This window comes from Notothenia rossii, assembly GCF_949606895.1.
Source record: "Notothenia rossii genome assembly, chromosome: 2".
Classification (NCBI taxonomy): Eukaryota; Metazoa; Chordata; class Actinopteri; order Perciformes; family Nototheniidae; genus Notothenia; species Notothenia rossii.
In genome coordinates, this window is record NC_136904.1 from 29767087 (window position 1) to 29834420 (window position 67334).

A 67334-nucleotide genomic window follows, 5' to 3' on the forward strand; every position below is an offset into this window, starting at 1 on the left:
GGGCCTTTTAAAACAGGGCTCAGCTTGATTGGACACACTTCTGTTGCTCTGTCCCGACTGCGCGCACGCCAGCTGATCAGAGAGCAGAACAAAGCCGGTCTCTTAAAAGCCGGTCGGCTCTCGACCTCGCATACAGTAAACAGAATGGAATCTATTTTTTAAAGAATGTCCTCGCTTCACCACTGCTTGTAGACAGTGGTAACTGCGGAAGGACAGGTGGCTGGCAATTGTGTACCAAAATAAATATGGGATGCATTCAGTAACTCTTTCAACAGGGACCAAATCATCAGCATCAGTGATGGAAAGAAACAAGATTTAAATGTGTGCATTGGGGTAGGAAAAGTGTCGAAAAGTTAGGTTTACGAGTCCCTATGCATTGTGCATACAGCCTTGCTCACGCTGGTGTATTGAACGTCTAATTTGTTCATGAATAATACAACATGAACTATTTGGCTCATGAATATGAAATAGATGGAACCAGAGGCTCTCCCCATAATCAACAGTCAACACACACAGTCCGTCTTCAGCTCTCTAGCTCTGCAGCAGCATTTATTCTAGCCAACCACAGCCGATCATAGCCTTAGCGGAGCCTCAGTGTTGGTACAAACTGTCCGTGAATAATGTGTGAATATAGCGTCTTTCGCCGCCAAGGATATTTCAGTAGATCACAGGCGTTCTCTTTTTCCGTCTGTGTCTCTTTCCCCTCTCTCTCATCTTCATGCACAGACAAACGGTATTTACTGTGTGACAGCCCTAATTCCCTAGAACTCCAACTTTGTCTCACATGGAGAGAAAAATATGACTGTAATGTTTTATTTACTGCTGTTGGATAAACAGCATGCTCACTGTCGAAGCAACAGTGAAGCATGATGCGGAGCTAAACAGCTAATGCACCAACAATCTCTGCCCATCAGTTTACCTTGCCTTAAGCCGCATGGCCCTGCTCCAACATGGCCATATGCCCCTTAGCCTAGCTGCTCCACGCTTTGGTGAATGACTCATGGTACAGAGTCCACATATCATCACTACCGAGAAGGAGAAAACACGACTGGGGGAGGAAGGTGGACAAACGAGTGGATGTTGATGCATTTCTGGCTTGAGGCATCGTTTCAATTAAACGCCTGTTGACTATCTGCGATAAACTGATCACTCATGTTGTATACAAATATGCAACCTAACTTGTGATTGTTTCAATCATATGTGCCATTAAAAATGATAAGGGTACTGTAATTGAAAATATGCATTTTAACAGGAAACACCATTTTTTGTATCTTATATGACTGAATTATTTTGGATCTTTGGTCAGTTAGTTGGACAACGCAAGCTATTTGAGGTAGCCAATTGGGGCTTTAGAAAATGAGTTGTTGTTTCAGCCGTGGCTGGTCAATGCTTTATTGAGAATGCATTATAACAACATGATTTTACATTTAGATGATTTATATGCTTTAGTTCATCTGATAAGGTACGTACTCTACTTTGGGTTGGGATAAACTCTTTCTGCTGCAAAAGCATTTATTGTAGACCCATTATATTGAAACAACAATACTTGGCATGTGTATTGGGAAACTAAAGTTTTTTTTTTTATTCAGAGAATGAAAAGTATGAGGCAAAGCTCTTCAAAAGGCTTTCTTTCACCTGTACTAGGTTTGAACTTTACACATCAAATAGCACAATACACGTATAACTCTCTTTGGTATAGGTTGGACTCTGCTGTGTTGTTGTTTGGAAGCAACCTGTTGATGGACAGTATATATTCCCTGTGTCTCAAATATAAGCTGCCTGCAGTCTTTGTAAAGCTTCCATCATTTGGAACTCTCACAGCACTGTAAAGCAAGAAAAAAAAGATCATGGGAAGGTGTTTTTGTCTGGAATGGCTAATCATTGTTCTCATCATCTCTTGCGTCATTCTGAGATCGACTTATGTGGATTTGACTATTTTAAGACACACATGTTCCCGTAAGGATGACTCAAAACACCTTGATCCTTTTTCCGACAAATAATTCAATTTGTCCAAAATTTTTGGTTTATGACTAAATACCTGCATCCCATTAGCCTACTTTGTATTCTGGGCTAATTAGCAAATGTTGAGCATAGTAAGCAGTGTGCAAAGTACAGTAAACATCTCCATGTGCATTGTCATAATGAGCATGTTAGAATGGTGACTTAAGCATTTAACACAAAGCATCACTGTACGTTTCGAGCAGCCTCACAGAGCTGCACGGTCAAATGTTTCAGTTACTTCAAATTCACAAATGACTGAAGAGAACCTGTGAAGGCTTTTTGGGTTGAGATAAACTATGTCAAACCCATTATCTCAACGAAACACTACACGGCCATCAAGCTAAAAGCAATGTTGTTTCATTTTGAGTTTTTTTTCAAGCAGCGCTACTGTCTCATTTTTTTTAACTGGCCATTTTTTGTTAGTCATTTTCATTACCAGGGAGTGAATGAGCTAAAGACTGGGGACTCCCCTCACTTTGTGTCAGCATTCCCTGCCTGGATAATTAAAGTCCAAGCAGCAGGTGCTAGTTAGACAAGCTTGCAAAATGTCGCTTCAGCTTTGAAACATTACGCGCAAAAGCTGACTGAGCTTCAGGTGTGAAAAATAATTTAGTCTGAAGTTTGATGATTGAAGGGCTTCAAAACAAGGCTGCAGCTAATGATTATATTCATTATTGAGTCATTTAATTAGTTCCTTGATGAATAAATTACTTGTTGTGTTTAATGCCAGAAAATAGTGAAGAAGGTGACATCTCAAACATACGTATTTAAGAAGCTATCAGACCTAGAAGTTACTTAAAGGACTGATTATAATAATTCTGAAGCCACAGTTTTAGATGTACGTTATATGCTGTGATCTGGAGATGTCTGTTTCTGAGATTTCTGAAAACACCCAGTCAAATGGAGATGGATAGAATTTCCCTCAATCACAATGTGTATTTCCAGAAAAACTTTCTAGAAAGCCTTCACATGTAACATATACTGTAACTATCATCCAACAGATAATATCTTTCTGGCTAAGTATTGGCACATTTGCAGCCTATTACATTTTATATATTTTTGAGACAGAATTTGGTTAAAAAAACATTGAAATATATTGAATAGCTTCAGTTAGGTTATTTTGTACCTTAACCTGCGGATCAGCTTTTTTTGACTTTTTTTTCTAGGTTTGGTGCCCGATAAACACAACAGGATATGCGCAAAGACTCAATCGGAAGACTCTAATTGGAATTAGCTGCAGAAATGTGAATGGGACATCCCTTTTTCTGGTGATATCTTAAACAACCTACAAGATGGGAATGAGTAAAATATCAAATTGTGTTGCAAATGTCTTTTGAGTACTCCAGCTGCACTGGATCCTTAGCCCAGGCTTAATGCATTTCACAACAAATAAAATGGACTTAGTATTATTACTGAGCATACAAGACGTGAAGAAAAGCATCGGAAGAGCTTTTCATTTTTCTTTCCATTTGAATTGTATGTACAAAATGCTTGTGCGGCAAACAATGTGGTTCAACAATAATGTATAATACATGGCAACATGGGAACAAGATGTTCATACAGCCTTATTCCATCCCAGAAAACGCTGGTTGAGGAAAAGTGTTGTCATAAAAGGGGAAAAATGTAGCAGAGGCGACTCTGAGCCACACACGAAAGAGGAAATCTTGTCAGCCTTACAAGATTCCTCCCTTCTCGGTTTAGCAGTGTTTGACATGGCGCCAGATACTAGGGTTTCATCTTTGCCAATTAAGCCAATCTAATGTATTCCAGCAACTAGAATCCAAGCTGTTTGCCAAAGAATTAACACATTACATATTTTTGTATTTCATTCAATCTAGTAACTCCCTTCATTGTACCATGAATCACTCTCTGTTCCTGGTGATTTGCGACATGAAAGTATGTGCACGCATTGCTCGAAGTAATGTTAAGATATACTCATCAAAGACATCTGAGCCAGACGAACTGGCAGCAGATAAAATGTATATTATTATGTGAGGAATCGGATAAATAGGGTAAAGTTAGAGAGAGGAAGACAGAAAGGGGCGGGGCGGGGGGGCATTAAACATGAGAGAGATAGAGACTCATCGTGACAGTCATCACTTCAGCTATTATCCCTAATTCTCTAAGGGAATATCTCTGTAAGGCGGAGTAAATTCTAGGCTGATAAGCAGACAATGAGATTTGCCCGGGCTTTGAGGCAAAGCTCTTCCAAGGGCTTGATTTCACCGACACTGGGTTTGAACAGTGTAGGTGTAGATGGCAGAAAACTCTTGGTTTCTATGGTGTAGGTCAATCTTTGCTGTGTTTTAAAGAAAAATAAGCAGACGCTGTGGGAATGTGTTGGTGGGTGGCTTGAAATATAAATTCATCGTGTTGTACATAGAAGCTGCGTAATGTAAATGTGTCATTCTCTTTTCTCTGCTTGCGTCCAATTATCACTTTGATTCTAATCACCAAACGTTGAGTAATGAATAATGTGAAGAATTGTGTTACATTAACGCACATCTTTAAAACGATTTATCTGTACATTGCATATATTTATGCTTTATAAACTCCTACTTTATAAACTCCTACTGTGTATATAGTCACCTTTTTGAAATGACTTTAAATGTCATGCCCATTCATGACATTTAAAGTCATTTCAAATCACAATTACTATAACTATTACTCATAACTAAACACCTATATCATATTAATATAGAAATATTGTAAATATATATAGTTTTTGTATTTCTTTAAAAAGTTGCGTTTTCATTTTTGCAATACCTGCTTTTATTCTTACTTAATTAATGGATTGCACCAATAAATTGAGGAAATGTATTTGTATGTGAAAACCTACTGTGCAATAAACTGGATTATGGTTCTGATACTGTTACCTTGCTAATGAACCAGACAGGTGAACATCGTCATGTGGATTGTCATTGCATGCAGTATGTTTGCATGTTGACTTTAGTATTTAGCACAAAGCAACACTGCCTTCAGGAACAGCCTCACAGAGCTGCTGGCACGGCTGGAGACCTTTAATCTTCTTTGTGTTCAAATGCACAAAATGACTTCTATTATCTGAACATTCATATATCTTGAAAACATAGTGTTGGTTTATTTCATACCATAAAACGAATACTTCCTAATAGTACAACAAATATGACTACTGCCAAACACTGACGGGTAGAAAATATGCTTTCTTATCTTCAGTATATTGTCAGTATGTTACAAACTCTTGCTAGCTACATATTTTGGCAAGAAATGTACTGTTTTGTAACATATGGACAGATGAGAAATGGTTATGCTGCTGGAGTTTTTAAGTTCCTATTTACTGCATATTTTAATACTTTCTCTCGCTCTGTGATTCTGGTTATTTGAATCCATTATAACTGAACAGAAACTGAGCTGCGCTATTTCATGAAGGAACCAGAGATTTCATTATGTCTTAGATTAGATGTACCTATTCTTGAGCTTTTGCTCTCAACTGTCTTTGGACATTTCAACAAAAATGTATGTTATTTATGCGGGATCAGATCCAAAACGAAACACAGGCCTACACATGACCAGGAATGTTTCCCATGAAGCACAGCTTTTTGTGCTTTTCTTTAAGCAGCATTAACTGCTGCGATATGTCTTTATTATATTCATATGCATTGAAATGGCACAAAAATGTACTAAAACGTTTGTATAAAAGCCACAATTGCCTTAAGGTCATTGTTTACTGTGATTATGCATTCTTTAGAGCAGTGGGCAGTGCCTCAAATCACAATCACTGAAAATAAATGTTGACTCAAGCATTATTGCTAAACTCTATATGTGTAGGTTGTTGGGAATCTATAAAGGGCATGATGGCATTTTTGGAAAGTGGCTGCTTGCTGAAGAGGCAGAAACATGGTAGTCTGAGCATACTCTTCCTCTCAGAAGCTCTCACTGGAGTTGATGGCTGGTTGCTGCTGCAGGCCACAGCAGACACATAGTACACAGCACAGATGGTGAAAATAGGCACCAATGGCTGCAGTCAAAACAGTGAATGTGTCATAATGACATTTGGGCCATAAGTTGTGATTTTTTTCCAGGCATCATGCTGTCACTCCACATAAAACACAGTTAGCGTTAAAGTGGGTCCATACAGGCGCACACAAAGCAGATACAGCCGCTTCATACATCAGAACGTTAATATGTGTTGATTTAGAAGTGCAGACTGGTGAATGACACAGAGCAGGATTCTCAGAATAATCCCCTTTCTGGTGCACAAAGGCATAACTTAAGCTGCTACAGTGAATACTAAGTCTCTCCAGCCTGGCATGCGTTGGACTCTTTCACACCCGAGCAGTTCAACTCGCTCACACCGGCCTGCCTCTTGACTCGACACAAACACATGTTTTGTGGAGGTAGATACAGAGTGCTATCCATCAAAATGGAGCTGGTTGGAGTCAGTCTTATCTCAAGTTGCATCACACTCGCTTATTTATGTCACGTAGAAGCACAACTGTACATGTACATACAAAAATGTACACAATCATTCTGTATTAGGGAAGATAAAAAAGCACAGGCCTGGAGGCACGGTGCTATTTTCCACTTAATCAAGACATAAACTCGGCCATAATTTATCGCCTCTCCTAACACCAATCCTCATATCACACAGAGAAGTAAGCAGAAGGCCAAGAAGACTATATAAATTGATTAAACAACACAGCAGTGGCCCTGTATAGTCAAGCATATCCCTCAAAACCACTGAGTGGCCCTATCAATCGCCAACATGATGAGTTCAATGGGAAAGATATTAATTTAAAAATGAATCAGCACTTTTGCTGTTGACACATCCAAAATCAGGTCTTTCAAAATGGGCTTTAATTCCCCCAGTCAATAGTTTGCATCAAAGAAAGGTCTATTGTATTTTTACAATAGACCATCATTATACTAAGATGGGTTTAGGCCAGTCAGAAGTTTACTCAGTCACAGATATAAGGAAAAAGGTAAAAAAAAAGAAAGAAAGAAAAGACAAACATATGTTCAGCTTCACAATCAATATGTTATAACCAGATAGTATTTGCTTGATAAATGAATTATGCATTATGTTCTCCATCAACTATTAATTGACCAATTCTAATGAATTGTAATGGGTTTTGGAAATTCATTATGAATCCTACTTTGATTGATAGGTCCTTCGGCATTTAAAATATGCCATTTATTCCATGCAGGTGTGGGCCTGGTCCTTAAATGACTGATTAACATCCCATCATGCTTGGGGTTGTGTGTAAAAACCCTAGGCAGACCAGATGCTCATTATTTCTGACTCCTGTGGCTCAAATGAAAGGCCTGATTGTTGACACTTAAGTAGCAGGATCTTCTCTGATGTGCATTGTTTGATATAATGATGTTTCACAATTTGAAATATATGGCTTAGATGAAAAAAGCATGATGTTGAAACAACATAACCACCTGGGAAGAACATGCACATAGTGCTCAACTCATTGAAGGATGCAAAAAGACTATGAATCAACTTTCCCACAAATGTCAGTCTGAGGTGAAAGCAGGCAAATTGTCACATCATATGATCATCATCATATGAGAAACTGCATCGCATAAAAAGCTTATTACACGTAAATTACCTATTTTATACTGCAGGTAGTGCAACAACAAAAGCAGTGGTTCACTGAGAAGGAAAAAAAAAGTCTTGGATGGGTAGATGAGTCACGGTGCACCCTGTTCTGAACCAGTGGTTGCCTACATGTGTGTTACGCATGAAAATAAATCTATTCGCCCTAGTGCTTATTTCCCACCGTGAAGGCTTCTGTCAGAGATGTTCTGGTGTGTGGCCCTGGCACGGTTTACATCCATTTGGTAGCAGGCAAATAAACGCCAAAACAACACCACCTTTCAGACTGATAGTATTTATTACGCTTTGCTGTCCTGATACATGAGGAATATTACAAGTTGACAAACCCGAATCCACAGGTCATGACGGGTCTCAGAGTTGTTGATGAGAATGGAAATTGTGTTCACCACCGTGCCAGTAATGGTCACCAAGCAGAGCACTACACCTATTCTACAAAGAATATTCCTGACCACCTTTAAAACTCAAATGGTGGAACGTATTGTAAAAGATGTCGCTTCAGGTTGTTTTTCTTAGAGTCTAAAAGCTCAGTGTAGCAGCTCAGATGGCTCATTTTGACCCAATGCCCCATTGAGACACTTATCTGTGTGTGTGGCCCTAATCTTATCAGTTAGCAGCATATTGGTGAACTGAAACTGTGGTATTGAACTGACTGTAGTGCCAATTCAGAGTATCTTTACATCTCAATGGTAAAGAACAGAACATGAAGTATTTTTTCTTCTCCATACCATATAGGGAGATCATCTGGAATAACATGATTTGAGACATGTCATACTTCAAATGATCCGTTTTCAAGAGCCCACAGACGATTGTATGTGCAACAGGCTCTAATCTTCCTACTATAAACCCTTTGCTGAAATGCCTATATGAAGTATGATTCAATTCCCCATTCAATCGTCAAACTCCTAAACCAATCAAGCAGGGTGAAGGTGAAACATAATGTGTAGGCTATATATCCATGCAAATATTGTGGTAACCAACCCTAAATGACAGCCCCGCTCTTAAACACTCTGACTGTGTCCTTCATTTTTACTGGCAGGTTGTAAAATCTCCAGATGTGCATATGAAAGCGTACACTTGAGGACAAACCAGCTCAGGTTGAAGTGGAATGCTTTTGGCTGCAGTAGCTCTAGCAATTTCAGATGTGATGTCTGCTCCAAATGCAGCTCCCTCTACTCATTTCAGCCAACACACAAGTATTTTCAGCATCAAGGCTTTTCAGCACCTCCCACTGATGGACAGCTCCTATTCACGTTTTCAACAAAAAAGGGCTGTATTGCCAAAGCAACAACTCTACTTAAAATGCACCGTGTACTTCTGGTAAACCTGCTCAGGCTGTGGTAGGAAGAAATGACATCCTCATGTCTAAATATCACCCATGGGTGGCTTTGCTTCGATTTTACAGACATACTAGGTCAACAGGCAGAACCACAGAGAGAGGAAATGTGCACGACGTGTGAGCATGAGCGGATTCTGTAAAATAAAGCATGACCTGAAGCTTTTGCTCTGCCACATTTCCACTCAAAGCGCCCCTCGAGCCTGTCCACCTGGCCAATCCGGCGCTCTTGCTGCTGCAAACGTGTATGTTTAGAATACCTGAACTGAATTTGAATTACCATATGACGTAGGCCTTTTGCTAGCAGTAATGTCCTGCTGGCAACAGGGGCTACCACAGACCCACAGTCTCAAGCAAGCGCTCAAACATACAATTTGTTGCACCAGCGACCCCCCCCCCCACCCCACCCCCCACACACACCTCCTCAACACCCCTTTCTGTCCCTATCAATCTTTACCTCCATCTATATCTGTCACACACACCGTCAGAAACACACACATCACTCACAAACCAAAGGGGATGCGACAGCGATCACAACCTACCTATAGGAATGAAATAAGCATACATCAAAAGAAAAAGAAAAAGTATATTTATTCACATTGAAGTCCGTGACCACAAAACACAGGTTAAATGGCGATGAATCGTTCTGCATGGTGACATACTACAGCTGCACGTCGCACTGAATGGGCTCATTTGGACTGAATCATGTATAGAAAATACTTACGCATTTTCTCGAATAAATGAAGCCGATTCTGAGGGGGAAACCAGCAGGGCCCCGGTCCCCGTTTTCAAGATGTGCGGTGCAAGCGAGGCACAAATCTCCATGTGATAGGATCGGAGGCTGCTGCAGTCCGCGTCTTTCTCGATCACAAGTCAAGATGCTCGCCTGCAAAAAATGCCAAACATTCAGAAAGAGTTGCGTGGATCTGCGGTGCGGACACCATTCCCTCGGATGTAATGAGCGCCGATGAAAGCCCCCCAGAGGACCAGCAGCAACCCCCCTGGACTTGAAGATATTCCTCTGGACTGAGGAGGAGGAAACCCTGCAGAGTTTTTGATGGGGGATCAAGTCAGTATAGGCCCCTTCTCCCCCCCCCTCCAAACCAGTCACAGTCCAAAATTCACTCCGACCGGTGGTTTCTTCTATGAAAGAGCACTAAATTAAATCCCACCTCAGAAATTAAAAAAGACAACCAAAGTGGGCTAATTTGGGGGATTTAGCAGTCAAACTGATGTTTTACGTGGATCATTCACTCCAAAAAAAAATCCGTGGGCAGACAAGACGATTAATTACCTAAAGCATTGTTAAGGTCAGCGCAGAAAGGGGTGCAGAAGCGTCCTACAAACCCCCCCTGAGAACGCCTATTGGATCAAAAATAAGGATATCCGTCCCACTGCAACAATCACACGCGTCGCATCAGGACAAATGGGTTGCTCTAAAAATCGCAGAGCATATGGCATACAGTATTTTCTATCAACGGGATGCAATTTCTCCTAAAAGCAATCCGATGTATTGATTACATAAGCGCAGCTATGAGTAATTATTCCGCCTGGCAGGGAGAGTGTGTCCGATCCGGGTGGTGTGGCAGCAGCATCATCCGTGTGTTGCAAATAAAGCGGCTTTTTTTTTTTGTGCCACCGGCTCCTAATGGTTCCCCCGCTCTCTGCAGTCCATGACTTGAATAGCGAGCACGTTGAAATCACGGTCTCCAGGCACAGATCTGCCGCGCGCGTGAGTCACGTGTGCGTGTGTGTAGCTTAAAGTGTAGGACGGTGGTGCGCGCGTGTGTAGGCGTGAGCGTGTTCGTGTACTACCCAGGGACTACTTTAACTTTGACCACTTTGCCTGCTCGTCCATCGGCCCATTGAAATCACCCTGCGGTCGTTAATCAACAGGGATCAATCGCATTAACGCATAAAGTCCAGTCTGCTGTCTCTTGTGTGTGTGTGTGTGTGTGTGTGTGTGTGTGTGTGTGTGTGTGTGTGTGTGTGTGTGTGTGTGTGTGTGTGCGCGTGCACGTGCATGGATCATTCAATTGTTGATGAGGTATGGTTGCCATCTACAGGCGTGAGTCTCTATCCAGTCATCCAAAACGGACCATTTCCACAGTCTGCATGCACACATAAATTCACATTCAACATGTAGAAGCAGTGCTCCTCCCACATTCAAAGCACCAATACAATGTGCATTAATCCACAAATCAGCTACACAAAAAAGAGTCATAAAACCAGAACATTACATTATTTTACCATCTGATGTTTTTAATTAGGATGTTTACCTGCAACTATTGTATTCCTTTACAGATGCAGACAAAAGTAACCTTAGGAAACTCCTGTGTGGAAGGGAAATCTTCATCCCCTGCATGGACCAGTGTGAGAGACATCATGGCACTCTCGGTAAGGAGCTTTAGTGACTTCCACATCACAGACAGATAAGTGAGTACGCATTCATTTCAGCTGAGATGAACATCGTGTCTCATTAGCCCACATAATGGACCACAAGTCGCCTTCGTGACAAAGTGGCTGTTGGTCACTGCATGAGGCCACGCTGCTTTATGAGATGGACAAAGACAGAGAGGGAGAACGAAACGATGGATCCTGTGTGTGAGGGGTCACTGAATGCTTCGATTAGTATGGAGATCATGTGAATCATATGCTCTGGACTTGGCAATCACTAGATTTAACCTGGTTGGTCACTTAAAGATTTGGAGTGATGAACAGAAGTGCTTCCCTCAGTGGTGGGATGTAAAGGTACAATTAAGTGCAAATTTAAAGCACTTGTACTAACCTTTACCCTCACATGCAATATTATACTCCTGCCTTACATCAAGCAAATATGGTCCTTTTTACTCCAGTGCAAGAAAACTAAAATTCAGAAAAGTTGGCTATGAAGAAAAAATACAATATTTAAAGAAAAAGAAAGGTCCTGTGCTCTGAAGTACAGACATGTGCAATGCTTTTGGGAGGTAACACAAACAGTTCAATAGATAACAAAAGGTCCAAGGCAGTCTTTTGTCAAAAGTGAAAAGCCTTTAATCAGAAATCCCTGTGCATGATAACATGGAGCTGAAAATGTACAAACTTTGGTTGTTTTTCAGAATTTTTCTAAAGCCATCTGATTAAAGGCTTTTATGTAAACGTTTGCGTGAAGAGTTTTTTTTATTGAATATTTCAAAACCCTCTTGAATCAGCCGGAAAATGCACAGTCGCTGCAAACAGGGCTGTGTTTCTGAGCTCGTTAAAAAGTGGATTTTTTTGGACATATACAGTAGTACATGGTTTTTACAGGACTGCAATGATGCATTGCTGTAAACAACCAAACAGTATAGAAATAATAGCAACCTTAAAAATCCAACAACAAACACATTAATGTAGCAATAATGTTATCGAAAAACCTCAAAAAAGGAGTGAAACACTGATGGGAAGCATTGTACTGCAAAATGAAACTTTATAAAGTACATTTTACCTTACTTTGTTCTCTTTACGGTTTCGTTTTAAAATAGTATTACGGTCTTCATTTTGGGAACAAATATGTCATCTTGATTCCAGTGATCCAATCTATGTGGATTAATCTAAATGCATTTCCTACAAACATTTTCCATATCTGAAAGTCAAAACTGCTCCCCCTGGCCTAAAGCAAAAGTAAAAGACACATTTGTCAAAACAAAAGCTAATTCCACATTAAACATAATCCTGGTCTCAGAAGCTCAATCATCTGAACGTTTTTTACTTCCTTGGATGAAGTCCAGGTACACAAAACTGGACTTTTCTGTGTTTCAAATAAGCTATATTGAGGCATAATTAGTCTTTTTTCGTGCACTGCACTTATAATAATGTGGTAACGGTTACATAACTGAAGAAGAGTTTCACAGCCTCCCTTACAAACAATAGAGATACATTTGATATATTTTCTATTATCAGCATTTTATTCATGCTTTGATGAGATATGAATTGTAATTCCTCAAGATAAAAATAAAAGTGCAGATAACAAGGGGGAGGGAGGCACACCCTGTGTTTCTGTAGATGAAAGCCTCAGCAGATCTGCACAATCAAATCAATGTCAAACACATGCTGCTTCACCGTGTACTCCCTCATTACATTGTTTTTCCAGCGAGGACAATATAAACTTCCTGTATTTCTTATTTAGCCCTATTTGAATACATACAACAGCAGTACTCTGTGTCAATGTCAAAGATTTGCCAGCCCACAAATGATTTCAGGGCGGTAAATAATCACATGGAGTTTGAAGCCTGACAGCTTGACAGCTTCTATTTATTCTATTTTCTATGCAAAATTCAAATGTTGAAATGGTTTTGACCAGGCTTGTATTCATATACATTTTCCTCAAATAGTTCATCAAATATGCTTGCTTGGAAGTTGTTTGATTTACCAAATCTTGATGCATATTGATAGCATTTTATATAAGATTAATTTCAGTTCCCAAAGTTATTGAAATAATGACTGTAGGGATGCACTATATACACACTTTTGGGCAAATAATGGTTCATATTTGTATGTATCATTCCAAAAAGGAAATGATAGCTTATGATGCAATGCCAATTTGCTATCATTGAATTGACCAATCGCAGTATCTAACTATATATACAGAATAAACAGGAATAACAAGCGCAGCACGCTGTCTAAGACCGTACTTGTCTTTGCTTTACTTGAAATAATAATTCAATATTTGAGGACTACAAACTGTTGTTGTTGATGCGTCAAAAAAAGTGACTTCAGTTTAATAGGAACAAAATGTGGGATCCGTTTTTATTATTACGCCTTAGGTTATAATATTATTTTTTTTTAAATGTGAATAATTGTTTATCTTTTTGGTATCGACCATAAACCTTAATGCTACCAGCTTGAAAAAAAATCCATATTGTGCTAACAGATAGACAGAAATGTACTATCACCCTCTATTAAGCTAGACCAGTGGTTCTCAAAGTGGGGGGCGCGCCCCCCTTGGGTGGCGCAGAGGCATGCCAGGGGGGGCGCGAGAGACCAGGAGGAAAAATGGTTACAAAAAAAAGATTTAAACAAAAAAAATCATAATTTGAAAGATTATTGATTTGAAAATAATATGATGCAGTACAGTACTATTATGTCTGGGTCTCTGTGTTTCATTAAAGCTCGGCTCTGTGTGTGTGTGTGGAACGAGCCTTTTTGTGTGCGCGAGCGAGAGAGAGAGAGAGAGCGCACCGGTACCGGAGATCGTTGTTGTTAGCTTCTGGTGCTAGCGAGCTACGCTAACGGATATAAGGAGTTTTTTCAACAACAAAGTGGAGGAGAGTCCTCTCCTGTCAGACTGAGAGACTCAGTGAGCTAAAGGACTCTCTCAGTGTTATCTCAGTGGGTCTCAAACGTTTTGGTCACCATTAATGTTAACAATTAATTCCGAGGCACACGTTTATATGATCATTATAGTTATAAAAAAACAAGGGAATAAAGGAAAAAAAGGTATGAAATACTATATGACAGTAAAACAAGAATAAAGTTTAAAAGGGTGATTTGTAAAATATCCATAAATAAAAAGTAAATCTGTTTATAGTTCTGTTTCATATGGGTGTTGAGAGATGTATCCATAGATCTCTTCATGTTGCTCTCAAAGTGCACCAGATTGATGCTTTTTACTTCAATATTTAAAAATAAATCTTCCCGGGGGGAGCTCCCCCCGGTCCCCCCTATGTACTGTAAGGTCCACACAACCTATAAAAATAGCACTTTACCCCTGCTTACACCTACTGTATATGCCGTGAGCTGATTATCGAGCCTTCATTGTAACAGTCGCGGGTACACTGTGTATATGACTGGGGATTGTTGCAGTAGAAAATTCCACTCTAGCGACCGGTACATTAATGGGAAACCCTAAATGTTTGAGCACCCTCTATGAAACGTCAAGCTACCCCACAGCACCCCTAAAAGAAATCTCTGGCGCCGCCACTGAGCCTGACTATTTGTGTTGGGGGGGGCCCCGACTTCTTTTTTTCTCCAAAGGGGGGGCCTGACAGAAAAAGTTTGAGAACCACTGAGCTAGACACATGAGCGCAGAGCACCTGATCAAAGTACTCTAAAATATGTCAAGCTCTGTCTATCAACTCGCTTTGGTATTCTAAATGCAAATCCATCTAGAGGGATGTTTTTATAAACTTGTAAGCATTCTCAACAAAGAGCCCTAACATGATTAGCAAAACGCTCAGTGTCTCTCACGTTTTATCTTTTTCACTGAACTTGTTTCACATAACTGCTTGAGATGTGAAAATGAGAAGAATGCTGGAAATGTAAAACTGCTTCACGCTTCATCCGGCCTTTAGGGAAGGAGATGGTTTCTCCTTGCTGACTTATTCAGACATGCTGACTTTAAAGTCTGTCAAACAAATTGAAAGACACACATGGGAAAAGCTATGCTAAAGTGTTTAACAAATTATGGGCAGAGATGGCTTCAGTTGATTCTTTTCATCCCTCATTTTGGTCCATAGCCACTTTCCTGTCAAAATAGATTTGGCCTCTTTGTTTTTTTCTCTCTGTGAGATGTCTTCTTTTGGTCTACCATCTCTTCTATCTTCTTCCATCAGTCTTTTGGGATAGTTGGATCTGTGCTGTTGTAGTACATGTCCCAGACTGCTTTCTGGGACAAACTTCAAGAAGTCGGCTGGGAAAAAATATGGAAAACAAAAATATGGAAGGAAAGAAATATGGTGGATAGAGAGAGAAGAGAGATGATCCTCTAGCACTACGGAGACTCTTCAATTATTCAAATGGCCGCTGTCCCTCTGCACTTGTTATCGCTGCTTGGTTTGAATATTAAAATGGCCGCCCCCAAAGAGACAGATATCCAGAAGATGAAGCCCACGCAGAGAGCAAAGGCTGAGCGCGCTTGACTCCTCGCTTCCCCGCCCAGCAGTCGATGAACGGGAGACTTTCTATGCAACTGACTGCATGACTTTGAAGAGGGAAGTATTCCTGTCACGTTCGGCCTAAATTCCATTAAAGACAGGCTGAGGGACTACTATTAGCATCAAGTATGGCACGCTACCTGTATCGGAACAGACTGCAAATGTTAACTCCTCTGAGACGTGCACAGTGAAGTAGAAACAAAGGTTCCCGCTCGGCCTGGTCACCTCAGTCAGATGACATTGTGTTACATGATCTTGAGCTTCGCCAATTATGAGACATTCCGGTCTGCATCACTGCCATCCCCTTCAGTCAAAGTTTTTACAGTATTTGATTCAAGTTCATGTCGTGATTGAATGAATGGAATCCAGATAATCAGGCTGCAGTCCAGAGAGGCTGCAGTTTAGGTGAACCATTTGGCCATTATGTTGGGGAAGTGCAGCGACAGTGAGATCTTTTTATTCAGTAAAACATTGATGGATGTGGATGTATTGTCCCAAGGGGAGAGTTGTTTTCACAGCCATGCAACACTACATAGGCAAAACATATACTATTCATGAATATATTCATGCCGGCTCAGAACAGTAACAGCAATGCACTTTGTTCAGCGCTACAATGGCAGCCATACAACAAGATACAAAATAAATATATGCAATGTTTTATTAAAATATTAGATGGTATTTAGTGCCAAGAAGTTGTTAAGCTGTCGAAAAACTACTTTTTAAATGATTTTACCTATAAATGGGAGGTCTTATGTGTGCCTATATTTGTTCAATAGTGAGGCTACTAGATTGTTCTTTTTTTAACAGTGGTTTGATGACTGCAGTTTTCGGGGCATGTGGAAATACACCTGAGTGAAGAGAGGTGTTATATCTGAGGCCATGCAATTTGAAACCTTTTTGAAAAGGTGTTTCACATTGGTAAAATATGGAGGCAGCCGGATGAGGATTTTAGATGTTGAATGGTCCTCCAAGTCTTTATCATTTATTGTAATAAAGGCATTAGGCCACCATAACCTTAAGAGTATCGTTGCAACCTGACATAGTGTCCTGGGGCCTCATTTATAAAGGGATATACGCTAAAAAAAATGGCGTACGGCAGTTTCTACGCAATGTTTGCGATTTATAAAATACTAATTTGACGGGAAAACGTGCGGTCCTCCACGCAAACTCTAATCCATGCGTACGCACTAAGCACAAAAACGGGAGAGACGAGAAACTGCGACACCGTCGCCAGAAGGAAGAATGGAGAGAAATATGTGGAAATAATACCATAAATCAAATGTTACCTCTCATTTATCATATATGAAGAATTCATTTTCAAACATTGATTAAAGCCAATCTTAAAATGATTTAACAAACGCCTGTTTGAGACTCCTCAGTGCACACAAAAACATAACTTGGATAAATAAATAAATACGGATATGTTATTTAAAACCACCTTGAATATGTTTTGTTAATGTTATGAAATGTTTTCTCATAAATAATGCGGTAAGTAGGAGGACAGAATTACGTCTAAACTGACGCCGTTTTGCATTTCTATACGAGCATGGTTTTGTTTAATACATGTTTAATCATGATTTATGCCGTTTGCCAAGACTTGAAAAGTCGCTCGTAAAACACAGGAGGTATGGAAAGAGCACCATATGTGGTAAATTGTACAGCTAATATAACACAACACATTAGTTGTATTTCCTTTAACTGGTGGATATAGAGTTGCTGCGGAGGGGGGGGTTGAGATGCACAGGCTGCAGTGGAGACGCTGCGAACAGCTGATCGACAGCTGGGACACAAACCACCAAATACAAAAACATAATTCAGATCCAGTCGTCATGACTCCACTCCGGAGGGATCCCCCGATCATTTCTTACAGTTTCTCATCAAGGGGGGGTCTCCTGTCCCCGGTACAAACACACTGCCTGAGGAAGGCTATGTGTATTTTGTTTGTCATTAACCTTTTTCGGACCACTTATTTATTTATTTTGGTGACGATCTCACCTCCATGCTGCTACTCTGGTTCAAACTGCATCCACCAAACAATATGATTTATCTCGACCTCCCCAAAATAACCACATCTGACACGGTGTGAGATGTCTTTTTTAGCTGTTCTGTCGTCATTTCCTGCAATCTTCTCCATGCAGTCAGTCAAAATTAATGAATGAAAGGGCGTTTATTTGACTATTTATAGGCAAATATGGGCGTTACGTGAAGCCCGCAAAAGCTGCACCGCATTTCGAGTCGGTTGTGATTTATAAAGGGAAACCAGCGTAGAAAGTGCCATACGCACTTTCCTCGCCGGTACGCAATGTTTGGTGAATGATCGGAAAGCGGCGGAAAATGTATGGACCTATTCTTCGGATTTCTACTACGTAAGCAACCTTCCCACGTTAATCCTACGCACGGCGGTATAAATGAGGCCCCTGAACATTGTATTGTGTTTGGTGCCGGTGATGAAGGGCCCTGTCTCAATTTGGACAGACACTAAATTAAATCTGCCAGATCAGCTGACATGACAAGCAGTGTGAGGAGGGTCACATACCTGAATGATTATTATATGACCCAGGTCTTGGGTTGTACATCATTGTCAGAGCTACAACATGACCAATGTCAAAAGATATGTTTAAAAGTTTTAAAACTGTAGCAGACTTGTTTAAATTTGACCAAACATGTTACATTTTGGGGTTAATAGTTTTGATTGAGACTGCTTTTAACGTAAAACTGGAATTCACTGAATAAAAGAGAGGCCAGTAATCTGCGGCTTCATATTTGATTATTTTTCCTGAGAACTTTCTGGTTACAGAAGAGTTGCACAAAGTAATGCTGCCTTTCCTCTATATCAACATTGTAGAGGCAGCATACGTCCTGTTTGAACTAACTTTATTGGAATTGTCAACGGGCCCAACAGGGTTTCCAGGCTTTCATTCAGTGTGAGCACCACGCTGTGGCCGATCGATTGATCTGTACAACAAGAGCATGAAAACCTCAAGCCCAGGCCATGCAGAAAAACTGATTAACATGTGTGTGGTGTGACTAATAAAGAACAAAGTATCTGCTCAGCTTAACACATAGGATTCACACTAATTTAATATTGAGTCTCCCCTCATTCCTTTTATTCCCCTATTTTTTTATTTCCACCCTCATTTAGTCATCTCACCTGTCTACAAGCGCTACAGTAAGACTACTTGAAAGCAACAAATAACTGTATACCTAACGACTTTTAATTTATGAGTGCATGTGGCACAATTGGAACTCGCCCCCGGAGAGACCCCATGGCATTTTATGTTATGTTTGTATTCATTTCGTTTTATTTTGTTAGTATTCAGTGATCACAGTTAGCAGCGTAGGAGGATGAACCTTAATGGTCCGTGTTTCCTCTCATTACTGCAGTTCCAGATAACTGAAGTGGCATTTCTGTGTACGCATATTATACTAAAGCCCCTTTGTGGATTAAAAGAAAAAAATAACTCAGCTGGTGAAATGGCTTTGAAGGAACGTGTTTCCAGTGAATGGAAAAGTGTCAGTATGAGATGCTCTTCATGCTTCCTGTGTCAATGGAGTTAGTTTGCAGTCTACAATAGCATGACAACTGTGTGAAGTATGTCACTGCAGTACCACAAGTCTTCAAAATTAGCTAGTATAGTTTTATTTTTCTGGCTTACACAGGCTCAAAACAATCGGTATGTAGGTTTAATATAATTATATACTCAAATGTGTTGCCGTTTAAGAAGGACATGGCATATATTTAAATGTCTTTGACCTTTGTGGGCTTGACCAAAAAAGCCTCATGTTTTTTTTTACGCACTGAATTAATTTGAAGCAAAGCTAACTGGAAGTGAAAACTCAACTCAGTATAACTTGACTTTTCAGCACATGTCATTTGGTTTCACAGTAAGTATATGCTTCAAATGATAAATACATTATCAGTGAGGACCATTTTTAACCATAGACATTTCTATGTATGATAAATGAAGCAATATATCCAGTAACTTTTAGACATTGACTGCTGCGTGCTTTCCTATGAGCTATTTTGTGACACATTTTGCAAAAGAATGCACCAAAAGGAAAACAATGCAGCAAGCCTTCTCATTGCCTAGGCCAGATTGTTTTGGGTGCAGAGAAACAATGAAGAGTTATGCAAAGCTGCTTCCACTCCTATGCCATGCCAATATGGATACCTTGGCACAAAGTAAAATGTTCCCGTCGTTGTTGAACACTGCTTTCCAACAGGCCTTGTTTCTCCTGGATGCATTATTTTGATTAATTACACCCGGTGCCCATTGAATTTGAATGACCTCCAATAGAGTGTCCTCATCATGTGACTTCCTGTGCGGGATTTCTATAAAGCATCGTAATGAGGCTTATTAGCATAAACATGAAGACAGAGGGATACTTCTAAAATGGGTCGGGGTGTTATACCTCTTGTCTGCTAACTTTCTCGACAGTTTTACCGCCTCACATGAACCTCTACAGTACAGCTCCGAAAAACCAAATGCATGACTAATGCAAATGCCTGATGCACTGACTGAGCATTGCACTGGGATGCCATTGAGGGACATTTAGTGTGACCTGTTACTTTCTCGTAAATGCTGTAGCATGTCACGATAAAGCAAACCAGAACGCGCTGAGTTATTGCGCTTCTGTGTGTGCTCAGTCTCACAGCGCTGAGAAATGACAAAATCAGCTCATTACATGCACACTGTCATATTTGATCTGTGGGATGCTTTCCTAAGCATGACACATGAAGCATGTAGATACTTAAGAAAATGCTAAAACACAAGGGAAGTAAAATAATAATGCATTTAATGATTTAATAACCTTGAGAAAAAAATGATATGTATGGCATTTGCGGGCGGTTTTGAAGAATTCTGATATCCCATATCACCAAAAGAAATCCCACATCATCAATGTTCCCTTCCATATTATAGAGGCAGGAAACATTTGTATTTATCACAAGTACAGGTTAAGATGCTGATGGTGCTCCTGCAGTGGCAGTTCAATGTCTTCCTTGATCATAAAGGGCCAAAGCAGCGACCTTCCATTTTTAGGATTGCCTCTTACAGCCCGTGTCTTCTGGAACATTATTCCCTCAGGACTCACAAACTGAATCAAAATCTGATCCTTCGGTAAAAAAACGTCTGAATTGCAGACAAATTGTGTACACAAATCAATATTTAGATTAGAAACAATCTGGGATTAGTGATGAGTCTTTAGTGTTATTGACGATAAAAATTTCACCTTAACCAGACCATCTTCTTTCCTCTGAAATCCAATAAAATGGCTGATGGATGACAGATCTGTTCCTGGGGATGTTTTAATCGATACACAGAATCTGTTGTTACAGTTTTTTGTGCCATAATACAAGCTGAGCAGTCATGTCGGGAGTGATGTCAGAAAAATAATATACTCACCTGCAAATGGTGACTGAGGCATAAATCTAAGTGACAGACAAGCAGCACAATTTATTACATAACCAACTAATCTAACTTCAACATTCAGCAGCCGACTAATTTAATTAATAGTGGTTATATCTCCCGGGTTCCTCGATTCCTTCTAAATCAGTGTTTTTCTGTGTCGGCAGGTATAGGTGAGGTTTGAGGAATGACTAAAGACCACCTGGAGGCCTCTTCACAAATCAATAGCAACCTCATGGTCGACGTTATCTCCTAAGGAGGGGGGTGGGGGGTTAAGATTGATTGTCGTTAAGCACTTTACAGGATGGAAAGAGGATGAGGACGGATCATAAAAACGCCCACACACCACCTACCCATCCCTCTCAGCTGCAACAGAGTGCAACCAATCGATAGGAGCCGGATCAGCAAAAACACGGTAACAAAATAAATACCTAAATAAACAGAGGACCAATAGTTAAAAAAAAAGAAGCAATTGATTAAATATTTGGCAAGTAAAGTAGGAAATACACTTTTTTAGCAACCATGTCGACAAAATAAACACAACTTAGGAGGATTTTACATTTGTATTAGTGGATCTAATCCGTGGAGTCTGTGTTTTTATGCGAGAGCAAGGGTTAGAACCTATGATGTCTTTATAAAGCTAACCTCCGTGTTGTACTCACATGAGAACATGGCAAACTAGAGAAAAGGGGCCCACGAGGTCCACATTGATAGAGCCATAGTGGGAGTATAACTCACTCAGAAGGTAACAAGTGCAACTGATTATAAACAAAGGAAGTGATGGATTATAATATCATATTCAATGTGGAGGTGTAGAGAGACCACTTTAGTGGGCCCGTATTTATTTTAAAAAGGATAAGCAGTCAGTGAGAGACTGAAAGATTTGTTCATATAATACTAGATAAATAAAACTGAAATAATATTATATTTTCACTGTATCCTTTAATGCTTTGTTTTTATTAAATGCCTGACATTTTTTACACGGCCAAATCCCTTTTTATACCTGAAGAATCAACATTACATAACTGCACCGTCTGACATTCCCTATTTACGTCACAGTATATTAAACTTGCTGTGCACATATCTGTATAAATACTTTAGGGCTATTAAGTTCTTCTCTTAATCATAAACTCTATTTAATATTTGAATGCTGTCTTGGAGAGGGGCCAGCTATGTTTTGACTCAGCCTTAGCAATGGCTATGTATCAGTAATTTATTTACAAACAGATTTTAATTCCCTAACACTGATATGTTAATTAAGGAACTGCATATTCTAATTATGCTTCCACATTTGTATTTATTACATTCAAACTTTTGGTTTAAAATCTTTTTGGCCCCTTGAAAGATTAAGTGATATTGATTTACAACCATATCACTGCTCCTGCTAATGCAACATTTCCACCAACAAATATTTCTCTGTCTCCTTCTAGATTCCCCTGTTGGTTTCACAGCAAAACAAAGCACTTCAGGGGGTTAGGAATACAATCATTTAAAATATGAACGGCCAAGTTGTCCCAGTTCTAACCTTCTCTGATGAAAAATATATGACTTCCAGTGGCGCTGACATGGACAGAGACTAATGTGTGTGCAAAGCTTTGATGTGTTTTTTGTGTTTTGTTGTCTTTTATGAAGTTTCCTCGGTATAGTGCATGCTGCAGATGACATTCAGCCTCAGTGCAACAGTCTTGTATGCTTCTGCACGAATAAATCCACCGATTTGACGGTACGTTTATTATCTCAGGACATGACAATACCTCAAAGGCAAATGTGGATAGTTGTCATCTTGTTTCCCTTGCACTTATAAAGCGATTATTCTCGATGTATGGACCATTGTTGAGTCTGTGGTCAGTGGATGTATTGAGATTCAGAGATAATATCTACCAGCAAAATGACAGCATTGATCCAACTCCTCAAACATCTTGCCTATCCTTCCGACCTTTACGCTTCGCTGAAAATCTACCTCCTGTCTAGGTTGGACTGTTGTTCATTTCCCATCTTAAACCTTCAGTCAACTCTGCTTTCATTACACATTATCACGGTAGGTGCCTTTGTCCATTTCTCCTTTATCTTTGCCTTGTCCTGTGTTTTGCCTTCAACTCCCTTTAGCTATAATTTGTGTTAGGCAGTAAGTAACAAGTTAACTTTCTCATGATTTAGATTTGGGGGTTAGTTGGATATTGCATTCATAGATGTGTTTTCAGAGAGGGTGTGGATCCAATTAAAAAAAAAAGCATGTTTTCTGGATCCACTCCAAGATAATAGTGGATTCCTGGCATACTGATGGCAGTTAATAAACACATATACAACCCCTGAACATGAATACAACGGGGCTCATCATGCTCATGTTATATAGGTTCATGCTTGTATTTTGGACTTCTGCAAGAATATGCTTTAGTGTTTAAAAAACAAAACAACTAAACTAACTGTTGAGTTAACAAAAAGGAAAGTAAAGGATTTATTTGTATTTAACCAATATATAGAACTGAATAAAAGTACATTGTCTCCTTTAAATGCTCACCTTCACAGTGATGAATATGTGCACTCCAGTGTGTCAGTGCACAGTGACATCACAGTTGTTGTGGTTACAGGTGCCACAGAGCACACCTTTAACAACAGCCATTAGTGATGCTGGACGTGAAGCATTGCTGGCTTTGAAGCATTGATTTTCAGTTTGCAGTGTGTTAAGTTGCTGGGAAAATACATTTGTGCTTTGCTTATTCCTGTAGTGGTGATGTGTATGTTTTCAAAAAGGACTGCTTTTCTATTTAAGAATCCTTTCTGAATGTATTGCTTAAAATAAATGCATTGTCACAAAGTATTAGTAATAGTACTTAATCAGTGTACACCTTTATAAGTTACTTGCAGTGATTTTTACTGTACATAAAGAAGTGCTGTACCAGTGAATTTGCTAGTAGAGCAAACATTAAACATGAAACATGTTTTGACTAGTGTGCCACCTTAAAAATGTCCCTAAAAGCGAATCCGAACAAGGTGACCTGCTGTGCAAAAAAGTGGAAACACTGTGTATCTCATGGCTTCTGAAGAGAGAGAAATCATAACAGCTGTCAGCTGCAAAAAAATAAAATAATTAGGTTTTTTAAAAGCAGAGAATGATTCATGAATCCTGACATATTTTCTCATAAAAGCCTGAGTCTGACAGTGCTGAGGACATTAAAGTAAATTAGCTTTAAATACTTAAAAGTACCAAAGTACAGGCTGTTATGACTTTTGTGCTTCAAAGAAAAAGCGATCCAACATATTTCTGACAGTCATTGGCCCAAACTCAACTGATTTAAACTGTGGAACACTTAGTCTATACTACATAGCTCCAAAGATAACTTCATGACAGATTACACTCAAATAATCTAGACATCTCACTTAGACTCAGTATTTGTTTCCCTATGCCGGAAGATACATTTAAATATGCTAATACTTGTGTTTCCTTTCTAAATGGTACCAGTTATTTGAAACGGTTGCATCCCCTTTAAGAGCAGCTATAAGATAAGAGTCACACAACAAGAGTGGAAATGGAGCCAACTGTGCCCTACATCTGTCTGCATTTCCTCATAAAACTGGACAGGATAAGGACAACATCCCTGGGATCCACCAGCCAGGCAGTGGTAATGTTGTAGGTGTAAATGGAGTCATGCTCTGTTGAAAGAGTACGGCTTGTGTGCACGCTCCCCTCATCCATCATATTTGAGGCTGTGTGCGTCTGTATATGTGGGCAAAGAGAGACGGAGGATGCTCTCCAGCCGGGCCCAGGAGATGGGCTGAAGGGAGGATGACAGATGACAGATGAGGTGCCGTCATGGCTTCCTAAGAGCTCAGTAAGATCTGTCTTTTTGCAGCATGTCTAAATTATTACCTCAGCTTCGCAGAGGGCTGTAGCCCCCAGCCCTTCTTCTGTTATTCCACTGAGCCTTCAGACCTCTGGGTTTGTGAGCTCTTGAATTTGTTTCTTTATTATTTATCTTCTGTTGGAAGTAAGATAATCATCTGCATGCACCTCACTGTTTAAATTACCAAGCAGCTGCTGGTTTCTGGCCCCCGTGGTGATAGTAATACATCTTGAGATTATAATATCTGGTTGAGATGTTAATTTAAAAAACCCTGACGTCAAAACAGAGCTGGTCTGACCCATCTTCGGGGAGCCGGTTGTTTGCTTTTCACCAGAAAGGTGCGATGATGTCTCCGATCTCACAGTGATCTATTTTCTATTCCCACTCTTGTACTAAGCCTGTGCGTCTCCTGATTTAACAATCACTTGGCAAGTGGCAGAGCAATACGCACTTAGTATGTGAAGAATCAAACACTTCCTGGAGCCTAGTCTCAAGCCATCACTGCTATTATAAAATACTTGACACAAACTAGCGTTTTTCATGAATCCGGCCGGCTTCTTATTCATTTGAGATTTAGAAAAGATGCGGGTAAATCACACTCCAGATCTTGCTGTGAGCTTGTATGGCGGGGGCCCCGTCCCTCTGTGTTTAACTGTGGCCCTAAAAAGCAACATTGGCAGGGAGGCTGAAGGAAGCTTGCACTAAACGCACGTCTCTGCCAGACACTGTGGGCTACTGCTGAGTGCTTCAGCGTGCAAAGTTGGTGTGGAAAAAGGAAAGTAGGGCAAACAATGGGATCCAAAATACAACAAAGTGGACATTTTTCTTTTGAGCAGAAATTACACAAATATAAAGTGTCTAGAGGATTTGCATATATTTACAAATGAAATAGCAACAAGGAGTCATTGTTAGAGCAAGTGCAGCTTCTCTGCAATCCCATGATGACACGCTTGTGTTTTTTGCAAGCTAGATAGAATAAAGAAATCACAGTTTTAAAATCCTCCATATTCTGTATGTGCCAGTGTTTGGATTGTGTGAGTCATCTTTGGGTTAGTAAGAGTGTTTGTAATAGTTGAGTGTTTTTTTCATACAAAGCACTGAGCAGATGAGATGAATGTCTTAATAAGGCATAGGTCTGTGATAACCTGAACGTGTAAGAAACCGAGCCTAACAAGAGATGTCCTTCGCTCCCACACTCCTTTGTGCTGGACCGTACTCTGCCTGTTTGTCTTCATCATCTATTGTGATCATGTTACTTTAGCATTTCAATTCATTACAGACGCTAAAGGTTTAGACAGGCAAATAAAGACGCAGTAATGAAACGTCTCTGTCACACAACAAAGGAAAATGTGGGCTATTAGACAATCTTCTGTCAGCAAGCATCTTTATTTTTCCTATTAATTATTTAAGGGAAAATTGATCATTAACTTCCAAGATTCTAGATTGTGATTGATATTAGTAGTTGCTGTTATGGTTTTATATTCTGAAAGCGTCCCAGGTTGTTCTCCTCGTCGCTTTAAACTGTGTTATAACAAAAAGTCATGAGATAAACCCATTTCCAAACCAGTCCATCTGGTTCAACTCTTCATCCCTAGGGGGATCCATGCACATATTTATATTTTGTATTCACCTTTATTTAGTCATCATGTAATTAAATTAACAATGATTTAAAACAGAGAAAATTAACAAGTGGACTTATTATCACCGTATAAAGTTGTCAAATGTGTAGTTGCCTAGTTACTCATCCAGCAGTCATGCAGTGCAAATACAGTGTCTCTGCTAAATGCTCCACTTTCTAAATATATTGTTTTTGTGTGTGTTGGTGAGCAGGTAGTACACCAATGTTTATCTGTTCAATGGGCTATGTGATTTGGTACTGTTGCAGCGGTTGCGTTAGCCGTCATTATAAAAGAAAATAGACAAATCTTATGACTGTCTGTCATTTTGTAGGACTGTCTGAGGCCGTCTATCAATTTATAGTAACTCAGAGAGCATTCAGGTGTAAATGAAAGAGCATTGATAACTTCGTCTCACTTGGTGGTGCTGCTGATTCAGTCTGCAGCGTGGCGCGTGGTCAGACATCAGAACAAAATTAAAACAGCCATGAGCAGTCATATAAAATTGCATAGTTCATATTCCGCTGTTTAGGTACTAAGGCTGCTCCTTTTTAGTGGCCTCCATCGCCACTGCGAGAAACAAATAAATCTGACCTGCGTGTTGACATGAAAAGTGATGATATAGTCTCTGTTCCTCGATATGTGCCTTCATTAATGCATACCCAGCTAGCGGGGAACGTTCTCACAACTTTGCTAACGTTACCTATTGGTTCTAAGGATGTGTTTTGGACGTTGTTGGGTATCACATTAAAGATGTTCTTTATAAAACATTCTGAAATTGTTTTCAGGATGTTATTGAGGCCTGAGATGAGAGAAAGGGTTGTATAAAATGTTCCCTCAATGTTACATGATAACAAATGAAGAACATTCTCGAAGAAACATTCTGAAAATGTTTTGAGGATGTTATTGAGGCCTGAGATGACAGAAAGTGTTTTATAAAATGTTCCTTCAATGTGATAAGTCAACAAAGGTGGAATGTTTTGCCTCCAACATTCTAAGGATGTGTTTTGGACGTTGTTGGGGTAACACATTAAAGATGTTCTTTTATAGAACATTCCCTCAATGCTACATGATAACCAAAGAAGAACATTTTGGAAGCAACATTTGGATAATGTTTTCAGGAGGTTATTATTTTTTTTATAAAATGTTCCTGTGATGCAAAATATTAACAGGGTCATGGTCAACGTCAGATTTATTTGTAGTGCGCTTTAAAAAACAAAGTTTTTGCATTTGTTTGAAAAGGATGTTTAAAAGAAATCTGATGTCACCACATTTTCCTTTTTAGAAAAAAACAAGCACGTAATTCATGATATTGCATGTTTGCGTAGTCATGTCTGAGATCCCAGCTAGACATTGTTGGTTCTAAAAACATTCTGAGAATGTTACCATTCATTGTTCTAGGAATGGTTTCATCGAGAAGTTTTATTTTGGTTCCTAGAATGTATTTCTGAAAGGTAGGATAATGTTCTCTAAAAACATTCTTAAAATGTTTGGTGATAACATTGTTCGAACATTCTACCCCAAGTGTTTTTGTTGTTTATGCACATACGTATCTCTATTGTCATATGGATCGAATAACACTTAGAAAACCAAAGACAGACATATAGAAGAACGGACCGACTATCACTGCCCGTCCCTGAAACCCCTGTTAGTGTTGGTATGTGTTTCTTTCTACTGTGTGTCTCTCTCTCTGCCTGCTGGTCTGCTCTACACGGCTGGGAGCAATCTCCAATCAACCACACCTGCAACCTGCTCGTCAGCCACACTATGAAAGCCTGCAGCCTGCACTCATTCCCTGCCGGATTGTTGCCGTGAACGGTTTGTTGCGTGCCGCTCTAGCTTTTCACCAGCATATTCTTTGACAACTTTGCCTGCTTTTGCCTCACACTGATTTCTGTGTCTCTCCCAGGAGGAATCCAAGGCCTTCCACACTACCAAGATTAGCCAGGCCTCTCTACCCACCCTGGAACAACTGTTTCCCACTGCCGCCATAACCAACCTCCACTCCCAGCTCCCCTTTTCTAATAAACAAATGTTACTTTCACCAGCTGATTCCGTGTCATCCTTTGACATGTGTTAATACGTCAAATTCCAATAGTTAAATAAACTATCATAATCATCCCAATGACCACAGTGGTCAGTCCACTTACCCAGGAATTTTGAGTTGAACAATTACAGGAATATTATGTCTTTATGTTCAAATAATGTAAACATATTTTAGTAAATGGTTACCATAGAACATTTGCATAATTTCTTTAACATAAACCATGCTATCCTTCTCTAAAATAATAACATTCTGGCAACATAAAAAATCTAACTTGCAGCTGAAAATGTTTTAAGAACAGTAGGGCATAATGTTCTAACAATGTTATCAAAAACATTTTAAGAATGTTTTTAGAGAACGTTATCCTACCTTTCAGAAGCTCAAACATTCTGGGAACCAAAATAAAAGCTTCTGGCGAAAACGTTTTAAGAACAGTAGGGCATAATGTTCTAACAATGTTATCAAAAACATTTTAAGAATGTTTTAGAGAACGTTATCCTACCTTTCAGAAGCTCAAACATTCTGGGAACCAAAATAAAAGCTTCTGGCGAAAACGTTTTAAGAACAGTAGGGCATAATGTTCTAACAATGTTATCAAAAACATTTTAAGAATGTTTTTGAGAACGTTATCCTACCTTTCAGAAGAACATTCTGGGAACCAAACAAAAACTTCCCGCTGAAAACGTTTTAAGAATAGGAGGGCATAATGTTCTAACAATGTTATCACCAAACATTTTAAGAATGTTTTTAGAGAACGTTATCCTACCTTTCAGAAGAACGTTCTGGGAACCAAACAAAAACTTCCCGCTGAAAACCTTCCTAGAACAATGACTGTAACATTCTCAGAATGTTTTTAGAACCAAAAATGTCTAGCTGGGTAAACTAAGAGATCTGTATATTCACCATTTACCAATTTGGCACTTCTATGCTGTCTTATCATAAGAAAATGATGGCTAACCATAGATGATGATGTCAATGGGGCTTGGACTCGGAGCTGTAGGGTCGCTGGTTCAAGTCCCCGACCAGACCTAAATATGGAGTGTGGACTGCTACTTGGAGAGGTCCCAGTTCACCTCCTGGACCCTGCCTTGGTGCCCCTGAGCAAGGCACCGGACATCCCCCTTCCCCCCTCACTCCCCATTGCTCCCCGGGCGCTGTACAATAGCTGCCCACTGCTCCTGGTACTAGGATGGGTTAAATGCAGAGGCCACATTTCACTGTGTGCTGTGCGCTCTGCATGTGTGACCTTGAAAGAGGGTTTCATCCCTCCAATTCTATTCTATTCTATGACTGACATGTTTTTAATGAAAATGTAACCGTGGCCTTCGCTTGGCAATATAAACAGAAAACCTCCATCACCATGGATACTGATGGATGCGCAGTTGTTGTTTTATATTATGTACTGACTCGATATAAAGGTAAAACATGACGAAAACATGGGATATATGATCTGTTCCACTCCCCACTGACTGGCTTGAGGCCAAAGAAATACTGGCCAGATGAAACTGAACTGATGGTGCAAAAAGAAAAATGGAGGATTTTTACGATGAACAGTCAAACCTCAATATTGTGACGAATTGGATTCATTGAGACTCTTCCTTTACATTTGCCACATGATGCCACTTTGCTGAGGCGGCAGCTCTATGGAAACAGCGACACTGAGTTCAACTCAGCTGAACGTTGGAAAACAGTCATAATTGCAGAAGAGCTCAAAACGACTATTTTCTCTTCTGTTGGTAACTGAAAAGCCTTTGTGATGGTGAACGGTGCAGTTTTTTAAGAATTCTTCTGTGGCTCTATTTGTATTCATAGTTTTCCAGTGTATTTTCTGTTGAATCACCCTTTTATTACTCTGCAAGCATCAATTAGCAACAACAAGCACCAGCAGAGAGCATCAAAAACTCATCATGCCAACCATTTGTAGGGCACCTCCAACAGTGATGTTTAACAAGAATTCAAAAGATGCAGTGGGGACGAGCAGAAAGAAAACTGAAACCGTGGGACAGCCACATGCCTATGGGATCTACATCTGACAGTTAAGCTGGGCTAACATATCGCTGTCATGTTGCGCTGTAGAACCGCAGTGAAGCTGTCAGCTCGCTCAAACCTTAAAAAGTACCAGCCGTGCACGCCTGGACATTCAGGCTGTCTCAAAAGCTCTGACGAAAGAAGCAATCACAGAGCGCTTTCCTATAACAGTTGGAGATAAGAATTTTTTTAATAAATCACACTGCAGCTCTTTTCTATGAGTGCATGCTGGGATAAAACATTTTCCCCTTTGACATTCAATGTAACATCTAATGTAACAATGTAGTCATCCAATTATTTCACCAGAGAAAACAACCTTCATTTCTTAAATGTCAGATAAACATGGTTCTGCTTTGATAATAAAAGATGTGTAAAACAATGCATCATCCTACATCTACTTGGCTAGGAGTTCATTTAATCCAGATGTGGCGGTAACTAGATTAGAAGCACGACTGCCAGATCTCCAGTGGATGTATCCAATCACGTTATGTATGAAATACACTGCAGGAATACGAATAACTGTGATAGCAGAGATGCGCGGCGGCAGCAGCTGCATAGGCACTCTGTCTTGTAGATGCCTCTTGCAGCAGGGATGTGTGCCAAGAAGGAACTAAGTCCCTTGCAAATCCATTCACTGGAAATGGTTGTCATCCCTCCAATCCATTCAAATTTGATTTGGCAAAAAGTAGTTTGCATGAGAGAACCTTGAGTTTCAATTGGGGGGACTGATGTGGGGGGAATGACGCACGTGCCCAGGAGGCCCAATGAGTCGGGAGTAGGATCCCCAGGGCTCCAGCATTACACTTAGTTAATACATCTAATTATATATTAATTTTAAACAAGACTAAGATATATGCAAATAAATTGAATCTAAAGTGTACAGTTGGTCAATGGGGAATGCCTGCAAGAGGCTCCTGGTTTGAAACCCTCAGGTGGGCAGCTTGTATTTAAGTCTCTGTGCAGATATTTGGTTTCTAGCTGTCTATTGGCGTGTCCACCCTGCCTTTCCAGGGTGCATGGACAGTGGGATTGATAAAGAAAAAAACGGTAATTCGCAAAACAAACCATTTGTTTTCATTGCTGGTTATTACATCTAATGTATTTTTTTTTATAGATTGGAAACATTGTCTATTTTTCCACAGTCAGAGTTGACGTCTTAGAATTGTTGGTTTTGTCCAACTAAAAGTTTTAAACCCAAATATATATAAATTACAATGATATGAGAAGAGAAAAATAGCTAATTATATTAATAGAAAATCAATAAAGGACTTACATTTCTTTTCATCAACCATGTCATTACATTTCCTCACTTTAAAGCTGTCACAAATGTTCTTTTAATTAAAAATGGATAAAATAACTTATTGGAAAAGGAATTGCTTTTAGTGACCAAAACCCACGTGGTTTCTCTCAGCTCTACGGAGCGTTTCAGAAATGTTTGCTCATTGTGGTGCTTCTACAGCTCACAAATTGAGAGGTTAATACCCCTTTCCACTAAATAAACTCTGGTCTGTTCAGGATTATTTGAACCTCGGTGCTTTCCAATGAACCAGCCGGTGCTTTAAACATTGTAATCAAAGGAGCTTTATCAGCAAATGGCATTGCTCAATGCACAACAGCAGATAGATAGAATCAGAGGGATGAGATCCTCTTTAATGGTCACTCATGCAGAGTCCACAGCACACACAGTGACATTTGTTCTCTGCATTTAACCCATCCAATTACCAGGATGCCCACTAGGAGCAGGGCAGCTATTGTACAGCGGGAGGGGGATGTCCGGTGCCATGCTCAAGGGCACCACGGCAGGGCAAAAGGTGAACTGGGATCTCTCCAAGTAGCAGTCCACTCTCCATATTTTAGGTCTTGTCGGGGACTTGAACCGGCAACCCTACAGCTCTCAGTCCAAGCCCCTACTGACTGAGTTACTGCTGGATAACAGTAGGAACAAGATGATAGCGTAATTGATTACATGGGAGCTTTTTTCTGTGATAACCAATATTTGTTTTCATTCCAAGAAACTCATGATTCAATGATAACACTAGGAACATGTATAATATTACACATCCATCCATTGATGTCATCGTGGCTTGCACGCAAGTCCAGAAAAACCTATTATATTTATTTTACCTGGGAACCATTTATCCTGGTTAAAAAACGATTGAATTTAGGCTGAAATGAAAAATGCACTTCTATTCATCAAAGGGCAAGGGACATGCGTCCAACTGACTGATTATGTTACCAAGTGTCTGCTTGTTGTGCAATTTAGCAACAGTGTTTTGTTTGCCTAAAACTCAGCTAACTCTAAAATATTTGACAGCTTTTCTGTTGTTGTTTTTACCTTAAACAAGGACAATGGATAATGTCAACGTTATGATTGTGTTACTTGCAAACCCCAAGTACACTGGAAACCGCATCATTTCATTACACAGTAAGAACATACTGTAACACACATCTGCACCTACGTAACCGTCACTTGACCATAGATGTGCTGAAGCTTATGTTATGTTAAGGCATATGTTGCCTATATTGCAGTCTTGAGATTTTTTATTTCCCAAACCAATACCAACTAATAAACACAAACAGCAAATATTTTTATAAAAAAAGGTTAAAAAAGACCCAACGTTTAAAATAGAAACTTTGATAAGAGCCGACAAGAAGTGGTTGGATGATGCATAATGGCCTCCTTTACTGTGCTTTGCTATGTGTATTTATCCAGCGTGCTTATTAGCACATAAGTGAGACTTCAATTTCCCATGTGGTTTCAGATGTGAATGCAGAAAATAATACAAAGTGTGCTTTAGTTTGAAGTATGCAGTTAAAACATAGTAATTGTGGTTTGCAATGGTTACATACATACCACACTTCTACAGTAAATAAATAACAGTCCCAATAATAAAATATGCAATTTATATTTTATTTATGTTACATGTATCTTTTTAACAAGCATTTTTGATTTTCGCAATTTTTTTCATTTTCGTACCTAATTAGCATCGTTGATGAGAGCCTAGATTTAAAAATGCTATGTGAAGATTGAAGAAGGGTCCTATCTTCACTCATTTTGAAGACATGAGCAGTTTTATATTGGGCTACATATGTTATTGTAGTGTTATTGCTGTGCTCAATCATTTTTGTTATTTAATGGTCGGTCCATGTCTTTGATCTCTCTGATTTATTCTTCAGAGTAAATTAAATAACCTCGGTTGAGAATATGACGTTTATATTATATTATCAAAACATAAAATATAAGGATCCATTTGCAGCATCTAGTGTTTGAGGATTAAGGTTTATATGCTTATCATATAGCTCCTCCACTGCACTAATAAAATATATGTTTCATATTTTTTCAATAAATAATAGGTAAAATATAATTAGGGCTACTTATAGGCATAAAAGCACCTTTGCGACTGTAGACCTGACGACACTTGTATACGATTTGAAGGATGTGAGAGGATGCATTACATGAATTTAGGATCATAATTATCCATTTAATCTTTGTCAGGTTAGATTAGATTGATTGGTTAGACATATTTCTGTGCCTCAACGCTTTCAAGGACAATTCAACATAACAACTTTGCTCATAGGGGCGTTTGATATAGTGATTTACAGTCATACTTACATTTAACACCAGCTAATTTAACACCGACTTTAATGTAGCTGCATCTAAAAACTGAAATAAGTCCCTGTAATGTGACTGGTAATGATTGCTGTTAATAAAACATTTTTTTTGCTGCATTTAAACAAGAAAGAAATAAAAAACTCTTTGTGAGATTAATAGTATATGTCATGTTGAGGTTTGGTTGTAAGAGAACATTCAATGAGAGTTATTTGTGCAATTATTTGACTTTTGTTGAGTATTCTACTTTCTTTTTTTTAATGTAAAAAAGTGAGCTTGCCAATAGTTCACTTTGTTTAATATAGAGGAAAGGGCATGTGTCATTAAACCCAAAATAGGAGTCATAAATGTTGATTTTCATGGCAATCTGCCATGAAATCTAGAATAATAGGCTTTGAGAAATCATGCATGCAGAGTGTAAAGCACACTGTGATATTTTATTAAATGCTGTAAAGCAACACTCATTGGTATATTGTATCGGCTTAAAGGGGCCCTACTCTGTTTTGGGGTTTTCTCTTTCCTGTAGTGTGTTATAGAGTTTTTTTGCATCTAAATGGTCTGCAAAGGCTGAAATCCCAAAGTTTCTCTCCAACACTCCCCACCCCTGCCTAAACATAGTGACATCACAATAAAACACATTGTACGTGATGTACGTACGCTAAGGGGCGGGACATCATCTTTTTGAACATTAACGCATGTGAACATGTCAGACAAGAGGCATAAAATACAAATATGAACAGCCATATTTTTCTAAGGGTTTTAATGCCTATTCTATTATCAGTTGTACAGTGCAACTGAATGTGATATACCTGTCTATAATGTAGCATAAAAGGGTGACTGTATACTTTGAGGGCAAGAATAAATATCCATTAACTCTGATGTTGATCAATGAGAAACACCTACGTATTCATGAATTCTTTATTAACGTTGACTGCATTCATACACTAGCATTTCATTTTTGACTTAAGCGGTCTTTGAGGAGATGCCCGCATGTTTGACTTCAAACAGGTGGGGTTCATTATAACTTTGGCTTTGAGAACGCAGCCTTGACTCAGAGGCCTTACCCCCCCCCCCCCCAGGGATCTGAACAGATCCTCAAACGAATGGATTGGGCAGAAAAACATCATCAATACAAATTCTGAATTAATGTTACCTTTTATGTGCAAATGTATGTGTACATATATCTGCCTTTTATTTGAATTACACACATGATTGCTCTACTTTATTTAAGATTAAACCTGAAGACAGTGAGCATACTGGAGAGGTAAGGAGAGAGAGGGTTTGTGGCACAAATTATGAGCCAGACTTATCATTGATTGATAATAATTCCTCTAAATCCTAATTTCCAAGTGAAAACCAGGCCCTGGACGACCTACAGTCATGAATTATGTTGAGACTGCAGACTTCAGAACAGGCAATGCATTTCATTCAGGATCTAAGACTGCAAAGAAACGACACTAACTAATGATGCTGATAGAAGTCGAAGCAGGCACTGCTCTCTAGAAGCACATTATAGATGAGTATGATCATAAATTGTTAATGTTAGGTTATTGCTCACACATCATCTGTCATTTAATGTACACAAACACATAGACATGACCAATAACACAAGTCCTTGTGTGACACTCGTGCTCAGAAGTTTAACTTAATTATGACTTTGAGAAGAACAATCAGTCATTGTGGTTTTAACCCCAGAGCAGATCAGTCTGCAGGAATATGCACCATATTGTAATGAGTTTACTGGATTATGCATGTATTGAATTTACTATATTTATTCATTTATTAGCCCTGCTTGTGATTTAGCTCTAGTGGTAGTGCTTTAGGCTGGTTTGTCAGTACAACAATTGTGTCAAAAGAGCATATCTTGATTACCAGATGGTTTACAATTACATTTTTGCACACTTACTACTGTAGAGTCCACAATTCCACATAAATAAAAACAGAAGACTGTATTAGCTCTTGGTTCTGAACACGAATTATACATCAAAAAGCACAGACTTATCAACATTCAACTTCAGGAGTAAAATGTTCCCCTTTAAAGTGTTCTTCAGGAACTATGATGTGATATTCATGCAGTTTCAAAAAGACCAGCATAGGCACTTCGAGTTGCTTTTGACCGCTGACTAGAAACAGCATATATCGACGGTTTAGACAGAAATATTTCTTTTATGGGTTGCAAACAGGGGTTTCTAAAGAAGTGGATTGACGTTTTTTATCATCTCTATCAGCAAAGTCGGAGCAGGCAAGAAAACAAAGTGCGGCCTGGGTGAAAGGATTAAGGGAAGAAGAGGGCCCAGAGCAAAGTGCTGCTGCCGGTCTGATAAGTTTGCTGAGGAGGCCGATACACATTGGAATTTGGCAAACATCAAACCATGACTGCATGCAGAGGGAATAAGCAAAAGTAGACAATTTGTTTTTGTTAAACTGTAACTAAAAACATGCAGTAGCAAAGACCGTGGCTAGAACCCTTCTGTTTGTAAAGCTACAACACACATCAGCTACAGACACTTTATATGGTTGCTGAGCTTCTTTAGCCGGCTATCTAAGTGAGATTATGAAGCATTACACATGATAGAGATGCTAAAGTTTCACCTCCAACCTGAAGCAGCCATAGCTCTTTATCCAGGTCCCTTTTAGAATCAGATCACTGACAACCTCTGGAGGACCCTATTGAAACTACATTAATTAACATTAATAACATGATTATGTATTTGGCCAATTAATTGCATTTTAAGGGCATAAAGCTGCATTCAAATTGAATTTAAAATTGGCACCAAAAAGACAAGGTGAAAGTTTAAATGATGGGTTTTGCATGTGCGTGGTACAAAAGCAGATTGGCGAATTTCAAATGATTAATCATTTACCCATTGTAACAAGGCATTTGATTGGAGGATTGAATGTTTGTATTTGATTAGATCAAGCCATTTATTAAGTATTATTTTAGAAAGTGTGTAGGCTTGATTGGCGTGTGTTGGTCAATCCCACAGATGTGGTTGCTTCCCCCTTACTCACCCATAACAACACGGCTCACAAATGAAAATCCATAATGCGTTGTGGTTTTTTTCATACTCCTAATTGTGGGAAATGCAATATTGTTTACTTATACCGTAGTATACAGTGCCCAGTCATAGTGGGAAAACAAATTGACAAGTGAAAAAGGACTTCATAAATGTTGATAACTCAATGGGCTAAGGAACATTAATATGCAACTGCTTTGTTTTGCTTTCAAATGCACAATTTTACCATGCTGGCTATTCTCTTCCCATATTTTGTCACTGTCTTGTCAAACATGCCTATGAAATATAAATGGCAAAAAATAGGCATGTCAGAAAGTAGTGGTAAAAAAAAATGCTAAAGTGATCTTTTAAAAGTTGACCCTCAGATACATTAGTGGCCTTTAAGTGGATATGAGACTGCTGCCTGAGTGGCTGACACACATAGGCTAGGAGTACTTGTGTCTGAGCATCAATAATATAAATTTGTATCACCATTTGGCCTGTCACAAGGCTTTTACTGAAGCTAAAAATCATAAACACATTTACTCTTTAATCAATATCATACAAAATATGGTGCAGCAATGAGTGTTCCTTTTCTCCTGAGACATTGGTGCCAAACACGTTAATACAGCTTGAACATAATTTATGGGTTGAGAGGCGCCACTACAGCACTTGAACAGTGCTCAATTGATTGAAAAGGCTGGATAGTCGGGGGCCTAGGGGATTTTTTGGTTCAGATTCTCGCAAATTCGCCAAATTTGGTACAGATGTTGTCCACACCGTACTTAATCATTTTAAGATGGGTGCCAAGATTGGCGCCCCATGGTACTGCCATATTGCGCAATCCAATATGGCTGCCACCCGAAAAAAACGGAAAGTCATAGAATCATAAATAATACCACTTTTTAGGGGGTTTCTGGGTCGTAGAATCTGATTCTGGTGTTATTTTAATGATTTGAGGTCAAGATTACCCCTCAAGGTCAAGTTTACTCATCAAAGTTAGTACATAAAGGTAATATTGGGGTAAAATCCGGTATTTCTGGTGCGCCATGCCAGATGCTACCCCCAAAAAGTTATTTTTTTCCATTATAAGTTGTAGTTGTATATATATCAATGTTTCACAACTCAAAACAGTAGATTGTTTATTATAAACAACAAACTAATACAAGTCCAACTTCAACAACAGTAAACAACAGTAGGGGACAATGTAATCAAAATAGTTACTCCGTAAAACTTGCTAAAATCAAAAAGTTAGATCACAATGTTGTCTTTCACATTCTTTGTGTCTCCATCCCTTGCAAGGTGTGGAGTTACTGGCTGTCATCTTCATTATTAAGGCACCCACCTTCGCATTTGCAGAGGATTGTGCATCGGACACCGATACAGTGGCATTTGCACTTTCCCATGCATCCCTTGAGGCAGCCACAGCGCACAAGAAGGTCACATGCTGCTGATGCATCACTAAGAGTGGTCCACAGTGGTTGCCATGTGCCAGTGCCATCTTTGTGCCAGCCCCACTCACTGAAGTCAGGAATTTCCTGCTGGACCGAGGTTGCCTGATTCCAGTAGAAACTTGCCTGCAGTAGCGCTCGCTTGACATGCTGGAACAGTGCAGCTTGGGTAGGTGGGAGGTTTTCCAGGGATCTACTTCCAGTGGTGAAGAGGCAATGTCTGGCCTCATTGACACCAGCTGCACCACACCCCTTGCTGTACATGAGCACGACAAATCGTTCAATGTTCTGCATATGCACAGACTCAAGACTGAAGAGGTCAGGGGTGTTTGTGAGAGCAACTAGTGTGTTGGTGAGGTCTGGTATGCTTCTCCAGGCTGCCCAAGCTGTCTTCTTGCCACATCCAAGAAACTGGGAAGTTGTGTCACACCCTGTTAAGCTGTGGAAGAGGGGTAGTGCCAATGACTTTGATGGACCGAGATCAGAGTAGATGGTATGGACTGGTATGTCACGATATTTTCGACCAGTACCGAAACCCACCCAGAGCTCCGTTAGGCCAAGGGTCTCGAAAAACCGGATTGCCAAAATGACAACATCGCTGTCTACGGTGCGAACAAAGGCTGTTGTATGACCCTGCTCTGCTGCATGTGCCAGATGCAGGAGGATCCTGGTGTCTGCCTCAGAATGGTTGCACTTCTGTAGTTTTGTGACATCACAAGGCATGTTGGAGAGCACAGTCTCAAAGTGGGTAGTCAGAAGGAGCTTTCCACGCATGTCATTCTTTGAGATCTGTGTGCTGATGAATGAGAAGAGCTCCTTTTTGTTGTCCTCGTTTTTTAGGAAGCCACTCCATTCATGCTTAGGGATTGGAGTGCTACCATCACCGACTTTTGTCCGTGAACCATTCCCACGCCGTTTCTGTGTAAGATATTTTAGGTTATTTTCCTCTGGGTAGTTATCCCATACAGCATCAATGCGGTGGGTACTAGTTGTCATTTGGGCCTCCAGAAATGGTGTAATGTTGAGCAAGACATACTCGCTGAATGTCTTTGCTGTTGTGGGGCGCACCATGTGGATGACTGCTGCCATATCCAACACCACAACGGTAGATTGTTTGGCAGAAGCTGCACGACCTGTGCTAGCATTGAGGCATTGAAGAATGTCAGACTTTGTCCCAGATCGCAGAGACCCTCTGTCCGCCAGGCTCGGTGGCTCTCTCTGATTTTCGAATTGAAAGAAGTCTGTCATGTCAGCATTGGGACGTGACTGGAGTGAAAGGAACAGTTGTGTGATTAAAACCATGTTCTGCTTCTGTATGCCACCGTCCTTTGTACCTTTTTTCTTGGGGCCAGTTCGGTTGGCGAATGTTAGCATGTTTTTCTGCTTGACGGTATGAGATACTGGTACTGAAGCCATTTCCAATCTTTCCTTGACATATGCTGCATGAAGGGTCTGGCCGGCTTCATGGATTTGAGATAAAGAAGCAACAACTGCCGGCTCCATGACATTCTGTGTATCGAGTGCAATAAGCTCCTGGCTTGTAGCAAGGAAGGGGTTGCCTAGCTGCTGTACCACATCGATGAACGAGAGTACATCCTTGCGAAACTTTACTTGCAAGTTATGTCCTTCCTCATGATGAGCAGTGGATGACGTTGGTGGGTCATTGATGGCCTCAAACTCCTCAACTATCCGTGTGCAATCAGGTCCAGCCAGCATAAACAATGTAAGGGCTTCAGGATTCTCATAGAGTCCAACGGCTCCGCCATGCGCCTGGAGGCTTTTGTTGGACTGCTCATGTGCTTGGTCCTTGGCCATGAGGCTGAACTTTCTAGCTGATTTCTGCACAACAAAGTTGCCTTTCATGAATTCAGCATGTACTTGAGGGTGTTTATCAGCTATCTGAACCATGTCACGGACATGGACTGGCATCCAACGTGCGTAGTTTGTGTGGTCCAGGGCGTGAAACCAGCCGCAAAGTTCGTCACATGCTTGCACATATAGTGGAAAGTCCCCTTCCCGCAGGGACCGCACAAAGCGACACATCAGAAGCTCCAGCTTCATTATGGTTGACCAGAACTTGAACTGGGGAACAGTTTGTGAACGTTGATCCCACATATCAAATGACTCAGGTGGGCCCATTATACTCTCACAATACTCTGCGTAGGCGGTCTGTTTGAGCTCATAAAGTGACATGAGAGAAACTTGATGGGCATACCTTGTGCGTTTGATGTGATGCTCATTGAGCGCAGATTGTGCGCGACCGGATGTCAGGACCTCAGCCTTAGCGAGGATGGTGGCCCACCCGGAGTCGAGCAGCAGCTTCCCAATCATTAGGTGCATCTTGTCTTCAATATGCAGCGCACCCATCATGGCAACCAACTTGTCTTCTCCCAAAGTGTTGGGGTATTGCCATTGGAGCAGTTTGATGATAGCAAATAGTGGCTGATCTGCACCGAGTACGCTAGTCTGGCCTGGGTTGAGGAACTCTGTGCCTTGCATCGTCAGCTCCATCGCGTGCTTCATTGAAGATGCGGATGCGGCCTTGTCTGGGAATAGGGGGTAGATGCCGATCTCAGCTGGGGGCTTCACTGATTGCTCGCTGGCTAGCATAGAGTTGTATCCCGACCAAGTGATGATGTCACCCTCTGCTAACGTGCCTTGCTTCAGCACACTGTTAACGTGTGCCATCCATACCTCATCCTTGACCGTGGCACCTTGCACATCAAGCGGTGGTCTGACTTTGCTGTTGCCATATTTTGGTGCAAAGACATCTGTTTGAGTAAGTTGGACTGGGGGCTGGATCACGTAAGAGTCTGGTAGCTTTGGAGTCGACGTGTCAGAGGGGTCAAGCTTAATTGGATCCCGCTTCACACCTAGGTTCTCATGCGAGAGATGGTTGGTCACGCTAAGGGCATATCCGTGGAACTCATCAAGTGAGAAGTTGCCCTGAGCCTTGCTGTCTAAATTATCCACATCATGGGTGGTGAAGACATTGAGACGGCTGTTGGTTGGTAGTACCACTCCATCTAAGACATGGCGAGCACACACCGCTTGAGCAATACCTCGCTTAACTTGCATGACCCGTTTGTATGATACTGACATGCCTTGAGCATGTTCAATATCAATCTGTTTTTTGTTCCGTCCATGTCCATGCAGCCTGAGGCCACGATACAGGGGGAAGGGGGTTTCTCGCTCCTTGTTGTGGCGTATTGTATCCGTACCCTTACTAGTATTGTAGATAAGCAGTTGTGAGATGTTGCATGCAATTCTCTCCCTTGCATTCAGATTGCTGTCTTCACTAATCTTCTCAAGAGCTGATGGGCCCTGGAGCACTACATTGAAGAAACTCCTCATCTCTTCACTAACTGGAGCTGTGAGGCAGTTAGCAGGAAAGGAGCCATCAAAAGGCAGTTGACTCTGTATAAAGTTGTGCATCATCATGGCAGCCCGCATGAAAATAAGAGCATCTTCTTGACCAATTTGTGCGCTATATGTCTTGGCAAGCTCATCAGCAACCTTAAACTTGTGAGATAGATAAATATCCTTCCGGCCTTTATTTTCCTTGGAAACCTCAACCCATTCAGGTAGAAACTTGAGAAGGTGATCCTTGAATCGGGTTGAGTGTGGCACTTTTTCATCTTGGCATTGATGACCTTGATCACTCGTAAACTTTCGATACATATTGCGTAGCTCTGAGAGCTTGAATAAAGTGTTCTCTGAATGTTCGATCAGGGCTATTATCTGAGCGCAGATGATCGTATTGAAGGGCGAAGGTGCAGGCCGCACCGAATCACGTTTCTCAGTAGCGATAGCGGTGTTTCTTAAACTTACATAACAGTTATGGTGAGTATGGAAATCAGCCGCATGTGCATCAGAAGCTGGGGCAACTAGTCTGCCAAGTAAAGCAAAGTTTTTGTTGGTCTTCGCCCAACTCTTTAGCTTGTTATCTACATCATCAGATGTTGCCCTGTGGAGGTTAGCTGGATCCACGCCCTCACAGATGATACAATATTTGACATTGCCTTGTTGCTGAAAATTCCCAGATGATCTGAGTTTTTTGGGACTAGGGCCAGTCTCTGCACTGGGGGCAGCTTCTTTGTCTTGCTTCTCTCTCGCCCGTTTAACCCGAGAACTACTACAATAAAGCCTGCACGTTTTGTGATACACAGCCTTATGCAATGTAAGAGTTGCTGCAATGCCTGAACCATCATTCAACTGACTAATCGTGACGTTACAAGGAAGATCATTGGCATTGATATCATTGAAGTCTTTTAGATCCCTCTCAAGTGATACAAGTCCCTCTGTCTTTGGAGTTGTCAAGCTTTCTCCAGGTTTGACCATTTGACAAAGACAACAGAGTTCCCAGTTCATAATTTTGATAGAAGACATGCTTGACTTGACACTCTTGTTCTAGTCCATTATGATGATGTAGGCTCGTTGACACAAAGAACTTTCACTTGCCATCCCGTCTTATAGGTGACATAGCAGGCACCTAAAAACAAGGACATAGGTTTGGTATCAACGTTGGTTGGGACCAGAGAGCAGAGTGCACATGCAAAAATGATAGCAATATTAGTATCCCCAGGACTTCATTTAATTCACTTCATATCATTGTTCTAATTTATTGATGACTTTATTTGGGCAAAATAATGAATTAATAATGAAATTTCTCAAAATGACATTAGTTATCTTATTAGCTGGCAAGTGTACAGGCAGATTAACCTTAGCTCAGCAAGATATCATTCACCAACAATCACTGAGCTAGCTAGCTTCTAATCTCTGAGCAATTGTTAGCTAATGTTAGTCAGAGCTAATATAGCTAATGTTAGCTAGCTTGAAAACATCAACTACATGTTCTTTGACAGTATTCACACCATGAAACTATAACAGCACACTAATTTCATTATGTTGTCTATCAGAAAATGCATGCACTTTTGCTAACATTACAACTTACCTGTCTTTTGTATGTGGACCATGAATCACCAGTACAGCCTCATTAGGTTACCTTCACCTGGTTTAACTGGCAGGCTGATTCAGCAAACACAGCACATGTTGTTACTGTTTGACTCCTGCCTTGTCTCTCAAACAAGTTTGAAAATAGGTTAAATGGCAAAACATTATTTCCAATAAATAATGATACCATTTTATTTTTTATGACACAAAATGACCTTTATGTTAACTTAGAGGGGTAAACTTGACCTCATATCATTGAGATGAAACCAGAATCAGATTGTTTTGAATTGTGAAATAAAACATTGATACATACAAGTATAGCTTATAATGAGAAAAAAAAATGGGGGTAGAATCTGGCATGTTGCACCAGAAATACTGAATTTTACCCCGATATTACCTTTATATACTAACTTTGATGAGTAAACTTGACCTTGAGGGGTAATCTTGACCTCAAATCATTTAAATAACACCAGAATCAGATTTTACGGCCCAGAAAACCCCTAAAAAGTGGTATCATTTATGATTCTAGGCCTTTTTGTTTTTTTCGGGTGGCAGCCATATTGGATTGCACAATATGGCAGTACCATGGGGCGCCAATCTTGGCACCCATCTTAAAATGATTAAGTACGGTATGGACAACATCTGTGCCAAATTTGGCGAATTTGCGAGAATCTGAACCAAACGGTCCTTTTTTCCCCCCTAGGCCCCCAACTAGGAGGAAAATACCATTTTCTGCAATGCTTATAATGAGATGCCCTGCACAGCGACTGATAATGTGTGTATTGTTGTAGACGAAGAGGATCAAAAACAGTGATGTGACTTCTTCTCCATCCTGGCAACATACAGTTTACCATTTCAATGTCTGTGACAAACATGAGTTAGAGTATTTTGAAGCAGTTCAAACAGAAATGCAAACAGGGTGCAAACATATGAAGAAAAACATTCTACAATCCCTATAAATAGGAGTGGCTAATTTCCGTGCCAGAAATAGAAGTTGATACCACTATGGTTTTGGAGGAAGATAATTATTTTGCTTGTGAATTTGCTTTGCTTAATCATCATATTGTAATTGAAAGCGTTTTTACTGTTTGTTCGATCACACATTTTGGACAATTCCAGAGTTACTTGCACTGGTCTGGAACTATTATGTGATATTTATGTGGTTTGTCAGGTCCCATCTTCTGGGGTTCAAAGTAGACTGGGGTATAGTCTACATAGTTTATCCTTTTTACTGTTATTGAATTTATTGTTACCTACCAAAATAAATTCTGTGTATCATTGTGGCTGACAATCCAAGATATAACATTTTTTTAATTAAACTATAATACATTCAAGTATTGTACCATTTCTGACCACTAACAATAATGGGCTGACCTTCAGCTAAAACACACAAAGCATGTAAAAAAAAAAAAAGGGCCAGCCGTGGCTCAATCTTCTACAGAGGTTACGGTACCTGGACGTAGCCGCCATTACTCTGCAGCTTTTACATGTGCAAATTAGAGAGCAACCTTGCCTATTCGTTATGGCTCGGTAAGTGGGGGTGGGGCTCTCAGAGACTAAAAAGGCCAAGTTGCAGAGGGTCATTAGCCTGGAGCATAGCTTTGTGGGGAGCTGTGCTCAGCCCTGCAGCATCTCTATGAGCAGAGGATGGTGGGAAACTCAAGATAAATCACTATGGACTCAGCTCATAACCTCAGCACCTGCTTACAGACCCTGCCCTCTGGCTGTATGATATGCTGCCCCTTTATCAAAACAAACAGGGGCAGGGGCAACTTCAACCTCTCTGCTATTGGCTACTTAACAATGACACATTGTGCTAACACGACAGGCAGGCACACACATAGGACTTACTATTCATTTAAATCTGGTATTTGCAAACAATCGAGATATTGAGATACATATAATATACATTAGGGACTTTATGTTATAATTAATTTCTGTATTTATTTTAGACCCCAATCATGTCAGGTCAATTTGACAGGAACAATGCAAAATGTGAACATAACCCAAGGGTTAAACTACACAATGTGATTTAGCTACACTTCAATATATTAAAAGTCAATCTCACTGATGCAACTTTAAACAGAATATTATTATCTGAAATTGGGCATTTTCCACATTACAAGTGTATTTTCCTTGACACATGCTGCTGATAAACCATCTGTACTTTTGGTTAAGTAGGATTATTCTTTGTCTTGTTTGGCTGCACCTCGCATATTGATTAACTTTGCTAGCTGATGTGTAGTACATATTAATATAAATGCATAATGACATGAATATTGGAATGCAAACAGTTGGTCAAGCTCTGCGAGGGCTGAATAATTTAGGAGAGGTTTTAACATTGCTTAAACACAATCATTTGTTAGTTGATTCCTCAGACAAAAACACCAATTAAAGAACAACTAAAATATCACTTGTATTTGTTCAAGGAGGAGGATTTTTAAATGTGAGGTTGTCATGTTAATTTTACAGGCTGGTGTTATTTTTTTCACCAAAGGTTTTACAAGAATTCCTCATTAACCAGAACATGGAGAATCTGGGCAGTGTGAGCACAGCGAACATTTTTATTTTTTTGTTTTTGCTATATTTCTTTTTTTTCTATTCAAATAAGCCTGCAGCATATTTCACAGCACAGTGTTTTGAGGAAGTGCAGTGGTGGGAGCAATGGATGGTGTCAGCAGAGGGAGCTTGTTAGCAGAACAACATCTCTGGCTTTCATGAGAAAACCGTATGCAGACTGGGGGCATGTTGTGTTCGGATCTACAGGCATTGTGAGGTCCTGCAACAAATGCACTCGGCTGATGAGCCCACCATGTCCATGGAAACAGCAAGAGCCCTGTTACACAACAGTGCTATTTTTACTGAAGTGATTAACCAGATCACAAAAAAATGTTTTTTAATGTGTGACATATGAAAAGCTGTACTTTATTTGCTTGAAACTAAACTGTGAATTCATAAACTAAGATTGCATTTGTTTCTTAAACAAAACAGCAGGGTTTTTTGTGTTTGCATTGCATTTAAAATAAGAGCATGACAAAATAAATCGTTTTTCAAAATGGAAAGTTGGTTTACATTTTATTTATTCACATTGTTTAAAGCTTGAAAACGTTTTTCGGGAGAGCAGTAAGTCTGGACTGCGACCCGGATTCAATATGCAGAAGAAGGAAGGATGGATTTTTTTTTAAAAGGTAAAGGAAAAATAATTTAGGCTCACAATCCACATCCCTTCAGTTTTTATAGATTAAAGCAAAGGCATTTAATCAACATCATAGATCAATTGAGATGCACAATACTGTATATTATGGCCTGACATGCACCAGGACCATGATTACAGTGCAGCCAAACTTGAATAGGAAATCATTTGAACCTGAAGACCTTTATTTGCCCGCTGCTCATTCAAGAGTTGTCCCATAGTGCTTTTCAGCGTACCTCCGGGTGCTTCTGGATCACAGGCATTCAATCTCCTTCACTCCTGGATCTGCCATTACCATCACATCTGAAGCAGGCTGGCGTGAAAGGCAAATGATTACAATAAACTCTCCTGATTGAACTTCACTGACCTTTCTTCAACAAATGTCTCTTTAAAAAGCGCCAGTGAATGTCAAATTATTCCCATTCTTCTGTCGGGAGGGCAGAAGGGTCCAGTCCACACTGCTTCATCTGGACGGCGATGTCGAACAGGTAGTCGTAGCATTCACACCTGCAAAATGCAGCAGTATTGTTAGAGTTGGAAGATAAAAATACAGTGTAAAGAATTTAAATCAGTTTTTTCTTTGTTACACTTGTCCTCGAAACAAATACTATATATTCTAAGTCATAAACCAGGCCAAATAAGTTAATCGTGCAGGGAGGGAAATGCTCACATGGTCTTGGCTTTTTCCCACGACTCGCCCCAGACATAAACGCCGTGTCGACGGACGAGGACAGCACATGAGTCGGGGTATTCCTCCATTGCCCTGGCCATCCGCTCCTTTAAGTCTTTTTCCTCCGGTGTATTTTCAACAATAGGCACGACCAGGCTGTCATCATATCTGTGTATATGCAGGGTACAAAATGACAAATTACACCCAGGCTGATAACTTTCTCAGGCCATAACTTTACATCACAGTTCTGTCAGATAGAGGCTACCTGTTCTCATAGACTGACACCGCTGTCTGTCGTACAGCCACTCTTATTTGGGGGCAATCAAATCAAAGTGATACAATAAATCCCGCTCTGTACTGAAACTGGTTTATCAATCAATCCATTTTATTAGTCACATTAAACGTTGGAGGTACAACTCCAATAAATAGTAATCCTGTCAGCTCCTTTAATGTGTGTATCATATGCCACACCTCCTCCTTTTTCCTGCCAGAGTCGTTTGCTCTGTCTGATCAGGACACAGAAAAAGAGTCATCTAGCCAAGTTTTCCAAAAAACAAAGTTTCTGTTCCGTTGGAAATCGCTTTGGGCGTGGTGGCTGTACAGCAAATAACCCAACTGGCAGCTGGTGTCAAATTACTCTGTGCCACCTTCAATGGTCTTGCTTGTTGAATTAGTTGGAATCGGGACTGCTGCGTATCTTCGCCACCTTTGATTACTCTGATGTTTACATTTGGACGCTTTTCACGGTATAATTATTAGCCTGTGATGGCGGTAAAGGCACAGGTGTTTCTACGTAACATTCATTTGTCTTTGGCTCTTTTTCTGCTGTAACAACATACATTTCTCATTTGTGGGACTAATAAAGGTATTCTGATAGATATTAAAGGTGGGGTAGGTCATTTTGGAGAAACCAGCTCGAGTGCGCTAGAATTTGAAAATACATAACCGCAGAAAATTTGCCACTTCCTTACAGAGCCCCTCCGAAGCTTCATTATTTGGAAGTGGTGTCAGAGAGGGGGGGTCTCCAGAAGCTCAGCTCTGTTTATTCAAAAGTACCTCTTTACAGTTTCTCCGTGGATGACATCTCATCAAAGTTTCTGACAACATGGTACTTAACGTGCAATAGCATTGACATAGACCAGTTATTGAACATATTGAATTACCATCTACATTTACCAATTCTAAGATGCAGTCTGTATATACGTAGCTTTATGCTTGCATTAACCTTACTGACATTGTGCATCCTACTAATATTTCATGTATTTTTTACACTCCTTACCGTTGACTGTTTTGACAGGTTTGCAGCTATGTTTTCTACTGCCAAGACACCTTCACAAGGAAGACTTAACAAACACACTTGACTGAGAAATGAGGATGCTTCGAAACTTTTTGGACTACACTAATCCTTCTGCTTGATTACATACCGATAGTTGGTGCCTGAGGTGCCCTTACGAATCCCCTTGATCATCTCCTGGTGTGTTATCCTGAACTCTTTGCCGGGATACAGCAGTGTTGCCATGACAGCAGCCTTGGAGTGGGTGTGTATTACTGCCTGTGCCCCTGTATTTTAGCAAAGGAAAAGCTGATTTTTGAATTCTGAGTGTTGCCTACTGGGAAGGTCTTTCTAAAATATCCATTTGTACACAGAAAGACCACCCACAGAGATGATCACACATCCATGTGCACTACGCTTTGAGATTGAGATTTATTTGGGTTTTAATTGTTTTTCTAGTTTTGGAGGTTTATTATCGGCTAAGGAGGATAACTGCACTTTGACCTGGTGTTCCAGTTTAGAGGGGGAGAGGTTTTTCATTCAAATGTTGGCCTGTAACAATGCCTTTATTAAACAACTGTATTATATGAGTAGAACCTTGTCTGCTTTTAAAACATTATTTCCTGGCAATGTATCCGAACCAATATTTCTACATATCAGATTATATACTTTACCATTACATGCTTTGATCCTTAGTTAAGAAAAAAGAAGATCAGAAGGGAAATGTCTGTCTATTATGGATTTTCATAGCTATTTGTTACAGGGTTTGTTATGACAAAATACTCTACTTGTTTGAACAGATCATAATCACAACACCCAGTTATTATTCAATTAAGCGTAATGAGTATATCATTAACTCCATTAAAAACAAAAGTTGTTTTTCAGGTTACTAATTAATGATATCACAGTCTGTTACAGTGGTATGTATGGTATTAATGTATTATTGACTCACCTCTCATTATGTAAGCATTCATAAAAAGCGGTGTGCACTGGCTCTTCCTTAAATTCTTCCAGGCAGGTGGACAGCTGATGTCCCTCTCTTCCATGTCACACACAAACATGTCTTCTGGCTGAGTGACAGAAAGAAAAAAGTATTTTACAAAAACATAAGTATCTGAATCAATCTTATTATTTATATTTGTACTTAGCAAGACATTATTTCACACTGAGGTTATACCTGTATTCTCTCTTTCTGGACGCCTGATGGTGCAACGTAGATCTGCTCTCTGTGGGTTATACAACAAACATTACGGTTTATATAAACAGCAAGCTGAAGGCCAGGAGAATAAAGTAGATATTGAAATTACTTTAGTTTGTCATAACACAATGGACCATCATGGCCTTGTGCTGCACCCAAATAACTGAACTGTTTGTGTTTAGGAGAATGTTATGGTGACAAGGGTTAGCTCCGATGTCAATAATGTTTCAGTGACTATCTGATGAGTCATCCCTTATTACAAAATGAGTCATTGTCAGAGAATGTGTCGCTATACATATCGGATCATAAAACATGAGAAGATGTTTTTAAGAAAATCTACTGAGCATCAGCTCAAAATGTTTCATGATTCTATTTGTGCAAAAATATTGACAGCCTATGTCTCCCCGTAGAAAGAAGAAGAGAAACTGTGTACTTTTCTTTAGTGAGCAACAAACAGCAGAAAAAGGAGAAGCGTATTGATTTTTTTTTGAGAGGCCGCCTCAGGCTCTGAATCATTTCTGAGTCCAACAGGAACACAAAAAGACCTTTCAAAACTTAGAATTCAGACATGCACTGAGAAAATAAAAATACTCTCATTAGAATATTTGTTTAAAATCTTGAAAAGGCTTAATAAGTAGTCAAATATGACAAAAAGTTCTCTCGTGAATCCTTTTAGAGTTACAATATGTTCCGGTCAAAGTGAAATACCAGGGCACATGAGCAGCAGTCACTAAATTTAATTTGTTTTCATATGGAGTTTGTCAAATTGACAAAAAAATGTCAAATCCACAACTATGAGCTGGTTTTGCTTTATGTGGAGCTTCCATCCAAAACAACACAGTTCAAAGATGTTTGTAATAACCTGTCAAAGCCTTCAGTTTGAATTCTGTTGCATTGTGGCAAAACCGTGTACTTTACAATGAATTTGTACACATTGTCAAAACAGATGCAACAGACCTTACATCAGCCGCGATGCACCTTTGTCAACATTTAAATGTACAAAAAACATCAACTAAAACAGATTCCGTTTTTGGCATGATTGTCAAAATATGCAAACAGGTTAAATGAAGGTGTGTGATCTTCTGATCCTATACGATGTTCTGCAAGAAATTGAACCAGAAACCAACCCTCGTCTCAGGCTGATGCCGCCGCCCGTCCCCGTCACCCATCCCAGCTGGTAGAAGAGTCGGCACAACTCCGGGATGAGAAGACGAGGATGCTCCTTCTCCTGGAACAGACACAACGCTGTCAACTAGGTATATCCTGCTGGAGTTTAACAACTTTAAAAGCAGAGTGTTTCTGATACTGATGTTGGCGCTCTATCAGTACGGTCATAGATGAAACATTAGGGCTGAACGATATATCGTGTCATGGCGATAACCGCGATATGCGCATGAGCGATATTCACATCGCAGGGACGTGTGATTTTATCAATTTTTTTTTTTAGTACGTGCGATATTAAGTAGGTAAATTAACTAAAAAACGTCATGTTACGATTATTTTGCTGCTTGCTACAAAAGGAAAACTTTCGCGGCTCTCATGTCAGGGGTACTTGAGTGAGTGACATGCAGGCTCTGCATGCACAGCAAACCACCAATCACAATCATTCTAGATCAGATCACAGCAGGCCCCGCCCCGCTAGTATGCAGGCCATCAAAACACCGGTAAAAAATGAGCGAGGCACAGGAGGAAAATACCAGCGAGAATTAAGATTTACTTCCAAAAAGAAAAGCAACATCTGCCATCTGGAACTTTTTTGGATACAAAAAGGTTCTTCTCTTCTTCATTCACAGATGAACCCCCTTATTTGAGGGTAAGCAACATGCATCATCAGGACAGAGGCATGTCAGGGGGGGGGGGCGCGAGAGACCAGGAGGAAAAATGGTTATTAAAAATGTTTAAATAAATAAATAAAAATATCATAATTTGAAAAATTATTGATTCGAAAATAATATGATTCAGTACAGTACTATTACGTCTGGGTCTCTGTGTTTCATTAAAGCTCGGCTCTGTGTGTGTGTGGAACGAGCCATTTTGTGTGCGCGAGCGAGAGAGAGAGAGCGCACCGGTACCGGAGATCGTTGTTGTTAGCTTCTGGTGCTAGCGAGCTACGCTAACGGATGTTTTTCAACAACAAGGTGGAGGAGAGTCCTCTCCTGTCAGACTGAGAGACTCAGTGAGCTAAAGGACTCTCTCAGTGTAATCTCAGTGGGTCTCAAATGTTTTGGTCCCATTAATGTAAACAATTATTTCCGAGGCGCAGGTTTATATGATCATTATAGTTCTAAAAAAATAAGAGAATAAATGAAAAACAGGTATGAAATACTATATGACAGTAAAACAAGAATAACGTTTAAAAGGGTGATTTGTAAAATATCCATAAAGAAAAAGTAAATCGGTTTACAGTTCTGTTTCATATGGGTGTTGAGAGAAGTATCCATAGATCTCTTCATTTTGCTCTCAAAGTGCAGCAGATTGATGCTTTTAACTTCAATATTTAAAAATAAATCTTCCCGGGGGAGCTAGCCCCCGGACCCCCCTATGTGAGGTCCACACACTACCTATAAAAACAGTACTTTACCTCTGCTTACACCTATATGCTGTGAGCTGATTATCGAGCCTTCATTGTAACAGTCGTGGGTACACTGTGTATTTGCGTGGGGATTGTTGCAGTAGAACATTCCTCTGTAGCGACCGGTACATTAATGGGAAACCCTAAATGTTTGAGCACCCTCTATGAAACATCAAGCTACCCCACAGCACCCCCAAAATAAATCTCTGGCACCGCCATTGAGCCTGACTATTTGTGTTGGGGGGGCCCGACTTTTTTTTTTCTGCAAAGGGGAGGCCTGACAGAAAAAGTTTGAGAACCACTGACTTAAGGTATGATGAGTCAACCAGTTAAGATCCAGACGTCCGTGACTAAAATCCTTCATCCGGTTAAATATAGTTAAAAAAAACGCAATATATATCGCAGGGGAAAAAAATATTGCAATGTCAGTTTCTTTCAATATTGTGCAGCCCTATGAAACATTTTTCATTTGTGAAAATATCCAAATAAACAATACAGTCAATCGATCCAACTAGAAAGCATTGCCTTTGCAGCCAGAGTCAGACCATTTGTCTATGCCATAGAGCTCTATTGTCCGAAAAATATAAAAACATCAATAGCCCCACCATTGAAGTCGGTGGCATGTTCCTTAAATACCACGAGCACACACAGTAGAAGTTTTGACTCACCCCACATGCTTAAACACCCTATTGTCCCTTCAGATGTGCAGGACAGTTTACACAGCCCTAAACTGAAAGTCGCGGGCCAAAATGACACACTTTGTTTGCAAAATGCTCTAACACTCAAATTATTAAACTAGATAGTGATGTGCCAACAAAGGCAAAGAAGCGCATCACAGCATGAACTGATTCTTCTCTCCTAGATGACTTGACATAGATAACAAAACCAGCTGCACTCTGCACTTGATGAGATTCCCTGCTGAAAGAGGGAATGAAGAAAGAAAAAAATTAAGTGTTCTTCTTTCATTTAGCTGTATTCATGTGTGCAGGTCTAGATTAGACAAATTGGGCATCCATTATGGCACAGCTTAAATGATGTGCCAAAAGGATGTAGAAGGAGTGATTGCTGATTTGGGAGTTGTCATGGAGTTTCACACAGGTAGGTTAAAGACGCTACATCATCTTACATTATGCAAAACAATTGTATCTGGAGTGAATAGATTGTATTCCTTTTGTTCACAGATAATCCTACAGAGAGTTAAGTTTTCCTAAAAGGTTTGTTAATTGTTTTGAAAAATGGTATGAAAAATATGTGAAAAAGGGTAAACACATTAGCATGAGTACTTCAGCTGTGCTCAGAAAGTGATAATGAAGATGAGTGGATCACAGTCTCAGTAAATAAGCATCTTTTAGCAATCAAGAAAAACGGTAATCCACAGCTTACAATGGTCCCTAACTAACACCACTTACTAACAGGCTTGAAACTATGTGACTCAAACAAGGAATGGAAGTCAGACAAATATTGAGGGACAGACATTGCTGGTTTCTGCTGGGACATAAAACACATATAAAACACAAGCAGCCATAATTGAAATGTGTTAATGCACTATGTTTTTGAGACTGTCTCCTCAGATTCTTGTGAAGTCCTACAGCTGCACCAACTGAGAGTGTCTTCCGCGGCTGCGTAAGGGTAAAGGATGGCACCTGCTCTGTCTGGGAGGCGCTACAGGACTCTCCTTCCCCTCAGCTGCCACCTTGCTGAACTCTGAATCAATCAAGGTAATAGTAACCCCCCCCCCCCCCTCCATTGGCACTACGACTGGCTCTGTCTGCTACAGCAGGCTTTTTACTGCTGCACTACTGTACTGTACTGCCTGTTTTCTATATGCATTTACAAACCTATTCACAAACTTATCTAGCTATATCTATATATTATGCTTTTGTCCAGCTCTTTTGTATATAAGTATGTTTTGCCTACCTACTTCTTAGCATATAACTCAGTTTTTACTGCCCATACTATTAATACTAGATAGATTGTAGCGTATTAATAGCTATTACCTAAATAGCTATTCTACATTTTATACCTATTTATTTTTTTACTGTTTACAAAGTTTATTACTTTGCCTTTATTCTCAGTTATTTGCATTTCTGAATAGATGCTAAACTGTCTTTCGTTTTCTCAGAATGTGTAGATAACGTAACGTACATGATGACTGCTACTGGGAACTGAGTTAAAATGTCTAACTGTGGCAGACTTATGTCATTTAAGTTCATTTGTGTTACATAACATCATGTGATGTGTTGATGTGTTGTGCTTACCTGTTTCTCAGCTGGCTGTTGACCTGCATCTTGGCAACTGTTGCTGGTGCCACACAAAGACGACATCTCCTGTGAGAAAAACGTGACAACACGATTACTTCATGGAGGATGCAGATGAGATAATAGAGGCAAGAACAAAAAGAGAAATGATTTCTCCTACACGTCAGTTGAGGACAAGCCACAGATTATTTTGATGGGAGGAAGGATAGGCAGGCTCAAAAACCTGAGATGCCACTATTGATTTGAATTTCTATTCAAATGCAAGAGTACTCAAAGGAAAAACCTTTAAGCTATGGCTTTTTTCCAATAAGATAAAAGCAAATGGGGACTTGACTGTGGATTTGATTGTAACATTTACAAAGAAAAGGCTAATGATGTATGGTGTGATTAGGGTGACAAATAAAGCAGACAGGATTAAAAATGCCTTAATACAAACAAAAATAAACAAATGAAGTGAATATGTTTGTCTGTAGTATTCAGTTTTTCAGTAAGCATTAACTCGGTTATGATTACATTAATAAAAACAATTATTTAGTTATGAGTCTTTCATTTTGTTTTTCGTTGTGAAATTAAACTTTTAAAATTAAAAAACGTATATTGCCTTTTAGCATTTCGCCCTGCCGACACTAAATGCAAAGAACTCTTATCAGTTTTCATAAGGACATGTAAGGTAGTTATTCCTTTTATTGTTAGACACATTGTTGATGCCAAAATGAAAAAACACTCAACTCGTTGATGCTTCTGTCCAAGGGTAAAAAAGGGTTACTTTTCTTTTTCTTACAATGCTTCTGCAATAAAGTATAAAGTTGGCGGTGTGCGAGTCGGGTATAGTTTGTTACTTAATACAGTTTCTCTTTTTGGGTGTGGCAGATTTGATTCGATTTGTGGTTGTTTAACGAACCGATTGAGCTGCAGACTGCCGTACAAAGAAACACCTTAAGGGGCCCTCGCGGCTCAGTAACTGCTGACAGCTAATTAATGACAGTTAGAATCTGTTGGCCCATAGTAAACACTGACTTGTTTAATGTTGAAGGGAAAGTTATTGTAATTGTTATTAGATGTCTGAAAGCTAGTAATAATAAAAAATAATGAGCTTTATAATAGGGCTGTGCAATTAATCGTATTGTAAATCACAATTACGATTTTGGCCTGACACAATTACGAAAACAACATCATCGAAAAAAACAATTATTTTGCTTTGCTAGGTTGTGACATATTTGATCTAATTTATTTTAGTCTCATTTATTTTTAATTTATCATATTTATATATGTTTAGTAGCTTGTTGAAGTGCGCTCCAAAATATGTGTTGATCTTGTTTATTGGTATTTATTATTTTGATATTATTTATTTAAATATAAATGTATCATTTATCTTTGTATTGGTTTTTCAGTTGAATTATACGTTCAGGGTAATCAACAGTTAAAAAGATACTGTTCAAATTATTATTTGTATTTGTTTTAAACTTCAATAAATGGATGTTTTCAAAGTCAATGAATAATCGTGATATCAATTATTGACCAAAATAATCGTGATATCAATTATTGCCATAAACGAGCAGCCCTACTTAATATATATAAGTGTAGTGCTTCAAAGTAGACAGTTGAAATCTCTTAAAATACTCACATAAAATGTATATCAGATAGTTACCAGTAAAAGATATAGAAACAAACTTAAAATAGCATAGAATGTTATTTATAAAAAATAAATGGTGATTACAGGTACAACGATGAAATTGTGCATTAAAAAGGAGGATAATGCAAATACAACACAAAATCAGGTGACATATCCTTTTGTCTGTAAGTTATTTATGTATTTGGTATATTACATGTTGTGCTCTCATCTAAGGTAAGAACATAATGCAAAATATATTTTAAATGAATGAATTCTGTTATGATAGGAATTTGACGTGGAATGGAAAATGTATGTCACAAGACAAAAGACAAATCATTTATGTTTTTCATTCAATTATTACGCAGGAATTTCATAAATACAAATAAAATGTACCAATATTAAGCATATTTGAATTAATTGTATTTGTTTGTTTTATTCATGAATTTAGAATCTTTCATCTGAAAGATTTTGAGTATGCTAAAGGTGGGGTCGGTAAGTCTCACAAACCGGCTCGAGATATAATTTTTTTTTATATTCCATGGAATGCTCTTAACATCCTGATAGCAATGAATATCTTAAGTTCTTTGACAAAAAATCCATTAAAAAATGTTATCTGTGGAAGCCGTAGTACTGTAAAAACTACAACGCTAAACGGATTGGATTGCCGCCCTGTCTGTCAGCCTTCCATCTCGTGCACGCACAAATGTATCTCGTGCCGTCATTGGGCGTGCAATCGCCAGCAACAGGCGGCCACTTTCACCATGGCAGAGTTAGGTTCAACATCGTCTACTGGTCGCAAAAGAAAAAATGTAATGGAGCAAATTAAGAACAAAAAGAAAGTGGAAACTAGGAGAAGTCAAACCAGAGTCAATATCGGAGTTGCTTTGGCTGTGTAGTATTGCTAACCTAGATGTGTTTAGCTTTGCCTGATATGTTACATTACTGCAGCCTGCTCTCGCGGAGGAGGTGCTCTGTAAGGAAGTCTGAAGGAAGGGACGGATTCTTTTTGGAGGTGTACTTTCAAATTTTAGTGCACTCGAGCCGGTTTCTGAAACTTACCTACCCCACCTTTAAGCATTTGGATTGTCTCTGTTGGGTTGGGACATTTTCTTTTTACTATTTACTGACACCCTACGGACCGAACTAACAGTTGAGAAAATAATAACCTGATTACTTGAGATACAATACTTGTTATTTGGCAGACAACTCAATTATGCAGCAAAGTTTGCATTTGGTTCCATTATATACAAATATCTTTACAGACCACATTTAGGGAGCACAGCTTTCAACAGTTTGTACTTCTTGTTAATGACAATCATGTGGAAGATGTTTTGTATATTTAAATCCTTTTTCTGCTACAAATTCAATTATAAGTTCACACACCGACTTAGATGAGCAATACTGAGTCATGAGCAGAGTATTCACATTCTGATGCAATTAAAGATTACTATTTTGTTCTCGTTTTCACAAGGTTGTCCTTTGTCAGAATAAAAAGCCTGCAATTTATATCAGTTGTTAGCTGATTAGATTCAATTTACTAAATGCACTTCAACAAACAAGAAACTTGATACAATTTATCATTTTAAGAGTTTTTATTTTGGTGTTTGTTTATCTTGTCCTTTTACTGACACATTACCTATTTTCTTTTGAAAGAAAAATGTACTAGGCATCCACAATAACTACACAATCACAACTACTACAGACTGAATTATGCAACTGTGAATTGGAACTACAACACAATGGGTAATTTCATTTTAAAATCAGGCTTAATGGGCTTATTTTTCAAATTGTGGGTTTAAGAAGAAACTCGCATATCAGATCATATAATCCATTAAGTTCCACAAAGAGAATAAGTTAATTCATTTGTAGGTATTATTAAAAATAATAAGTCACATAGGGCAAACATGCAGGCGTTGATGCTTACTTGTAACGTTAGTTACACTGGCAGTGTTTCATAAAATCAATTTACACAATTCAATGATGACATATAGCATATATTTACCTGAAGGGAAAGACAAAGCCAGTTTGATGTTTAGATAACTTAGAAACGTTACTCGTGTTACTAAACATTACTCACTAAGTTTGAGAAGTATTTTGCCTACTCAAATAATGTTTAATATGGCTTACCAAAAGACTGTACAGCACTCCTTAACGTTAATTGTGTCTCGTTTTTGTAGCATCAATAAGTGAAGTTGTTACCCCATTTAAAACAATACAGGGTAAATTAATCTGTGTGTGTGCGTTGTTGTTTCATTCTAACAGCTGACCAGGCTGCAGCTAACTAACTTTAATACAGGTTCGTTTAGGTTGCAAACTCATTGTGTTGTGGCACAACTATCATAGTTTAACCTCTAGTCGAAAGAGCAGTTATATGTGCATACAAAACATGACTTCTTACCTTTCTTATCTTGTGAAGACAGTCTGTGGATACAATATGTGATGCCAAAGCAGCTAACGTAGCACACAGCTAGCACCGCGTCATCAATGTGCGACACACTGACTCGCCACATTTTTCTGTTGTCTCAAAGGTTTTGCATCAGCATATTAGGCTGATATTAATGGCAACAAAATAAAGACATTTGAGTTATTAAATTAATCAAGCAGGACTGTCCATGTTAGTTATACTATAGTTATTGTATTATTTGGTAAGCAGCAGACAACTTACATGTTGTGATTGTGTTCAGTGGCGAAAGTAACTGTACACTTACTCAAGTTGGTAGTACAGTTTTGAGATACTCAGATACTTGGACTTTACTTAGTTACTTTGCAGATTTAGGGTGGGGAGAGTGGGGTAAATTGAGCCATTTTTTTGTTATGCTGTCCTCTAAGCAAGGAGAAATTACACATTGTAAAAATGAAAACACACACCTATAATTCAGGATGTCTCCTAGCAATGGCAGTGATAATAATTAATATTTGATCAAGGGCAGTGAAAATATTACTTCTTCCCAGTGTAGGGGTAAGTTGATCCAGGTCAGGGGGTAAATTGAACCACTGTTCAAACCTGGGCATACCTGTTCAAACCTGGTCATACCTACAACAAATCTTAAAGGTAACTATAAACTATAAATAACAAACCAAATATAAGCTTAGTTTTTCAAATATTTTTTATATACATTTCGATTGAATTAATTAATTTTAACATGTTAAAGGAAAAGTAATCATACAAATGGTGATACAATTTCATACATCTTACCAATCAAACACAGGGTAAATTCAACTTTAAATATAGCCTACAATGAGCTCTTATTATCAACTTGGCGTACTTTCATTCATTTCTCCATTGAAAAACTGGCTCAACTTACCCCAAGGCCCATGGTTCACTTTACCCCATAGCCACCATTTTAGAAAAAATAGCCTAGCATTGAAATTCAGAGTCATCTTTAGCTTAATGATTCACATGGTTTAATACGCTGCCAAGTGCCAACACATCAACATATACAATATACGTGTGTTTAAACCTGGGTACTTTTTTTTTTACATGACAGCCGATATAGCTGACATCTACAAAAGGTACTTTGAGGGAGCTAGGTGTTCCAGGTACGTCCAGCTGGGAAGAGACCAAGGGGTAGACCTAGGACCAGGTGGAGGGATTATATTTCTTCGCTGGCCTGGGAGCGCCTTGGGATCCCCCAGTCAGAGCTGGTTGATGTGGCCAGGGAAAAGAAAGTTTGGGGCTCTCTGCTGGAACTGCTACCCCCGCGACCCGACCACGGATATAAGCGGGAGAAGATGGATGGATGGATACTTTTACTTTTGGTACTTTAAGTATATGTTGATGGTAATACTTTTGTACTTTTACTTGAGTAAACTTTTGAATGCAGGACTTTTACTTGTAACAGAGTATTCCTACAATCTGGTACTTCTACTTTAACTTAAGTAGAAGATCTGAGTATTTCCCCACCTCTGTTTGAGTTACATTTTAAAAAGAAATTCTATAATAATGCATCCTATATTATTAACCTTTGTATGTAAACATTCAATCTGAAAAGTAACTAGAAGGCCAACAATACCTGATAAATCATAAAACTCTGGAAATTACTATGTTTTTCACCTGAAGTGGGGTGGGCTACCATAGAGCCTATGTAGGATTAAATGATAGATCATCAAGTAGGTAGGCTACCTTGACTTTTTCTAGTAGCCTACAATACTAGTAGCCTAAATTGTAAACAGGTACTTTCCATCGCTAAATTGTTGAATAGCCTATCTGGCCTGCTTTTAAGTGTGTCTAGTATCGGACCCGGTGTATTACTTCGCTACTTCACAGGTTTATTGCATATTATGGATTTTTCCTCATAATTAAATATGCACTTTGCTACTGTTTGCACCAACTTGTTGAATGCTAAACTGCATTTAATTGAACTGGTTGTGTGCAGTGACAATACATCTAATTGAGTCTTTTATCTCTTCTCTTCATAATAAATGAGTCACTACACATCAAAGGTTTTTTTTGGATAGCTTCCACACCATCCTTAGTGTTTAACATTCAACAAGATATAGCCTGTGTTATGACGCATACAACTCCACTGCTCTTGTTTATGGCTTGCTTTCTTAGGGTTTTTAAAATTACCCTTTGCCAAACGTTAACTGAGAATTTAGTTTAATGATAATTAATTATAAATAAGACAATATCATATTTTTGTTTTGAAATCTGCCTCATCTCTGTTCTGATACTATCATATCTAACTGCATTGGTGGAAGAAGCAAATAAAGCAGAACTACACATGCTGGCTATTGTGTTTCGCAACATGTTCTATGGCACGTCTCCACTGGGAATTGTAGTTTTAAAAGACATTTTCGTTTTTCCCAAAATTAGAAGTTGCCAGTATTAAACTGTGTACACCCCTGGAGGTTTAGGGGATAAGAAACACATTGGTGTTATCAAATGTAAGACATATCATTAATAAATGGGTGAAAATTGCTTGTGTCCATAATGGGCAGCATTAATATACCCACGTGACAGCTCATTGTTACTTTGTAATTCTACTCAATTACAACTACAATTCAGAGGTTAACCTGGTATTTTTACTCCACTACATTTATTTTAGTTACTTTGCAGATTCTGATTAATGATGTGAAATATATACAACCCTTAAATCAGACTTTAGTTACACCTGAGTAAAATTCAGTGAAGGTGATTGTCAAGTGCCAACAATCAGGAGAGATATTTGATAGTTGGTGCTTGAGAAGACTAAACATTTATCTGCAGATCTCTATAAAGTATATTCATTACTCGTTATTCTCTACTAATAGTTAATTTGCACATCCCTTTCAAGATTTTCTAAGGTTTATTGACATATCATATACACAACTACGGTGTATGCAATGAAAGAAAAACTTGGGTCGCAGGTTCCTCAACAGTGCATTACAAGACATCTATCAATATGTGTGTACACTGAAAAGAGTGTAACAACTGTGTCATTTAATCAAAATACTTTTTTAAATAGGTCTAATTAGGAATCGTGGTTTCCGTTTTCAACATGATTTTTTCCATTTGCCCAGAAGCAAAACACTTTGTCGACCTGCATTGTGGTTCCGTCGCTTCGCTTTGCCTCCGTTGCTCGCTTCAAAAGTTGAGATAAATTCAACTTATCAAACCGCGTGCTTGTGTGTCATGGGATTGGTTGTTGGCCGAGATTCAGACACGCCCGCCGGCAAGCTTCAACACACGCTGCCTTGTGGACGCTGCGGTACTCTACTCTAATCTCAAGTGATAATATCTAGATAGGTACCAAAATGTTAAGTAAGGTAATTTAAAATATTAAAGTTAAATGAGAGTAAATTAAAAATACAAGACTGCACTTCATTAATATTGTTGCATGTAAAGTCAATCCTGACATCTCTATGTTTATTGAACAAGAGCTACTGGTGGCAATAATTTGCTCTGTCATTCCAGACATGTCACTATTGTGAGACATTTTTTTTTTTCTAGTTCCTTTTGGGTTGCCTGACATGACCGTGAAAACGGCAGCCAAATTCTTCTGAATCCCGATGACACCAGGAAGCTAGTTCTGCCTAATGGGATTCCAGAGACAATGGCGCAGCTTACTGATGAAGTCAGGAAAGTGTGTGAAATAGAGTGCCACAGTGACGCGTCCTAAAACCCGGAAGTAAACTCCTTCCGGTTCCCTCGACAAAAAAGCAATGCAATGTCTCCATGATTTTGGAAAATAGCTCGAAATAAGGTCTGTGGTTGACACACATTTAAGAGACGGACCACGTTGTGTTCAGTCGGATAATCTCCACATGTCTACCCTACTTTTTAAAATAATTTTCTAATCATAAATCGAATCGATAGATTTATGATCGATAGATTTATGATTCGAGATTATCCGACTGAACAAAACGTGATCCGTCTCTTAAATGTGTCAACCACAGACCTTATTTCGAGCTATTTTCCAAAATCCTATGGAGAAATCGCATCGCTTTTTTGTCATATAGGTCACTACAGTGGACAGCTATTCAAAAGGCGTTTTCTTGTATATACATTGTTTTTTTTGCATAGTTGCACCATCAGCCACTACATAGGACCCTATTGCATCATCCCATACACTGCCCCTCAGTGGAAAGTCAGTGTACTGTAAGTGCATGATACATGTCTCTAAACCAAGATGGACGACAGAAAGCCACATGGACCAAGTCACCCATCTATATCTTGCCAATCCTTTTATGGAAAGCGTCCCCCTGCAATTAGGGTGGCGCGGCACGGTTTCGCCGCTGCGAGGCTCCACTAGCACGCATCAAATAACTGCATGGGGCCTCAAATTGGCCCCTGGCCCTGGTTATTCTTGAAAATACTTCATCTGCAATATCTTTTTGGGCCGTAAATAAATATACTTATGTTATTATGATGTAATTCTAAGTTTGCACATCTTTATTTATAATTTTTTCAAAATGTACATCTCTTCAGTTCCAACCCTGAACGCATACTGTCCACCTGAGTGGACATATATATATCTCTTTGAAAAAACTAGATTAAAAAAAGAAAATGTTCAAATCTTGTTTTTCATTCCCCAAGAGCAATAATAACACTTGGTAAAAAAAATCCTGACTGAGGCTTTCATAATTCATGCATGAAAGGGTTAACATGTTCGTATGCATATTTTTGATGTATATGGTTAAGGCTACAGGAGAGTTTTTTAAATGTTTTTTTTTTTAAACAATTCAAAGTCCTCTTGATATACTTTATACTTTTATTTATTTTTTGTGCAAATTGCTTGCATAATTTACTCTATTAATTGTATTAATTTATTTATGTATTTATTTTAAATTAAAAAAATATTGTATTTTATAAAACAGAATAGGTGATGCATATTTTAAAGACATCCCAATAAATGTTAAGGTCTTTGAAGAGAATATTCCTGTCTTGATGTGAACTGAGCCAAGCAAAGTGTTATAAGTTTAAGTCAAAATGTAATTGGTTTACAGTAAACAAAACACAGTATTGTATTGATGTACATTAAAGTTTTTGCTTTGTAATAAAATAAAATATATAAAGCTATAATAGCAAAATATTGCTTGCAAAAAAGCCCAATATTATAGAATCAAACAAATAAATAAAAACAAGGATAATTGTGTGTTATTGGTGAGTAAATAACAGTGTGTTATTTAGAAAAGAATAACAAATTAGAAGGAAAAAAAGATTTTAAAAATACTGATTTCAGTATTCTGAGGCTCTGAGCCCCATTTATTTTCCTCACGGACGGCCAAAAAAGTCTGGCATTATACGATTTAAAATGAAAACAATAATTGTGGCTTGATATTGAGTAAGAAATTTTTTTTATGAACCACACAGCTGCCGGTCTTCCAAGACCCGACCGGACAAAAAGACGTGCTGCAGGCACGAAACATACTACCAATAGAAATACATTGCTTTTAAATAAATCGTTCTGTGTGACACGAAAAAAGGGGAAAATCGTGTTGATGAACACGAATCAATACTGTAGATTAAATGTCGTGACTATAACACGAAATGCCTTGAGACTGGGTTGGTATGTTATACCTTTCAAAATAACTGTGAAATAAACATCAATAAAGCAAATAATTGTTGAGTATGGAATACAAGGATAACTCCAATTTTGAGTAGCTCTAAATATATTTATACAAAGTTCAGCAGACCTTTAGCGAAAACAACATACAGTAGATGTACTTTACAGCCAAACGACATCCCATTAAAAAACAGGTTATTCTGTTACAGAGCACTAAATCCACCTTGGTGTCAAGCTCATGCAGAAATCAAATACATTCAAGCTGTATGTGTCTATGGTCATAGAAATATGCACTTCATCTGCAAAACTCAAAAATGTGAGCAAATCATAAATGGTGCATAGATGATGATGATGATGATGAGGATGCGTATTTCATAAGAATTCCTGCCTCTAGTCTTAACATGCTATCTGTTGGTAAGAAATATCTCTATCTGGAATGATTTCTACAGCCACGCCTCCTAAATGCTTTGCTTTCGGTTGAAAATAATGCAAGTCTTTTAGCGTATGGGAAACAGTAACCGTGAGAACTTTGGGAAAGTTTCCATTTCTGGCCAATCTTTAGACTAGCAGATGAGGGTCTTTCCCTCATCACAGAGCTCCTTAGAGTAGGGTTCAAGGGACATTAAATTATTCAACTGAACTGATGGCACAAACACAAACAATTGTGTAGAAAATAAGTTGAACAGGCCCAAAATCTTTAACACTACTACTATCATTGTGAGGCCTTCGATGAATTGCTCAGTGTGATGGAAACTTTTGAAGCAATGGAGACTCAGAGAGACACAAGGAGAGCAGGAACTTTGATGGCAAACACTTATGGTTTATTTGGAAGTTCGGCCGGAGAATTCACAAGACGTGCTGTGTCACGAGTTGACACAGCGGTGGCCAAACCAATTCTGAAGATCTATACCCCAGACCCATGTATTTAGCTAGTTCTGAGAGAAGAATCAACATTGTGCATAACAAGATAAACCATAACACCTCTACCAGGTGACGCCAACAGGCAGGAATAGGGAGACAAAACACTGAGAGCACAGCCTGTGCAGTATACAAACTGATAAACTGGGTCAAAGCTAAGGACATTTTTTCCCCAACACAGTATGTACATTTGCTGATTTAATGCTTTCTTGAACTCTTTTCTAGACAACTGTTGATTTTGGCACAAATATGCGGTAGTTATCCGTGGCTATCACTCGCCCTGTTTGCGCCCCTGGTAGAGCAGGTGACTCATGCAAAGCCAAGACCTTACCACCCATTTCCCTTTTTCCCATCTGCATTAGCACTGTCAATAAAAGCCCAAACTTTTTATCTGGAGCCATCATTAAGTTGACATTTTTATTAGAAAATGACAACGATTACATAGAATGGCATGACAATGATCTGGAGACATCGAACAAAGCCAAAAAAAAACGATGACATATAAAGTATCGAAGATCAGAGTTATGTAACACATGCTTGGTACCACATTTTTTAATTGATATATTTGAAGCTGAAATGTTCTCCTGTTCTGCAGATGTAGTCGTGTAGTTGGTCTGTATGCAAAAAGGTGTTCCTTCAATTTATTTAGGGTCATCCCAGGTATCATACTCTCTGAAACCTGTAGGGCATAATTAAGCTAACACTGAAAAAAGGAGTGGCTCCTTTTGAACTAGCTGCCTGCTTTCATGTTTTGCCATGACAGGTTTTGTCAGTGATGTCACAAACTATTGTGTGAAATCCAGCAAAGTCAGATAAGGCCATGAGATAAATTAGTTTAGCTCTCCTCTAGTCAACGACACACACATAGACAGTGTCTCAAACTGGTTTCAATTCAAAACGTGATGAATTTATTTTCCAAGCTAGCAAAATTGACATTCTACATAAATCCAGGGTCCCTAAATTCAAATGATCCACTTTTGTCAAAACAGTGGCTTGCGAAGCAGGAAAATAAACTACCACATAATAGCCTGCCAGCAGCATGGCTAACAAAGGTAAATTCCATAAGATCATCCTGATGGCAGAAATAAAATAAAAATAAATAAGTTGTGAAACAGGTATTATGACTTTGAATGAGAACCGTGAAGGATGTAAACTGAATTACAGCATGTTACACAGGTCTTCCCTTTTTCTAGAACATCTTTGTACAACGCTGCTTATCTAATGTTATACACACTTTACATAAAAATTGCGACAGTTGCGGATAATTTCATTTTTATTTGTTCATTTTTTATATAGTTTTTAGCATTATGTCATTATTTTGTACGTTCTGGACATTGCCTTGCAGATCTTTAATGTCCAGGGTCCCAGCATTCATTTAGTTTCTTAAAGAAAGGTTGCAGGGGAGAGGAAAAGCATCTCCTCTCTATTTGTGTAACTGATGTGTAAAAATGCACACTAATGTTGCAATTAAATTGATTATGTTTTTATTGGGGAGTACTTTGTAATTTATAAACCCTTTGGATCTCCACCTCCCCTGAATGTATCAATTAAGCTCTATGATTGTATGTTTCCTAGCCTGATGTTTGAACTGTGCCAACAAATAAAGACTAATCACTACAGTGCCTTGAAATAAAATGATGTATTTAAACAGAGAACAGATTACATTATATTTAATTCAGTTGACGCCTTGATCCGAAGCATTTTACAATAACCAATATCATCTTCTTCCCTCGAGGAGACAATTTAAAATCCCTTGATTTACACTCAACATGCTGAACACTTCTTTGACACATCAGTCTATCCTGATGCTTAAACCAAAATCAGTGAGATGCAAAATGAGACCTTAATCTAGAGGAAATAATGTTTGTAATT

At 39.1% G+C, this 67334-nt stretch overlaps 2 protein-coding genes across 3 annotated transcripts in view; both read right to left on the bottom strand.

Moving 5' to 3' along the window:
• The window catches only part of lrrc4cb (leucine rich repeat containing 4C-b), a 40181-nt gene extending 29596 nt beyond the window's left edge, over positions 1-10585 (bottom strand). The window contains exon 1 of the mRNA XM_079664166.1: positions 9664-10585. The gene's annotated coding sequence lies outside the window, so the exon portion shown is untranslated. The remainder of the gene's footprint in view (positions 1-9663) is intronic.
• A 36253-nt stretch (positions 10586-46838) lies between these two features.
• apip (APAF1 interacting protein) lies at positions 46839-59096 on the bottom strand. 2 transcript variants are annotated; one of them, XM_079664170.1, is made up of 8 exons: positions 58955-59095; positions 54945-55013; positions 51242-51342; positions 50094-50142; positions 49869-49986; positions 49068-49203; positions 47644-47811; positions 46839-47480 (listed from the first exon to the last, which is right to left on the bottom strand). In XM_079664170.1, exons 2-8 carry the CDS (start codon positions 55008-55010, stop codon positions 47387-47389), a joined length of 732 nt encoding a protein of 243 aa, XP_079520296.1. In that variant the 5' UTR covers positions 55011-55013; positions 58955-59095; the 3' UTR covers positions 46839-47386. The 2 variants fall into 2 exon arrangements, with proteins under 2 accessions (XP_079520296.1, XP_079520297.1); XM_079664171.1 differs by lacking the exon at positions 51242-51342 and having other exon boundaries at positions 58955-59096.
• Between the last annotated feature and the right edge of the window lie 8238 nt (positions 59097-67334).

Excerpts from the sequence above, each read along its gene's own strand:
- apip (XM_079664170.1), bottom strand. The coding sequence starts at position 55,010 with ATGTCGTCTTTGTGTGGCACCAGCAACAGTTGCCAAGATGCAGGTCAA. Across the intron at positions 49,204-49,868 it reads GAATGCTTACATAATGAGAG|GGGCACAGGCAGTAATACAC; the intron begins GTGAGTCAATAA and ends GCTAAAATACAG. Across the intron at positions 47,481-47,643 it reads TGGGAAAAAGCCAAGACCAT|GTGTGAATGCTACGACTACC; the intron begins GTGAGCATTTCC and ends TGCATTTTGCAG.